The sequence below is a fragment of the Mobula birostris genome, chromosome 1 (assembly GCF_030028105.1).
Source record: "Mobula birostris isolate sMobBir1 chromosome 1, sMobBir1.hap1, whole genome shotgun sequence".
Classification (NCBI taxonomy): domain Eukaryota; kingdom Metazoa; phylum Chordata; class Chondrichthyes; order Myliobatiformes; family Myliobatidae; genus Mobula; species Mobula birostris.
In genome coordinates, this window is record NC_092370.1 from 241233064 (window position 1) to 241305152 (window position 72089).

The 72089-nt window shown below is 41.5% G+C and overlaps 1 long non-coding RNA gene across 2 annotated transcripts; it reads left to right on the forward strand.

Moving 5' to 3' along the window:
* Window positions 1-16459: 16459 nt before the first annotated feature.
* Window positions 16460-59081, forward strand: LOC140186676 (uncharacterized). Of its 2 annotated transcripts, none has more exons than XR_011882920.1 (4): window positions 16460-16610; window positions 54781-54829; window positions 55915-56099; window positions 58557-59080. It is a non-coding gene; the product is annotated as an uncharacterized lncRNA (long non-coding RNA). The 2 variants fall into 2 exon arrangements; XR_011882925.1 differs by lacking the exon at window positions 16460-16610 and adding an exon at window positions 39989-40114 and having other exon boundaries at window positions 58557-59081.
* The last annotated feature ends 13008 nt before the right edge of the window (window positions 59082-72089 follow it).

Here is a 72089-nt window from a genome sequence, read left to right on the forward strand (position 1 = left end):
TACGGAGGGCTATGGCCTGGGTGCAGGTCGATGGGACTAGGCAGATTAAATGGTTCAGCATGGATTAGGTGGGCCAAAGGGCCTGCTGGTTTTCTATAGCTCTCTAACTCTATCAGGACTGAGAGGAAAATGGAAAGATTACTCATTTTGCTGAAGTAAGAATGAGGGATGGGACAAAGAAAAAAAGCCAGAAAGTGGAAACACATGAGTGAGCAGATGATGGGTGGATGGAATCAGATGGGAGAGAGGGAAGCTTTTTGGAAAGGGGAACTAAAGCAGAAGAAACCATGGTGGACAAATGAATGTATGTGGGAGTGTGAGAATACCTGAAATTGGAAAATCTTGTGTTCACACCATTGGATTTTAGGTTGCCCAAGTGGAAAATGACACACTGTACTTTCCATCTGCATTTGACCTCACTGTCTCTCTCCCACACCACCTGGTTCCTTCTGCATCCCTAACACCTACAAACCTTTGTCCCACCCCTCCTGTATACGTCTGTACACTGACCGTCATTCCTCTCCTTATGCAGGTTCTTGACCCGAAATGTCAACATGTACCTTTTGCATCCACAGATGCATTGAGCTCTTCCAGCATTTTGTTTATGTGTTCCAGTTTCCTGTCTATTTCATCCATGTAACACACAAAAGCCAGATCAACAATCGTGTCTAATAAGGAAACATGATAAAGGATACCAGAAATAGAAGAGGGCTGAGCCCTCAGGCTCACAGAGCCAACAGTGCTATTCAACGATATCACAGCTAATCACACATTCAATGTAATTTGATCACTTAATCCAATGTTCTCTGGTTTCCTTGAAGTTCGAGAATCTCTCTGTTTCACACTTGAAACATATATATATAGGGTGCCTACAATTTTTGAATAGTACTGTATTTGTGAATGTGGAGTGGAGAGTGGGTTTGTAAATCTCCGGGTAGTGAATGATGTTGGGAATGGTGAGGGTGGAACACTGCGGGAAGGATGTGAGACAAGTGGTAGAGAAGGAGTGCCAGGTGTGGGGGGGGGGTGGGGTGGCACGGGTGCAGACACACCCAGCCCTGAGACCCGCAAGGTCACTTGATTACAAACAATTAATTTATGTATCATTACAGAATATCTCTCTGGTGCTTTCCACTGCTTCCCACCTTCCCTTCCCCTTTTCTCAACTGTGAATGCCCTTTCCCGGCCCCCTTCCCACTCTCAGTCCACGATAGAGACCCATATCAGAATCAGGTTTATCATCACTCCATATGACATGAATTTTATTTTTTTTTTGCTGCAGCAGTACAGTGCAATACATAAAATTACTACAGTGCTGTGAAAAAGTCTTAGGCACGCTAGCTATATATATGTGTGCCTAAGACTTTTGCACAGTACTGTATATATACCATATACAACCTTGAGATTCGTTTTCTTGCAAGAACTCACAAAACAAAGAAACACAACTGAATTCACTTAAAAAACTCATACAACAAGGCAACCACATAACCAATTTGCAAAAGAGCACAAATCACGCAAACAGTAAAAAAAGAAATAAGCAGAAGATCAACTGCAGAATCCCCGAAACTGAGTCCACGGCTGTGCAGCCCATTCAACGCTGACCAAGTTTTCGAAATTCAAAGAACTTATGCTCACTACATAAGTCAATTCTCTCTATCTCTGTCCTATTCTGCTGATCCCTTATCCTATAAGTTTGCTATTTTTAGAAAGTCAGAGAAAGCAACTGTTTAGCACTTACCATGTCAAAATCCTTCTGGAAATCCTGCATATCTCAAAGAGATCAAATCTCATCCTTCTCGACTGGAGTCATTATTTGGCAGTATTCTCATTCTCTTATCATAGGACAACCCCATTATTTCCTCCAAGCAATTCAATGTATCTCTGCCGTTCTGTTTCCAAGGTAAATTCGTATATCCTTCCAGAACTACAGAGGCTTGAAGAGCTTTGCCATGTTCTTTGAAATTCAATAATATTACAGTTGGCAAATTCCCAGAAACATCCTTGGAATACTGTTGATCTGAAAAGTAACTGGACTAAGGGCGCAAGTGAAGCTGCCAAAAAAACAGGAGAGAGGTAACCTTGACCAGTCACTTACCTGATAATAGTGTCTGGGGCACAATGGGTTTCCCTCCAATTTTGCCATTTTCTCCTTCCATGAACCTTTAAGTTAAAGTCAGGTCAAAATAAATTTATGACCAAAGTATAACCATATACTATCCTGAGATACATTTTCTTGCAGGCATTCACAGTAGAACAAATAAATACAACAAAGTCAATGAAAAACCACACATAATGAAGACTGACAAACAACTAATGTACAAAAGAAGACAAGCTGTGCAAATAAAATACTACTACTACTACTAATAATAATAATAATAAGTGGAAAATCTACAAAGAAAAATAAGAACTGAAATGACAAATTTTAGAAACACTACATACACTCAACCGCACTTAGATGAACACTACCTGGGACAGAATGAGGAAGAGGAATAGCAGCCATAAACAATTTACACAACAGTCAAATAAAACTTCTAAGGATATAGTTTCATCAATGAAAACAGGATTCTGCACTCCTGCAATTCTGATAAGAAGTATACACCACTAAACTTAAAAGATAGCACAACCCAGAAAGAAGAAGAAATAAGCACTATAGAAGAAAAGGTTAACCAGTGGAAGAGTGTGACCCTCCATGGAAAACATCCCCACCATCTGAGCAGACTAGAGGTCGACAAGGAAGCGTCAAACATCTGGCTTAGAGATGGAGACCTCTTCCCAGTAACAGAGGGGTGGGTTCCTCGTGGCGACATAGGACCAGGTGTTTGACACCAAAAATAATCAAAAATGTTTAATAAAAGACCAACAAATTCAAGATGATAAATGCAGAAAATGCCAAGAGAAACTAGAAACAATCAAACATATTACAGGATCCTGCAGCAATCTAGCTTAATTGATTACTTACACATATATGATCAAGTGGCAAACATCTTTCTCTACAATTTTGCTTTAAAATACAAACTCATAAAAGACACCATACCTCACTATAAATACATGCTTGATCCAGTTTTAGATTCAGAATCTCACAAATCATACTATGACTGATCCATTATTACAGATAGGACAATCCATAATAACCATCCAGATGTAATATTACAGGATAAACAAGTAATAACAACATAGTTAATAGATACAGCCATTCCAAACACACATAACCTACAGAAATCAATAAGCGAAAGACACCAGAAATATGCTGAATTAAAAGAGGAAATTGAAAGACTATGGAATATTAACAGCGTATACGTTGTGGTAATAATAATATCTACCACTGGTATCATCTCAAAGTCACTGCACAATAACATTAAACAAATAGGCTACACAGCAATATGTATGTAAATCTCCAGAAATCCACAAAACTAAACACCACTAGAATAGTCCAAAAGTTCCTAGCAATTGGGAGAAATTGCTTGGCAATGCCCATACCTCAGGCTTAACCAGCTTGAGCTGAGAAAAAAAAATATAGAGAGAAAGTATATAATATTGAGAACATGAGTTCTAGAGTCCCTGAAAGTGAATCCAAAGGTTGTGGGACCAGTTCAGTGTTGAGATGAGTGAAGTTATCCACATTGGTTCAGGAGTCTGATTGTTGAACGTTTTATATATAGTGCACACTGCAAGGCTGCATTGGCACTGTCTACTAAGACTGTAACCTCTGACCTCCACCAAAGAGAATAATAAAGATAGCAAGTGCAAGGGAACTTCAGCACCTGCACATCCATCAACCACAACCAAACACTTTCCAGTTCTTAAGTTTTCTTATGCCACGATAAGGCCACTCTCAGGGTGGAGGAAAATCTCCTTATATTCCATGTGGGTAGCCTTCAACATGATGGCATAAATATTGACTTCTCCTTCAGGTAAAAAAAAATTCTTCCCACCTCCTCGTCTATTCCTCACTTCCAACCTGTCTATCACCTCCTCCTCCACTTTCTCCTATGGTCCACTTTCCTCTCCTATCAGATTCCTTCCTTCCTCTCCAGCCCTTTATCCCACCTGGCTTCATCTAACACCTAATAGCTATCCTCCTTCCCCTCCTCAGCCTTTTTATCCTGATGTCTTTCCCCTTCCTTTCCAGTCCTGAAGGAGATCTCAACCTGAAACCTCAGATATTTATTCGTTTCCATAGATGCTGCCTGACCTGGTGAAACTCTCCAGCATTTGGTTTGTGTTGCTTAAGTTTTCTTTTTTTCTCAGTACTGGTGATTGGTTTTTGACCTGAATTACTAACAGTTTCTCTTTCCACAGATGCTGTCTGCCCTGCTGCGTATCTCCAGCATTTTCTGTTTTCATTTCATCATTCTGACCCTGTCCTAATCAGAGGTAGAGAGGGTCAGCAACTTTAAATTCCTAGTGTTACTATTTCGGAGGACCTGTTCTGGACCCAGCATAGAAATGCTATTGCAAAGAAAGCGCGACAGTGTCTTTAATTCCTTCTGAGTATGTGGAGATTTGGCATGACAGCAAAAACTTTGATAAACTTCCATAGATGTGTAGTGGAGAGTGTATTGACTGCTTGCATCATGGCTTAGTATGGAAACTCCAATGCCCTTGAAAGGAAAATCCAACAAAAGTTAGTGGATTCGGCCCAGTACATCACGGTAAAGCCCTCCCAGCCATGGAGCACGTCTACATGAAACGTTTTTGTAGGAAAGCAGCATCCATCATCAGATATCCTCATCACCCAGGCCAGTCTCTTTTCTCACTGCTACCATCAGGTAGAAGATAGTAGAGCCACAGGACTCACACCAACAGCTTCAAGAACAGTTACTACCCCTCAGCCAACAGGCTCTTGAACAAAAGGGAATAACTACATTCACTTGCCCATCCATTGAGATGTTCTCACAACCAGTGATCTCACTTTCAGGACTCTTTATTTTGTTATTTCATGTTCTCATTACTTTCTGCGATTTATTTAGATTTGCATTTAACAGTTTGTTGTCTTCTGCACTCTGGTTGATCTTTCATTGATTCTGTTATAGTTACAATTCCAAAGATTTGCTGAGTATGCCCACAGGGAAATGACTCTCAGGGTTGTATGTGGTGGTATATGTGTACTCTGATGATAAAATTTACTTCAAACTTTGATTCATTAAATTTCCTTCATTGTCATTGGATGAAGATCCCTTAACTAATCAGACGTTGAGAGTACTTCTACCAAATGGACCACGTTATTCAGAAGACATCATCACATTCCTATGAGCAGGTAGAGACAGTTGTTATATGATAGCCTTGAAAGTGATACCTGCATTATATAAAAAAAATGAAAAATATCATAAGAATTGATACTACTGCCTACAAGATGAGGCAAGATCCTGGTAGAGTTAGCCACATTAAATCGTAGCACTAAATAATATACTGAGAGAGGGTTATGGGCAGTGAATTACCAGCTACAGCTTAAATTGTAACATCATTGGTATATTGTGGTTGGTAAGTACTTGCACTAAGAAGATGCTATCTTGATACTTCTACACTACCCCATCTCATGTAGCATTTAGTCATAGTCATACTTTATTGATCCCGGGGGAAATTGTTTTTTGTTATAGTTGCACCATAAATAATAAATAGTAATAGAACCATAAATAGTTAAATAGTAATATGTAAATTATGCCAGTAAATTATGAAATAAGTCCAGGACCAGCCTATTGGCTCAGGGTGTCTGACCCTCCAAGGGAGGAGCTGTAAAGTTGATGGCCACAGGCAGGAATGACTTCCTATGACGCTCTGTGCTGCATCTCGGTGGAATGAGTCTCTGGCTGAATGTACTCCTGTGGCCGCCCAGTACATTATGTAGTGGATGGGAGACATTGACCAAGATGGCATGCAACTTGGACAGCATCCTCTTTTCAGACACCACTGTGAGAGAGTCCAGTTTCATCCCCACAACATCACTGGCCTTACGAATGAGCTTGTTGATTCTGTTGGCATCTGCTACTCTCAGCCTGCTACCCCAGCACACAACAGCAAACATGATAGCACTGGCCACCACAGACTCGTAGAATATCCTCAGCATCATTTGGCAGATGTTAAAGGACCTCAGTCTCCTCAGGGAATAGAGACAGCTCTGACCCTTCTTGTAGACAGCCTCAGTGTTCTTTGACCAGTCCAGTTTATTGTCAATTCGTATCCTCAGGTATTTGTAATCCTCCACCATGTCCACACTGACCCCCTGGATGGAAACAGAGGTCACCGGTACCTTCACTCTCCTCAGTCTACCACCAGCTCCTTAGTCTTTTTCACATTAAGCTGCAGATAATTCTGCTCACACCATGTGACAAAGTTTCCTACTGTAGCCCTGTACTCAGCCTCATCTCCCTTGCTGATGCATCCAACTATGGCAGAGTCATCCGAAAACTTCTGAAGAAGACAAGACTCTGTGCAATAGTTGAAGTCCGAGGTGTAAATGGTGAAGAGAAAGGGAGACAAGACAGTCCCCTGTGGAGCCCCAGTGCTGCTGATCACTCTGTCAGACACACAGCGTTGCAAGCACACATACTGTGGATTAAGGGGACGGTGATACCTGCAGAGACACATAAAAATGTAACCATGCAAATTAATACAATAAAGAAACTTTTAGATAGGCAGATGGATGATAGTAAAATGGAAGGCTATGTCGGAGGAAAGAGTTAGCTTGACCTTTGAGCAGGTTAAAAGGTCAGCTCAACATTGTGGGCGGAAGGGTCTGTATTGTGCTGTTGAGTTCTATATCACAGCGTCATAGTCAGAGAAAATTACAGCACAGAAACAGGACCTTTGGCCTATCTAGTCCATGTTGTGGCAGTATAACTGCTTACTCCCATCGACCTTCACAAGGACCATAGCCTTCCATAGCCCTACCATCCATGTACCTATCCAAACCTTTCTTAAGCATTGAAATCGAGCTTGCATGCACCACCTGCACTGGTAGTTCATTCTACTCTCACAAATCTCCGAGCGAAGAGGTTTTCCATCATGTTCCCCTTTAACATTTCAACTTTCACCCTTAACCCATGACCTCTAGTTGTAGTCCTACTGAACCTCGATAGAAAAAAACTGCTTCCATTTACTCTATCTATACCCTTCATAATTTTGTGTCCGTCCATCAAATTGCCTCTCAATCTTCCTGCTGAAGGGTCTCGGCACAAAACGTTGACTGTACTCTTTTCCATAGCTGCTGCCTGGCCTGCTGAGATCCTACAGCATTTTGTGTGTGTTGCTAACCTATTCAGTCTTGCCTTATAACTCAGGTCCTCCAGACCTGGCAGCACCCTTGTAAATTTTCTCTGGATTCTTTCAACTTTATTTACATCTTTCCTGTAGGTGGGTGACCAAAACTGCACACAGTACTGCAAATTAGGCCTCACCAATGTCTTATAAACTTCAAATGAACATCCCATCTTATATACTAAATACTTTGATTTAAGAGGGCCAATGGGCAAAAAGCTTTCTTTACAACCCTATCAAACTGTCAATGAATTATGGGCCTATTTTCCCAGCCCCCTGTGTTGTGCCACACTCCTTCATGCCCTATCATTCACTGTGTAAGACCTACTTTGGTTGATCCTACCAAAGTGCAACATCTCACACTTGTCTGCATTAAAATCCATCTGCACTTTTTCTGCCCATTTTTCCAGCTGGTCCATGCAAGCCACGATAGTCTTCCTCACTGTACACTACACCCCAAATCTTGTTTCTATGCTGTATATAATAGAAGCTCATCGTACAATTACTACACCCCTTCTCCTAAAGCTAGCATTCAAACTTTGATTTTTCTTGAAAAGCACCAAAGTTGCATGTTGCTTAATTTTGGTTGCAGTGCAGATAAAACACGTAGTGCGAAGCAAATGTCCTCTGATCACCAAACACACAGGCGTTTGAGGGGGCTTTTTAAGAGTTGGCGTTTACAAGAACTCAGACAGTTCCAAAAATTCCCCAGCACCGTATGGCACACATGTTTTCAATGCTGAGGTTTCTTGAGTTAACCCTTCCATACATGAGGATATCATTGGCATAGAAATCTTAGCTCTCATTGCTGCTGCTATTTATTGATAACATAGGAATTGCTCTGTCAACCTTTGGAAGCAAAGCAAGTACTTTTTTTTTCCAAAACAACGGCTTTAAAAGTATTGTAAAGATGAAGCCACACTCAGGTTGGAGGAACAACACCTTATATTCTGTCTGGGTAGCCTCCAACCTGATGGCATGAACATTGACTCCTCTAACTTCCACTAATGCCCCACCTCCCCCTCGTACCCCATCTGTTATTTATTCATATACACACATTCTTTCTCTCTCTCTCCTTTTTCTCCCTCTGTCCCTCTGACTATACCCCTTGCCCATCCTCTGGGTTTTCCCCCCTCCCCCTTTTCCTTCTCCCTGGGCCTCCTGTCCCATGAGCCTCTCATATCCCTTTTGCCAATCACCTGTCCAGCTCTTGGCTACATCCCTCACCCTCCTGTCTTCTCCTATCATTTTGGATCTCCCCTTCCTCCTCCCACTTTCAAATCTCTTACTAGCTCTTCCTTCAGTTAGTCCTGACGAAGGGTCTCGGCCCGAAACGTCGACTGTACCTCTTCCTAGAGATGCTGCCTGGCCTGCTGTGTTCACCAGCAACTTTGACGTGTGTTGCTTGAATTTCCAGCATCTGCAGAATTCCTTGTGTTTGCGGCTTTAAAAGTTAAACTGAAAAACAAGACAAACAACTTGCTGTTTGCAAGGATTATTATTTTCCATCTTTGACAGCTGTGCTCACTTTGTTCCACAAAGATACAGATGTAGGCCCCTGTGTCTGATAGTCACCAAACCCAAGATGAACAGACAAACCTGAATACATACTGTCACCACATTTACAGGAGATAGTTTCTCTTACTCAGCAGAAAATGTAGCAATTCCTTTGTTGTGTATTTAATATTTAGTAATGTTTGAATAATCTTGTATATATATTGGTTGATTAGGCATCTCTGTTCATTTAAATAATCCATTATGGGTTATATGTATAAATACATGAACTGCATGCATCACCACGCTACCATGTGATACGTTTGCACTTCACTTAAAGTACATATGAAATTAAACCTGCATTTCGGACTGCCATGTCTTCATTGGAAATAGTTTAATAATTCCAAGCTACAAAGCATAACATCTTCTACTACCTTTTACTAAACATTGGATCATAATTGCAGATTAGTGCTTCCATTCTGAATAGGGGTAGCAGGGGTATTGGTCTGTTCATTGGTCACTTCTGTCCACTTGTATATTTTCTTCACAGTAGAGCACACCAGCAGATGGACCATGTGACAGTGGGATTGAAGAAAATTGGCTGAATTATGGAAACGTAAAAATCCTTATCATTCATAGAGGCAATAAATTATATTTTCAATGTAGCATTAGGGCCACTGAAGTAAAGAAATAAAAAGGCTTCATAGACAATACTGTGCAAGAGTCTTAGACACACACACACACATATATATAGCTCAGGCACGTAAGACTTTTGCACAGTACTGTATTTGTTAACAAGGGGTAGAAAGTGCGTTTGTAAATCTGTTGGGAGCAAAGGATGCCCTGAATGGTGAGGATGTAGTGGTGCAGGAGGGGTGCAGGACAGGTGGCAGATAAGGAGTGCCAGGGACATGGGGGGGGGGGGTTGTAGACACACCCAGCCCTGAGACACCAGGTAAGGTTATTTGGTTCCAATCAATTGGTTTATTGATCATTACAGAACGTCTCTCTGATGCTTTCCACTCTCTCCCCTCTCCCTTCCCCTTTTCCCAACCATGATTCGCCTCTCGTTGGTCCCTTCCCTCTGTCAGTCCACAATAGAGACCCATATCAGAATCAGCTTTATCATCACTCACATATGTTTTCTTTTGTGGCAGCTATACAGTGCAATACATAAAATTACTACTGTATGTGACATAATTCACGACTTTAAGATAGTCTAACGTGTTTTAACCCTATGCAGAAGTTTGGAAGTGTTGTAACTATTGTTGGAAATGTGAGATGCAATCCACACATGTGATACTCCCAGAACTGCTCTAGAATAAATAGCAGATGATGTGGGGGGGAAATCGACAGCCGATGTTTCTGGTCGAGACCCTCCATCCTGTTGCTCGAGATTCCAACATGCAGTCGCCTGTGTCAGCAGATAATCCATGCTTATTGGAGGATGAAAATTATACAATAGATAACTCATTAGCTCTAAAATGTTGCGGCACAGAATCTTTTTTACATTAAACTGGCACAGAAAATGGGCTCATCTGAAAGACACCATGTCCAGCATCTTAGCTCTTTGGCAATTACAGCTTTCTGCTCAATTTTCCAGTGCAGGGATTAAATGCACATTTCTAACTTATCAGCAAGAACACTAACCCCATCAACTCAGAGACTAAGTGGAAAAAATTATTCATAAAATCATATTAAATTGATTAAAATCAAACTTTCCATTTGTTAATGACAATTGTGCCCTTATTTTGCCTTTTACCTTCATACAAGCTTTGCTACGATGGAGGAACTATTGCATGGAACATCCCCCCAAACATACAGGATTGACCTCTGGCAACAAACAGAAGCCAGAACCCCACCAAACAATACAGTGCAAGACCCCACAGAAATGTTACCAGACGGAGCTCTGCTTGACAGACGGAAGTGGTGCACTCTCAACAGAGCGAGAGCGGGAGTTTGTAGGACGGGAGACAATATGGTGAAGTGGGGTTTAAAGACCACCGAATCCTGTGAGTGTGGCGAAAGGGTGCAGAACATTGAACACGTTCTGCGCAACTGCCCGCTCTCACCTGATTTAGCTGACACTGACCTGCTCAACATCGACCAAACAACACTAGAGTGGCTGTCTGGTGTGACAAGCTATGATGGTGACCTTCATACCACACATCAAGGTTTCCTTTGTTCATCTCTGAGTAATTGTCATCACTGGTAGTTCATTCCTTATGTGCCCTATCATATGACGTGGGCGATCATGGTCTCCATGGCCATGATGGTTCTTGGCAAATATTTCTACAGAAGTGGTTTGCCATTGCCTTCTTCTGGGCAGTGTCTTTACAAGATGGGTGACCCCAGCCATTATCAATACTCTTCAGTGATTGTCTGCCTGGCGTCAGTGGTTGCATAACCACCACTTGTGATATACACTGTTCGCTCATACAACCACCCACCACCTGCTCCCAAGGCTTCACACGACCCTGATCAGGGGCTAACCAGGTGCTACCCCTTGCCTAAGGGTGATCTGCAGTCCAGTAGAGGGAAGAAGCGCCTTACACCTCCTTTGGTAGAGACATATCTCCACCCCGCCACCTTATCATTAACAATGCCGGTATTTATTGTCTATCCCTAATGACCCATTACCCTGAAGGCAATCAAAAGTAAACTACATTGCTGGTTTTGAGGATCATATGGAGACCAGACCAGGTTTGCTTCTCTTAAGGACATTAATGAATATTATATACTGTGTAAAAGTCTTATGTCATGATTTTTTTTTGTGGCAGCAGTACAGTGCAATATATCAGATTACTACAGTACAATACAAAAGTTTTAGGCACCCTAGTTATATATATATATATATATGCCTAAGTCTTTTAGACAGTACAGTATGTTAAACAACAATCCACTATTTTCAAAGTATGTGACTAACTTTTTACTTTAATTGGGGTGGCATGGTAGCATTGCAGTTAGTGTAACACTATTACAGAGCTAGCAGACCGGGTTCAATCGCCATCATTGTCCAAAGACGTACCAGTTAAGTAGATTAATTGGTCGTTGTAAATTGTTCCGTGATTTGGCAAGGGTTATATAAGTAGGTTGCTGGGCAGCACGGCTCGTTGGACCAGGAGACCCTGTTCTGCGCTGTATCTCTAAATAAAATAAATTCCAGATCTTAGATTTTATTTAATTACTTGAAATTAAATTCCAGGACTGCTTTCGTGGGATTTGAAGTCATGTCTGTGGATCAACTGCAAACATCTAGGCAAAAAAAAACAAATCTTATTAATATTGTAATTTTTTAAGAGATTTGTTTGTACTTAACTAGACTTCCCAAGAGACCGAGAGCTGTAAATTCAGTTGTAAGTGGATTTAGAACTCTCCAGCCATGCGGGAACACTGTGTAGAGGTGACCTTACCAACTGCTTGGCCAGTCATATTCAAAGAATTTTCCTTGACTCTAAACCACTTAAGAAACAGTTCTACCAGAGCTGTGTTCTCAGAAAGCCTGTGCGTGAGCAACTTCAGATAGTTAAGCCCAATTAACTGAGAGCAATCTGTACAATAGTTTAACACCAAGGTCTAGAAAATGTGCATTTAACAAATGTATTTGCTGAAGTTATAAATATACACTCAAAGGTTCAAAATGCTTTGTTGAAGCAGTTCAGACGAATCTATTGAAAAAATATTATAGTGTTACAAATTCAAGATTGCTTAATGATATTTCCAGTACACAAGTGTAAAGGAGAATTAAGTAATTGTTACTCTGGATTTTAAAGAGCCCAAAAAGCACAGTAAGTAAAGAACAAAATAATAAAAAAACACACAATAAATACAAATACATAAAGTGACGCTTGGTACAGGAGGGTCTGTACATAAGGAAACTGAGGAAATGATCAAGTATGGTGGTGGGATGGGTTTGTGGCTGAAGGTAGTTATCAGCCGTACTGCTTGGGCAAAGTAACTGTTGTTTAAGTCTGGTGGTTTTTGTGTGGATGCTATGCAGCTTTTTCCCTGATGGGAGTGGGTTAAACAGTCCAAGCAGGGTGGGTGGGATCCTTCATAGCAATACTGGCCCTTTTCTCGGCAGTAATGTATCTATGCCCTTGATGCTGGGTAAGCTGTTGCTGGTGACGTGTTGGACACCGTTGAACGACATTTTGATTCTCTATGGGAACAAAATCCATCGTACAAGCAACTTTGTTTGTACATCTATTCAGTTAAAAATCATTCTAAATCACCAGGTCATGGCTTCATAATGGCCATGTGGATATAGTTTGTGCAATGTTTTCAGTACTTGTGGGAGTGGGAATGTTATATTGGGTCAGATGTTATCACTTGATATAAATGGTCAAAAACTGAAATTTAGTTTCCCTAAGTATATGGACATTAAAAAATACTTGTGGCAAGATCTGAGCAGAAAGATCATTCATACCTGGACAAATGTGTTCCTTAATAATAATGATTAATAAGGGTCCCTCCCATCCATCCAACAATCTCTTTGACTTCCTACCATCAGCCAGGAGGTACCACAGCATTGGGAAAAGGACTGTTAGGATGGGGAACAGCTTCCCCTCTCAGGCTGTAAGACTCCCTGACACTATCCAGGCTTCATCACGTATGAAACTCCAGTAGAGTATACTGTTTACTTTTTGATTTATGTCGTAACTGCAGTATAATATTTGTTAATTTATTTGCAGTTGTACCCGAATTACATGTACTGGGTTGTGCAATTTGCTCTGGAGGAACATTATTTCATTTGGTGGTAGCATGTATACTGTTCAATAACAATAAACCTGAATTTGCCTACTGATACAACCGATCGACAGATGACGCAATAGCCACTGCTCTACATACCAACCTTACACATCTGGAGAAGAAAGATGCTTGTGTGAGAAATGCTGTTCTTGGGCTACAGCTCAGCATTCAACACCATAGTTCCATCCAGGCTTGACAAGAAGCTCAGAGACCTCGGCCTTGACCCTGCCTCGTGCAACTGGATCCTGGACTTCCTGTCAGATCACCAGCAGGTGGTAAGAGTGGACTCCCTCACCTCCACCCCTCTGACTCTCAATACAGGAGCCCCTCAGGGCTGCGTACTGAGTCCCCTCCTTTACTCCCTCTATACCCATGACTGTATTGCCACCCACAGCTCCAATCTGCTAATTAAATTTACCAACAACACTACATTGATTGGCCTTATCTCAAACAATAATGAGGTGGCCTACAGGGAAGAAGTCATCTCTCTGATACAGTGGTGTCAAGGAAACAACCTCTCCCTCAATGTTGCAAAAACAAAGGAGCTGATTGTGGATTACAGGAGGAACGGAGATGGGCTAACTCCTATTGACATCAATGCATCTGGGGTTGAGTGGGGAAATAGCTTCAAGTTCCTCGACATCCACATCACAGAGGACCTCACATGGTCTGTACGCACCAGCTGTGCGGTGAAAAAGGCACAACAGCAGCTCCTTCACCTCAGACGGTAAAGGAAGTTTAGTATGGACCCCCAGGTCCTAAGAACTTTCTACAGGGGCACAATTGACAGCATCCTGACTGGCGGCATCACTGCCTGGTATGGGAACCGTACCTCCCTTAATCGCAGGACTCTGCAGAGAGTGGTGCGGAAGGTCCAGTGCATCTGCAATTGTGAACTTCCCATGATTCAGGACATTTACAAAGACAGGTGAGTAAAAAGGGCCTGTGGGATCATTGGGAACCCGAGTCACCTCAACCACAATCTATTCCAGCTGCTACCATCCAGGAAGCAGTACCCCAGCATAAAAGCCAGGACTAACAGGCTCCCGCACAGCTTCTTCCACCAGGACGTCAGACTGATGAGCTCACACTGACTTCAGTGTACTCTACATTACATTGACTGTTCTATTTCCTATAAATTACTATGACTGCACATTGCACATTTAGATGGAGATATAATGTAAAGACTTTCACTCCTCATGTATGTGAAGGATGTAAGAAATAAGATCAACTCAATTCAAATAGAAATCAAAAGAAGAGCAGATATGGGTATACAAGGGGGAAGCTAGTAGAATTGATGCCTCACAGGGCCATTAATTTAGGTTCATACCAGACCTCAGGAGCTGTGTAGAGTCTGTATGTTCTCCCTTTTGCCTCACACTCCATTTTCATCCCACATCCCAAAGTCCTGCTGCTTGGTACATTAATTCACCACAGTAAATTGCCACAAGAATAGATGGGTGGTAGAATCTGAAGTTGGAAGAACAAAATGGGATTAGAGCAGGGTCGGTGTAAATGAGTGCTTAATGGTCGACACAGACTTGGTGAGCCTGTTTCTGCATCATGTGACTATGACTCTCTGACTTGGATGAATTTCTATCCCTGAAAATCTGGTTTGACTGCTAGTGAACTTATTTATTTATTTAGAGACGCAGCGTGGACATAGGCCATTCTGGCACTTTGAGCTAGGCCACCCCAGAAACCCCAAGCAAACGGGACACGGGACAATTTACAATGACCAATTAACCTACCCAGAACATCTTTGGTCTGTGGGAGGAAACCAGAGCTTTCGGGGAAAACCCAAGCGTTCCATAGGAAGGATTTAAAGACAGCACCGGAAAAAAATTCTAATGCCCCGAGCTGTAAGAGAGTTGTATTAACTGCTACTCTACCATGGCACTGCAATTTGATTGCTAGTGGAGTTATATTACAGGGATTAGGAGAATATCAACCCAGACTTTAAAAAAAATCAGACATCAGATGGGACAAATAATGACCTACATTATCCCTGATTGAAATGAGTAAGATTAACACTTAGTATATGTAGTTCTATGTTATTATTGTAGGTGCCAAAAGTTGTGGGAAGACAATGAGACCATAAGACATTAAAGTAAATTTATTAAATGAGTACATATATGTCACATATTTCACCCCATAAGGAATCCCAGTACATATTCCCTCAATGGGAATTTGCTTTGCTGATGGAAATAATGCTAGAAATCTGAAATTAAACAAGAAGTGCCTAGCTACTCAACAATATAAGCAGAAACTGTGGTGAAAGAAATAGAATTATAAGTTCACGTTGATTACTTCCAGCATTTCTTGCTTTATTCTACCAAGCACCTCTTCAGTTTTAGATGTCTTTCAATTGCGATGGTGCATTCCCGTAATTTGATTGCTTTAAACCTAATTTGATTCCCAGCCTCTGGAATGATTGAGGTGGATCAACAGCTTCCTCAGCAAGTTCTTCTGGAAGCAATAGAGTTCAAAGTGTCTTCTGAAGTGTGGAACATGTAGTTGTTTTGGGTCATACTAGTAAGGAAACAGTTAAAGATATGGCTGGGTTCTCACAGATAGAAGAAAAGGGCATGATAATTGTTCCCATAATTAGCTCAGTTTAACAGATTAGCATTTTCAAAGGTGGAAATGGGGATTGGTAGAGAATGCAAAACTGAGCACTTAACTGAAAACGACCCTTATTATTACACACTTAACAGAACAGGTGTCCACAGAAATGAGCAGAGGAGATTTTAGTTGTGAGAAACTTAAAAAGGCTACACTCCTGACAGTTGGTACAGCAAAATTGGCCAGCTCAAAATTTGATATTACCCTTTTAAGAGAAGTTTTGACGTATGGTTCTACTGAAGGACATGTGGGTCTCTCAAGTCTTTAAAAAAAAGTCTAGTGAGTGTCACTGTGTAAAACTAGTGCCCTCTTTTGTCAGTACTTGAGTCTACACAGTGTTCATTTTTGAGATGTTTTGGAAAAGTGGAAAGCACAACAAGTCAGCCAGCATCTGAAGGGAGAAGAGGAGAAAGGGAAAAAATATTTCAGGTTGGTGAAGCTGTTTCACCTGAAGGAAATAAAGTGGTACCTTCAACGGTGGGAAGGTGAGAGTGAGAGAATAACTTGTTGTTTCTCGTATATGTATTGGTGAGGGAAGGTAGTAGAATGGTGCTGTGGAGGTAACTGTCCCTTTAGAGTCTAGGAGAGTAGGAAAGATGATTTTGCTGGCACCCCTGTGTTGATGGACTTCACCAAGGATGACCTATTAAACATAGCTAAAAAGAGAAAACATCATTCATCCTTTCACTTCCTCTCTTCCTGCCAGCCAGTGCCCCAAATTCTCTTGTTACATTCCACATTAAGTAACTTGTTCTGTTGTCAGATTTTGCACCTTAGTACTTTTCTCCCTCATGGTGCTTTCTTTTTTTCAGTTCTGGAGACTGGATGCAGATTAGGTGGTAGTGTTTATTTATTTTTTCTTATTTAAAGATATGGGTTGAGCACACCTTATCTGCCTCCCAAAATCCAAAATTGTATTGAATGCTGATGTGATGCCACAAAATGGAAAATTCCACACAGTGCTGGGAAGATTCCCAGGAGATGTGCAGGTTTCTGAGCAGTATCTTCACGTAGCCTGAGTGGAGCCCAGTTGGTGCCAGCGATCATCACCAGTAGCACATAAATTCAGAGCCAGGAATGATGGTAGTGGCCAACAGCCACTAAATGTCCAGCTGTGTGGCTGAAATAGCAATGGCTTACCTTCCTGACGGTTCAAAGTACACATTCTTGTTTCATGCACAAAGTTATTAAAAATTGTATAAAACTACCTTCAGGGTAGATGTAGTGTTTTGACTTGGGTCCCATCTGCAAGCTGTCTCATTATAGAGATGCAAATATTCCAAAAGACATCCAGCCCAAGCATATCGGATAAGGAGCACCCAACCTAAACAGTGCATGACAGGACTTTCTATCCCTCAAGCCACACTACCCAACAACCCATCTATTTAACCTTAGCTTAATTGTAAACCCTAGGGCAATTTACAATGATCAATTAACCTATAAACCGATACATGTTTGGAATGTGGGAGGAAACCTGAGCACCCAGAGGAAATCTATGCACTCGCAAGAAGGATGTACAGACTTTTTCCAGAGGATGCCAGAACTGAACTCAGCACTCCAATGCCCCAAGCTGTAATAGTGTTGCTTTATTTATTTATTGAGATAGAGCATGGAACAGGGCCTTCGAGCCAGGCCAACCAGCAACACCCGATTTAACCCTAGCCTAATTACAGGACAACTAACTGACCAACTAACCTAACAGCCGATAAGTCTTTGGACTGCGGAAGGAAACCAGAACACCCGAAGGAAACTCATGCAGTCACGGGGAGAACGTACAAAGGCCTTACGGGCAGCGGTGGGAATTGAACCCTTGTCGCTGGTACTGTAAAGCATTGTGTTAAGCACTACGCTGCCATTCTGACCTCTTTGCCCTCCACCTCAAATACTGTTCCAAAAAAGATAAATGTAAACTTAGAAACTAAACTAACTGCACCTCCTCTTTCGATTAGGCCCTTTTAGAGACCTGGTGACTCAATAAGCAATTTCACAAACCTGAGATTATAACTGTCACTTCCATTTTGTTTTCAGATAACGAGTACTGGTTACAATTCTGTCCCTGTCTCCTTGTTTCTCCTCACATGTCATCGGCTCATACAATCATTGCTTTCACCATTTAACCACTTCTGTCCTAAAATATTCAAGCCTTGTTCTTATGTTATTAACTCCTCTCTCTTTCTTTAGACTTGGCACTTCAAAATGATTAAATCTACAATCTCTGATCAAAAGGACATCAGCTGCAATATCATTATACAAAAAAAACACTATAAATAACCTCAGTGCACTGAGTATTTGAAGAATTTTGTGCTATCTCGGTTATCCAGAATTCACAGCATTTTGTTTCTTATTTTGATGTGTTCTTGAGGACTGATTCATGACTGGAACGATATGCTAGTCAGTGCGAGCTGGAGAAGGGTTGTCGATCAATAGAATCCACTGTAACGATCCTTTATGCCTTTGCTGGACAGACACAACAGGAATGCTGCCTAGTCACTTCAGCAAAGGCAACCCTTCCTCTCTGAGGCAGCTCTGCAACTGCAGTTGGCCTAACGTCTTGTGAAGGTGCACTTGAAGTTTGTGCAAGCACGAAGCAGCTGCTGCTTTTCAGCAGCAATATTGCTTGTTCATGCTGCTCGGTATTTTTAGTGGCAAGTTTCACTGTCATTATCCCTTTTGAAAACCTTGCCAATGAAGAATGACTGTAGCTTTGTTTTCCCTCTATATAGTTGTTCTCCTTGTCTGTCAAGATCCTGCTGCTTATTACAGAGTCTTGCTATTGGAACTTCAATCCAAGAGCAAAATGGTCTGGATGCTGGAAGTCAAAAATACAAACAGCTCACTGGAAATCCTCAACATGTGTAGACAGCCTCTGTGGGGAGAAGAAACAAGCTTAATGCTTTATACCTGAAGCTTTAAATCTGCTCTTCTCCTCACAGATGGTGCCTAACAACTATTGATGTTTTCTGTTGAGACTGCAACTTAATTGGAAAGAAAGCATTGTGGATACCAGACAACTGGGGGGAAAAAATTAGAGCTGGTCAGCAAGGTCTGTGGGAGGAGAGAGTAGGTTTAATACTAACATGAGAAAATCTGCAGATGCTGTAAATCCAAAGCAACATGCACAAAACATGCCAGTGGAACTCAGCAGGTCAGGCAGCATCTACGGAAACAAGTAAACTGTTAGCATTTCGAGTCAAGACCTGCTTCAGGGCGTTCAGCCCATTTAGTCCATGCCAACCAGTTAAACTACCAACTCCCATCAATCTGCACAGGGACCATTACTCTCCATATCCCTACCATCCATGTACCTACCCAAACTTCCCTTAAACTTCCACACTCTTATGACTTCTGAGTGAAGAAGTTTCCCCTCCTGTTCCCCTTAAACTTTTCACCTTTCACCCTCAACCCATGACCTCTGATTGTAGCCCCACCCAACCTCAGTGGAAAAAGCCTGCTTGCATTTATTCCGTCTATACCCCTCATAATTTTGTACAGCTCTATCAAATCTCCTCTCAATCTTCTGCATTCCAAGGAATAAAGTTCTAATCTATTCAATCCTTCCTTATAACTCAGGTCCTCCAGTTCTGGCAAAATCCTTGTAAATTTTCTCTGTACTCTTTCACCCTTATTGTGGAACAGCACAATAGTGCAGTGGTTAGTGCGGCAACAACTACCAGAGTTCAACTTCACCTCACTGCCGGCTTCAGGAAGTCTGTACAATCTCTCCATGATCACGTTGGTTTCCTCTGGGTGCTCCAGCTGCCTTCCGCATTCCAAAAGACCTGCATACAAAGACATAGTACTCTCATTGTAATTGGGGAGCACTTGCTTCTTGAGCCGAAAGGGCCTGTTACTGTGCTGTATAACTAAATGAAATTTAAAAGAATAAATTATTTTCTGCCTCCCTTGCCTATTAACTCATTCACTCTTGTGTGAGGCTCAGTAATTACCCAAGGTATTCCTCAAATAATTTAATCAGTGAACAAAAAATATTAATAGTGTCTGCAGAGCTCAGAAATGAATGAGTATTAAACTTTGAATGAAAATCAAAAATAAATGAAATCTTCAACCTTGGCATTTTCCATAATACATCACCAACTTTGAAAATCTTTTACTTTAGAAATAAATCACTTCCACCTTTTGTAAAAAAAAATACACTCCTTCCACTTAATTAGGAGCAAAATGCCAATGTTTTTGATTTCCTGAATTGTGGGAGAAATAAAATTGTGAATCAGTTTCCAGATTCTGTACTAAAATTAAGATTTTTTTAAATATATATGGGATTATGGGGAAATTACAGCTCAGAGAAAGCCATTCTCCCACCTTGATTGTGCATGTTAATAACGAGTTACTTAGTTTAACATCTCAGCATTTTATCTATGGTTCTTCCAATCTGCTTTCAGACTCTTGAATTTCGATTTCTCTCCTCCAGCAGTGAGTTCTGGATCGCTAGCACCTTGAAGATGAGAAGGCTTTGTTTCATTTCCTCTCTTAACTTTTTAGCAATCATCTTAAATGTTGGCCTCCTGGCTTTAGACCACATACCAAAGGGAAAAAGATCTTATTGATTCAATCAAAGCCTCTCATCATAACTTTATACATCTTGCCTTATTCCTCTCTGCTTCTCCATTCCAAAGCAGACATGTCTGATAGGACCTTAGAGCAAAGTTTTCTTTTACATGCAACGTCCTTGGTGATTTCCTTTGCTCTCCCTCCAGTGAGCCACATCTTTCCAAAACATGGAGATCAGAAGAGCATGTAGTGCTCAAACTCTTCTGGCATAATGTCCATGCTTCTCATTCAACTCCAGTACATTGGCGAGTGGTAGAACCTTGGGGGAGTTAAGGAGAATGAGAGGAGATAAATTGATATTAGTGTAGGATTGGTGTCAGTGGGTATTTGATTTTTCTCCGTGGACTCAGTAGGTCAAAGGACCCGTTTCCAAGCCTAAGAACACTGTCAATGACTACCGTTTAGCAGCACTTGGATTCACAGCCTTGAAGTGTTTTGACAGGATGGTGATGAAGTATATCAATTCCGCCAGAAAAGTGACTTGGATCCGTTAAAGAATGCTTGACGGCTGTAGAGCTTGAATGCCATCACCGCTTATAAAGTGAAATCACGTCGCATATATAGGCGCCAACCGGGCTTTACTTCCAGATGAGCTCAATGCCTTCTTTGCATGCTTTGACTCAAAAGTGTCAGGAACCATCACGAACTCCCACAGCTCCCAATGAGTTCAGTCTGTGAGGCCAACGTGACGCCATACTTCAGGAGGGTGAATCTGCTGAAAGCATCAAGCCCAGATGGTTCACTTGACTGAGTACTGAATACCTGTGCTGATCGACTGGTGGGAGCGTTCACTGAGATCTTTAACTGCGGCATTCTGAGGTACCAAACTGCTTTAAGCAGGCCTCAATTACTGGTGCCTAAGAAGAATGTGGTAACTGTGCTCAATGACTACCGACCAGTAGCACTTACATCCACAGTGATGAAGTGTTTTGAGATGTTAGCGATGAAACATATCCACTCTTGCTTGAGAAGCGACTTGGATCTGTTCCAATTTGCATATCGGCACAACAGGTCGAGAGCAGGTGCTATTTCATTAGCTCTTCACTCAACTATGGAACATCTGGACACAAAGGTACCTACATCAGAGTCCTATTTATTGTCTACAGCTTGGCATTCAGTACTATCATCCCCTCAACTAATCAATAAGCTTCAAGACCTTGGCCTAAATACCTCTTTGTGCAATTGGATGCTCAATCTCTTCTCTAGCAAACCCTAGTTAGTTTGGATTGGCAACAACATTCCCACCACAATCTTCATCAGCACAAGCGCACACAAGGCTGTGTGCTTAGCTCCCTACTCTAATCTCTTTATACGTATGACTGTGAGGCTAAGCACAGCTTCAATGCCATATTTAAGTCTACTGACAACACCATTGTCACTGGCAAAGTCAAAGGTGGTGATGAAACAGCATATAAGACGGAGACTGAAGATCTGGTTAGGTGGTGCCATAACAACAACTTCTTGCTCAATGTCAGCAAGACCAAGGGGATGTTTATCGACCTTAGGAGGAGGAAACTGGGAGTCCGTGAGCCAGTCCTCATCAAGGGATCAGAGGTGGGAGAGGGTCAGCAACTTTAAATTCCTCTGTCTTATCATGTCAGAGGACCTGTCCCGGACCTAGCAAATAAGTGCAACCACGAAGAAAATATGACATTTCAGAGTTTGTGAAGATTCGCACGACATCCACTACTTTGAGTAACTTCTATAGATGTGTGGTGGATAGTATATTGACTGAGTGCATCACAGCTGGGTATGGAAACACCGATTTCCTTGAATGGAAAATCCAATAAAAAGAAGTGGATATGAACCAGTCCATCACGGGTAAATCTCCCCCCAGCAATGAACACATCTACATGGAGAGTTGTTGCAGGAAAGCAGTATCCATCATCGGAGACTCCCGTCAGCCAGGCCATGAATTCTTCTTGCCATCAGGAAGAACATACAGGAGCCTCAAGTCTCGCACCACCAAGTTCAGAAACGGTTATTACCCCTCAGCAATCAGGCTCCTGAACCAGAGGTAATAACTTCACTTGCCCCGTCACTGAACTGTTCCCATAACCTATGACTCATCTTTAAAGACTCTTTATCTCATGCTGTTGTTACTTATTGTTTATTTGGTTTTGTATATTTGCAGTTTGTTGTCTTTTGCACACTGATTGTCTGCCCTGATGGTGTGGTTATTCCTTGATCCTATTCTGGTTATTGGAGTTTTTGAGTATGCCTGCAAGAAAACGAATCTCAGGGGTTGTATATGGTAACATGCATGTACTTCAATACTAAGTTTACTTTTAGCTTCATGCTGAGTTGACTGACACACTCAAAAAGGAAGAACTCAGAAGGATATTGGGTAGATTCTCTGTGATCTTGCACACTTTCTCAAGAAAAAACAGAAGTGAAGAGGAGCCTATGTTGCAGAACCAAGAGAACTTCTCTTCCATATTAGATGTAATGAAGGAAACAGGTATTGAATTGTTGACCAGCTTATTGACTATTTCATTTTCAATAGAGATCTGTAGACCTACTTTCTGAGATCCACCTGTCTCTCCACCATCACAATAGTACCCCATTTGTTGTTTAGCCCATGGTGTTTCACAGTTTTCTATGGTGCACTTGGTTAAAAGTTATGTTAACATTGATAGATTACATCAAACATACTCTCCTCATTGACTGTCTTTACTACCTCAAAAAAAAATCCAATCATCAGTCAACCATGCTCTTCCTTTAACAATTCTGTCCTGACTGTCGTTGATTAATTTGTGCCCTTCTAAATGAAGGCCTGTATTGTTCATTGGAGTTATTTCCAATTATTTGCTTGGTTACACTGGTGTTAAAATAGCTGGTCTAAAATTACTTTACTTATTTCTTCCTCTCATTATCAGCAACGGTACAAGGCTAATACTCCAATTCTGTCATGATCCTTGTACACAAGAATTAATTTCTTTAAACAATTATAAAGTTGGTGGGCCAGAAATGATGATGAATAGTCTCTATCTGAGACACCTTTATTCCTTTCCGTAAATGCTACCTGACCTGCTGAGGTCCTCTAGAATTTTATTTATGCTAATTTATTTTGTACCTTGTGTAGACCTAACGGTTGAGCTACTTTCATAAAGGCTAATCTCTTCCCATGTTTATCCCTTCTCATATTTCATAATCTTCCTTTCTTAACTAAAGTTTTTGCACAGCCTCTCTATTTTATGAAGATATGAGTACATCTTCCTACTCACACAGCTTACCATTTAGATCCCTAATTAGTAAAACTGCAATAATGTGCCATTTAGTTGATTTGGATCTTGATGGATCAGTATTTGACTTATTACATTATGAGTTTTACTAACTTGGGATCTAAGTGATAAACTATATGAGGAGGAAAGAATGCTGGGGTCCCGATTGCAAGTAGGGTGTGCAGCCAGAATCGGGGTTAGACAATGGGCTGGGTACGTGGCTGGAGCCAGGACTGGCGTCCAGAGCACCAACAGTCAGGAACATGCGTGTGCTTGAAATCAGAGCTAAGATCTAGAGTACTTGTGTATACATCCTGCTCTCTTTAAACTTGTGGTATATATACAAGCACTCTGGACTTCTTTAAACTTGCAGAGACATTTATTTGTGCAACTGGGGCATCACGGTAGTGCAGTGGTTAGCATGATGCTAACCACTGCACATGCTATTAGCATGATGGTGTCAGAGTTTGGAGTTCAATCCTAGCATCACCTACAAGGAGTTTGTATGTCCTCTTAATGGAATGTGTGGGTTTTCTCTGGGTCTTCTGGTTTCTTCCCACAGTCCAAAGATTAGTAGGTTAATTGGTTGTTGCAAATTGTCCCATGGTTAGGATAGGGTAAAATCAGAAATATGAGCAAATCTGCAGATGCTGGACATCATGCTACGGTTAAATCGGTGTTGTCAGAGGGTGCAACTCAAAGGGCCAGAAGGAACTATTCCACACTGTATCTCTAGATAAATAGTGTGTGTAACATGTAAAAGAAGTGGAATAAAAATGTTTGGGTATTAGTAAAAACAGCATTTGGAGTTGGTTTATTATTACATGTACCAAGGTTTTAACATTTTCTGTCATTCATTTTTTGGGGTCTTTCTTCTGTTTCGTGGATGTCCGCGAAGAGTGAGAATCTCATGTTGTATATTGTATATATTCTCTGATTATAAATGGAACCATTGAACAGTGTAAACCTTGACTTGCATGAAAAAAATTAACAAATCATTTACAGTACAGTAAAAAATATGACATTACCAAGGGAATAAGGTTATTGGAATATTACTGTTGACCATACTCTTTGCTATCATTTACCCTTTCCGTGCTTGCCAACACATCAGTAGATATCCTTTGACTTTTGTACATTAACATTTTTTTCAATGAGTTCTTTGTTGCCCTAATAACTTTTTAAATTTCTCTCCTTTACACTTCTAGGGGCCTTATGAAGTATTAAATTCTCACTGCCTGGCATTAGCTCCTTTATTTATCTCTCTTTATCATGCCCTCTCTGTCAACCAGGATATCTGGATTTGGTAAACACAGTTTCTCTTTATATAAACAGGTTCAGCATGAGAACTATCAAAGTTCAAAGTAAATTTATTATCAAAGTACATATGTCACCGCACACATCTTTCAGATTTATTTTCTTGCAGGCACCCACAGTAAGTACAAAGAAACAACAAAAAAATCCAGGTAAAATAATAATAAATAAGCAATAAGTATTGAGAATGAATTGTGGAGTCCTTGAAAATGAGTCCAGAAGTTATGAGAACAGTTTAGTGTTGGGATGAGTGAAGTTATCTCCTCTTGTTCAGGAGCCTGATAGTTGAGGGGTAACAACTGTTCCTGAACCAGGTGCTGTAGGTCCTGAGGCTCCTGTACCACCTTCCAGGAGAAAGCAGTGAAAAGAGAGCACGGCCCTTGGATCTCTTTCTTGAAAAGCACCCAGTGGCCAGATGCTGATTTACTTTCAAGTTCACCACTTCAAGTCAATTTTGTTCATCCACGTAAAGTCAGTGTTTCCTCAATTTTCTTTCTTAGCACCTTGCACTTTTCCATAACAATGATGAGTCAAATGGAGTTAAGATGATGAGCGGAAAAATGCTTTCTTGCTGATGTTCCATTCACATGAAATGAAAACAGAAAATGATTGGAAACACAGCAGGTCAGGCAGCATGTTTTGGATAGTCAATGACCTTTAATCAGTCTTGAGAAAACACATCTGAGCAGTATCATTCTTTGAAATTAAACTGTTCTTCCTTCCCACTTCTGCTTCAAAGACTGGAGAAGGAGAAGTCTGACAGGACAAGAGAGAGGACCACAGTAAAAAGGGAAGGAGGAGGGGTCCCGTGGGAAGTAATTGGCAGGTGAGAAGAGGTAAAAGATCAGAATGGGGAACAGTGGGGGAAGAAACTTGTTTACTGGAAGGAGAAATCGATACTCACGCCATCAGGTTGGAGGCTACCCAGATGGAATATGAAGTGTTACTCCTCCACACTGAGGGACTGCCTCAGTCCTGATGAAAAGTATTGCCCTGAAATGTCAACTGTTTATTCTTTACCACGGATGCTGAGTTCCTCCAGTGTTTTGTGTGTTGCTTAGGAATTCCCTGTCCTCTTCTACACTTTTATAAGTATAAATGTAAAAGATATACTTCACTGTTATACTGACTGCATCCCAGTCCATACTAAAGCAAGTTACACTCAATGGCAATTTACAAGGAACACCTGCATACCTCATTAATGCAAATATCTAATCAGCCAATTATGTGGCATGAAAACATGCAGATATCAGTTATCAGAGGTTCAGTTATCATTCAGACCAAACACCAGAATGGGAAAGAAATGTGATCTAATTAATGTTGTCCATGGAATGATTGTTGGCACCAGATGGGGTAGATTGAGTATTTCAGAAATTGCTGATTTTCACGCACAGTGGTTTCTAGGGTTTAAAGAGAATGGTGTGTAAAGCAAAAAAAAAACATCTGTTCAGTTGCAGATCAGTGGTTGAAAACGCCTCGTTAATTAAAGAGCTCAAAGGAGAATGGCCAGACTGGTTCAAGCTGACAGGAAGGCAACAGTAACTTAGGTAACCATGTGTAACAATGTAGTGTGCAGAAAATTATGTTTGAATGTATAACATGTTGAGATGGATGGGATTCAGCAACAGGACACCATGAACCTACTGAGTGCAAGTTTCCATCCATTACCATTGTTTTGCTTTTCACCAGAAATTTGTGCTTTCCTCTCCTTCAGACTATTTACAGTCTATGATGCATTCCCAGTAGCTTGATTACTCTTTTTCATTCTTTGATTCAAACATAAAGCCTCACTTGAGGATCGTTATGCCTGTAGCTCATTGTTCCTCCTCACAACTGTGGTTGTTTCTTTCAGCAAGAATTCAGCTCACCTCTATTATTATTACCCTATTTTATTTCATCTGAAACCTTTAAGGTGATTGTAGGAAAATGTAGGAATGTTGTCATGTCTAAGATTTTTACACAGTGGTGGGAGCCTGGAGTGCATTCATTAGGAGTTTGAGGAGATTTGGTATGTCACCAATGACTCTGGCAAATTCCTGCCGATGTACTGCAGAGAGCATTCTGACTGGTTGCACCACTAGCTGCACAGGAATGGTAAAAGTTTCAAACTCAGTGAACTCTATTGTGGGTACTAACCTCCCCAGCACTGAGGACATCTTCCAAAGCGAGGCCTCAAAAAGGCGGCATCCATCATTAAGGACCCTCATAACCCAGGACATGCCCTCTTCCCTTTGATACCATCAAGGAGGTGGTGCACTATGAAGACACACTCAGCATTTTAGGAACCGCTTCATCTCCTCTGACTTCTGATTTCTTAATGGATGATGAACCCATGTACACTCCCTCACTTATTTTCATTCTTTTCTCTCTCCTCTTACATTATTTAATGTCCTGATTGTTAGTCTAATACCTGATTCATTTAATATTGTCAGATGGACTGACCCTTTGCTTACCAGTGCCACTGCTACTGATGTGGACCGGGTACTCTGGCAGTTCATCCCTCCCTCTCAGAATGTTCTACCTTTGCTGATTTACAAGTGCAATCATGACACCAAAGTGCCAAAGTACCACGTTGACTTAAATCTTCAACTACAGAAATGCCTGCCTGCTCCCCTAACTCTAATATCCCTAATATCCTTTTTAGCCATTGCTTTTTTGGCCTACCTCATCTCTAACCATGGTGTCAGATCTGGGTGAACTCCAAAAAGAAATCCTCTCACCAGTCAGTACTCCGAACCAAGGACTGGGTGGTAAAACCTGCAGAAAGTTGCAAACTCTTCCGGCTCCATTATGTGCACTAGCCTCCCCAGCATCATGGTCATCTTCAAAAGGTGATGCCTCAGAAAGATAGCATCCATCATTAAGGGTCCCTGTCACCCATAACATGCCCTTTTCCTGCTTCATCTATTTTTGTGCGTCTCTCACTCAGTCCCTACCTCTAACACAAAGAACAGATCTGAACATACATGCTAGTTTCTCCATCTTTCTTTCTGCAGTGTAATTATGCGGGCAGTCAGAAAATTATCCCTCTTGTGTTTCTTTACTTTGTCACTCGACCCGGCCACTTTAATTTGGCCCATAAACACAAAATACTCTGCAGATGCTGGGGTCAAAGCAACACTCACAACACGCTAGAGGAACTCGGCAGGTCGGGCAGCATCCATGGAAACGATCAGTCAACGTTTCGGGCCGGAACCCTTCGTCAGGACTGAAGGAGGAGGGGGCAGGGGCCCTAAGAAGGGGTCATCAGTAGGGGGAGGGGAATCATTGCCAAAGAAGTAGTCTCGGAGACGTAGGCGACGGAAGAAGAGTTCAGCGTCATGGCGGGCACAGAACTCACTGAGGTGTGGATGGAGGGGCACAAAAGTGAGGACCTTGCTAAGGACAGAACATTCTGCCTCAGAGAGGGGAAGGTCAGAGGGGATGGTGAAGACACAGCAAGGGTTGGGGCTGTGGTCAGAGGAGGGTAAAGAGTGGGAGGTCTCAGGAGGAGGGAGGGTTGGGATATTCAGGGCGAGCAGGGTTAGGGGTGGATGAGGGATCAGAGGAATGGAGGGGCAATGAGGGGTAGAAGGAAGGTTGGGAGTCGCTGGGAGGAAAGAGGGTAGTGGGAGAATAAGAATAGGGCCTCTGCCCCCTTCCCTCTTCAGTCCCGACAAAGGGTTCAGGCCCGAAACATTGACTGATCATTTCCACGGATGCTGCCCGACCTGCTGAGTTCCTCCAGCGTGTTGTGAATCTTAATCTGGCCCATGCCTTCATTAACCTGGTTTAACACTACTTGCCTTCATTAACCTGGTTTAACACTACTTGCCTTCATTAACCTGGTTTAACACTACTTGCCTTTATTAACATGGAGTGAGCTGGAACACATCATCAGTGATGTAAACTGGGATAATTGGGTGTTTCAGGTCTTTCAACACCAGACATCCTCACCCATTCATCTCATCCAGGGTTGATCAGGCTGCAGACCAAGATAACGAAAAGCAACACTTTTGGTTGTAATTATGTGGGTAGTGGGAAAATTATCCCTCTTGTATTTCTTGATCTTGTAACTGGAGATTATACAATATCTTGAAGTCCAAAGTACTTGCACCTGGCCATATAATTCATTCCCCAGGTCACAAGGCAATAGAATTTCTTTCTTTCTACCACATATAAACTGCAGAATATCTTTAATTGCAGTCTCTAAAAATTAATCATTATTTCTTAACAGTTTCCACTTCTGGTTTTGAATTTACTGACTATCTGCACTTTGAACTTTGACCCTTTACATTGTTCAAGCAGAAGAACCAAGGGCCAAATTTGTGTGGAAAATGATATGAACTTGTGGAGAGCAGAAGCTATGTATCCCAGCTCAATAGAGATCAAGGGCATCTAGGTGAGATTATGCAAGATAAGTGTCAAATGTGCACCAATTTTGAGATTATTTCTAATATTGTTCCATCAGGCAATCAGATTTTTGGGTATTATGTACAGAACCACAAAACAACTTAGCTCAACAGTCCATTCCTCACTTGTGGTCTAAAACAGAGAGCAACAATATTATTCTGTGACAGCTATTCAAAGTTTGTCCCTGACCTTGTTTGACAAAACTTCAAAGTAAATTTATTATCAAAATACACATGTCGGTATATACTACCCTAAGGTTCTTTTTCTTGCCGGCTTTCACAGTAAATAGAAAGAAACACAATATACTTTATACTATATTGTCACCAAACAATTGGTACTAGAACGTACAATCATCACAGTGATATTTGATTCTGCACTTCACACTCCCTGGATTACAAATATTAAATATTAAAAATATTAAAAATAGTTAAAATGAGTAAATATTAAAAATTTAAATTATAAATCAAAATAGAAAATAGAAAAATGGGAAGTAAGGTAGTGCAAAAAAAAAACCGAGAGGCAGGTCCGGATATTTGGAGGGTATGGACCAGATCTGGGTCAGGATCCGTTCAGCAGTCTTATCACAGTTGGAAAGAAGCTGTTCCCAAATCTGGCCGTACGAGTCTTCAAGCTCCTGAGCCTTCTCCCGGAGGGAAGAGGGATGAAAAGTCTGTTGGCTAGGTGGGTCGTGTCCTTGATTATCCTGGCAGCACTGCTCTGACAGCGTGCGGTGTAAAGTGAGTCCAAGGACGGAAGATTGGTTTGTGTGATGTGCTGCACCGTGTTCACGATCCTCTGCAGCTTCTTTCGGTCTTGGACAGGACAACTTCCATACCAGGCTGTGATGCATCCTAGAAGAATGCTTTCTGAGGTGCATCTATAAAAATTAGTGAGGGTTTTAGGGGACAGGCCAAATTTCTTTAGTTTTCAATAGAATCAGTGAAACACTGCACACAGTGAAGATGGATAAACAACCACTATGCAAAAGGTAACAAACTGTGCAAGTGCAAATAAAAAAAAATAATAATAATAAATAAGTAATCTATATTGAGAACTCAAGTTGTAGAGATCACTAAAATGAGTTCTTAGCTTGTGGAATCAATTCAGATTGGAGTTTGTGAGGCTACCCAATCTGATTGTGGGGCAATAACTGCTCTTGAATCTGGTGCTGTGGGATCTGAGGCTCCTGTACCTCCCTGATGGCAGCAGCGAGAAGAGAGCATGACCTGGGTGGTGAGAGTCCTTGATAATGGATGCTCTTTCCTCTGACAGTGCTCGTTGTAGATGTTCTCAGTTGTGGGGAGGGCTAAATACATAGTGGAGATGCAACCCAAAAGCACTTTTCACCGAGACTTGTTACTTAGCATCCTAGCCAGGAGCAATAATTTCACCTGACAGGTATATTTCAGCGCACGTATCAACCAAAACATTAGATAATATGGAACAGTGTACATCATATTAATGATTCTCCTCCAGTTCCATCCAACTCTTAGCCTCTTAGCAAATGCTTCTATTCCATTTTCTTCGTTTAAATTCAGGACTTGACATATTTTGAAGTCAGTCCCTTTTGCACATCTTCTGCTTAAATAGACATTAAAAGCAGGATTTTCTGGTGGCCAACCATTTCAATTCCAATTTGCATTCAGACATGTTGGTCCATGGCTGCTGCTTCTGCTACAATGAGGCCACTCTCAGGTTGGAGGAGCAACATCTTATGACATGAACGTCGATTTCTCCAACTTCAGGAACTTTTCCCCTCCCTCTTCCCTCTTCCTCACTTCCCCGCCTCCATCTTAACTCTTCACCTCACCTGCCTATCATCTCCCTCTGATGCCCCACCTCCTCTCCTCTCCTATCAGGTTCCTTCTTCTCCAGCCCTTTACTTTTTCCACTTTTCGCCTCCCAGCTCCTTACTTCATCCCCCATCTTCCCCACCCACCGGGCTTCATCTATCACCTTCTAGCTTGTACTCTTCTCCCTCCCCCTACCTTCTTATTCTGGCATCTTCCCCTTTTCTTTCCAGTCCTGATGAAGGGTCTTTTCCTGTGACATCGACTGATTATTCCTTTCTATAAAGGCTGCTTGACCTGCTGAGTTCCTCCTGCATTTTGTGTGTGTTGTGTTGCATTGCTTTACACTATCTGTTCCATCACAATAATATTTTAAAGCTTTAACCCCTGACCCAGAGTCTGCATATGCTTTCTGCATAATATCTTAACATCTATTTTTATTTTTATTTATTGTTTTTTGAAAAGGTGGCATTGTACTCATTTAGGTGAATACGATATTTCACTTCTATTAGCAACAGCAGGATGATGAGAAGCAAAGGAAGCTGATTTCAATTCCTTTTAACAGCTTCTGGTTGGTAAACTGCTGTTGTTTTAATCCCTATGGGTCTTGTCTGATAAAGCAACAGTTTTTAACAAAGCAGGGTGACCCTCTGTGAAGGTGAAGTACATTAATTACTAAAGAGGTGTCATTGCTGAGGAATAATCTGCACATAATTAAAAGAAAGTTGATTATTGTAAATCTACAGTAGCTTTAAATAGTGTATTCCGCATCAGTCTAAAGATCTAGAGGCTCGTTGGACAGCCTTTCTAATATGAGAAATTGTGGAAAAGCATCACAGGGAATAATCTCAGAGCCATATTAACCCTCACTACAAGCACAACTATTGTCCCTATAATTTGTCCACCAAGGGTACAATCACTTTGCATGTGGCATGCATGCATAACTGGCAAATAAGAATGAAGTGGCCTTGCCATCACTGTCTACCCTTTAAAGTATCCTGATACTTGTACCCAAATTTCAACTCCTCTGCACCAGAAAGTTACAAGTTGCAGTGTTTTCAGGCACAGGACCGGGTCATTCAGCTCTCAAGTCCATTGTTCCAATATGGCAAGTGTGCCCAAGCTATCTGTCCTAATGATCACATTTCTAGACTAACCTGTTTGGCGATATTAGCCAGAAAGCATTGCTGATTGATAAACACGATGAAGTCTGCACATGCTGAAAATTCAGAGCAGCACACAAAAAAAAACTGGAGGAACTCAGCAGGTTGGGCGGCTTCCTGACACTTCAGGCTTAGAAACTTCTTCATGACTGAGAAGGAAGGGGTAGATGCCAGAATAAAAAGATGGGGAGGGGGAGAGAATGAAGATAGCTAGAAGGTGATAGGTGAAGCCAGGTGGGTGGAAAAGGTCAAAGGCTGGAGAGGAGAATGGACCATAGGGAAAAAAAGGAAGGAGCAGGGATTTCAGGGGGAAGTGATAGACAGGTGAGAAGAGATAAAAGGTCAGAGTAGGGAAGTGGGGGGGGGGGGAGACCATGATTGAATCACGTGACCTTTTCTGTCATTGCGAAAAGGATGACTAAATCTTTGTTTAACGCCCCATCTGAAAATGGCACCTCTGACAGAGGTGCATTCCTCCCATATGGCATTGAAACTTGAACCTGGAGTGCATGTTCCACCCATGAAGTAGCAGTTTGAATCCAAGGTTAAAACCAACTGGTGAATTAGTTGCATTCAAAATAATGATGTCTAGGTATCAAGAAAAGAACAATATGCTGTTTTCCTTTCAGTCAGTTATTTTGTGTCATTTTGAGGTTTAGTGTAGTTCAACACAACTTGCAGCACATCAGAGCTAATGAGTGGCAGTACTACCATGCTGTGCAAGATGGAAGTGAACCATTAGTTTTTCTCTTAACACTAGGAATTTCTGTTATAAAAATACCACTCCCAGAGGACAATCCCGGAATGGGAACAGGCTCCCCTTGAGGAATGGTGTTGAAAAATTAGACATCAGAATCTGCATATTCTGCACTTACCCTTTCAGGACCGATGTGTTGTTTCTACTTCCAGGTATAGGAATATAACGAGGTTATGATTTCCCTATTTCAATAAAGAAACTCCTTAGCCAGCCATTCCAAAGTAAGTCACTGCGGAAAGGTTAAAATGAGAAAAAATGCCAGAGGTTCAATTTTCAGTTGTTGTATTCTGAATCAGGAATCAGCAAAATATAATTTTTGAGGTGTTTAATGATCAGAGGCACCTGTGTAGTGTGAAAGATGCAATCAGTGATGAAACTACCCTGTAAAAAAAATTCTACTCACTGTGAGGGTTTTATTGCATTTATTTCTACTATTCTACGTCGCAGTTTTCAAAATTTAAAATACTTCTAGTATATTTCAGTTCTTTATGTCAGTGTTTAACCTTCACACCAGAAGAAGAAAATCTTTATCAAGATGAATTTACAGGAAGAAACAAGGCATTTTCCAGTATTGTAGAGATCAAACGAATGGCTGAGTGGGTGGAAGTTAAAGAATCTGTTCCATAGTGTGTGCCTTTTAAAGAGACAGGCCCAGTTTTGGAAGCAAAAGAAAAAGTAGCAAATATGTACAACAAAGTCCAAATTTTCTGGAAATCCACAGAAGCCAAGTTAGCCTCTGGAAGAGGGCTGACATTCTGATAGTTCAAGGCAAGAACCTCTTCTGCAGTTGATGCTGCAGATTTCTTCCTCGTGTAAAACAAGTACACTGAGCATCTTTCGAGCGGCTCATCTGGGAAAAGCCTGCGCTGTTCGCACAGATAACTGTTATTGACCAGTGGCAAATGAGTGTAAAGTATCAGTTTCAGTTGCATGAGGTATTCAGATTGTGAAAGATTGCTGTAAAAGACCAAACTGTTTATGAATTTACAAGAAGGAGTGGTTGGCTGTGTGTTAACATTCTTACTGTAAGCTCATCTTTCAGTTATTTTTTTCAGTCTTGTTAAGGGGCTGAGGTGTTTGTTCATGTGGGATTTTTGAAAGTCAATCCACTCAGCCGATTACCTGGCCAGTGATTGTTCTCCTACGAGAAACGAAATTGAAAATCCACATCCGTTTTCAGATCTTTGCCCATTGCTGATGGCCCTGTTAAATGAATCACCCTTTTGACTGCAAAAACATTTCTTTTCAACTGCTCTGTTTTTTTTTTGCCCAGCTTGCATTATTTGATCACATGTCGACTTGTTTCCTATGTCATGTAAAGGCTGATACTGTATTCCGTCAGTAAGGGCCTTACCTTTGTCAGTCTTCACAATCTCCTCTGACCTTCCCCTGTCTGAGGCAGAACATTGTGTCCTCAGACAGGGCCTTGCCTTTGTCCCCCTGCGTCTGCACCTCAGTGAGTACCACACCCATCATGACGCAAAACTCTTCTGCCACCTCCATCTCCATGCCAACATCTTTGGCAAGGACTTGCCAGCCCACATCTATAATCCTTTCCCTTGTAATACTGCATTTGAGAGGAAGAAGCATAAGCCACACATATCAGTATCAGGAATGGAATAAAGGGAATTACAGACACATGAGAGAGGTGCTTGCCCAGGTAGGTTGGAGGAGGATACTGTCAGCGGTCACGGTAGAGCAGAGATGGCTGACATTTCAGGGATTAATTCACAAGGCACAGGATAGATATGTCCCTCAGAAAAAGTTATCAATGGCAGGTCTAGGCAACCTTGGCTGACAAGGGAAGTTAAGGACGGCATAAAAGCCAAGGAAAGGGCATATAAGGTAGCAAAAGTGAGTGAGAAGTTGGATGATTGGGAAGCTTTTAAAATCCAACAAAAAGCAACCAAAAAAAGCTATAAGAAGGGAAAAGATTAAATATGAGGACAAATTAGCCAATAATATAAAGCAGGATACTATATTTTTTATTTACATAAAGAGTAAAAAGGAGTGAGAGTTGATATTGGACCACTGCTAAATGTTGCTAGTGATGTAATGAGGGACAAAAAAATGGAAAGTGAAATTAATAAGTATTTTGTATCAGTCTTCACTGTGAAAGATACTAACAGTGAGCCAGAGGTCTGTGAGTATCAGACAGCAGGAGTGAGTGCCACTGCTATTACAAAGGAAAAGTGCTAGGCAAACAGTAAGGTCTTATGATGGATAAGTTACCTGGGCCAGATGTACTGCATCCCAGAGTCCTGAGAGAAGTTGCTGAAGAGATAACAGATGCATTGGTCATGATCTCTCAAGAATCACTTGATTCTGGCATGATCCCAGAGGACTGGAAGATTGCAAATGTCACTCCACTCTTTAAGAAGGAAGGAAGGCAAAAGAAAGGAAATTGTAGGCCTGTAAGGCTAACCTCAGGGATTGAGAGAATGTTGGAGACTATTATTTAGGATGAGGTTTTGGGGTACTTGGAGACCAATGATAAAATAAATCAAAGTCCGCATGGTTTTTGTCAAAGAAAATCTTGCCTAACAATTCTGTTAGAATTCTTTGAGGAAGTATCGAGCAGGGTGGACAAAGGAGAGGCAGTGGATTTTCAGAATGCATTTGATAAGGTGCCACACATGAGGCTGCTTAACAGGATAAAATCCTATGGCATTATAGGAAAGATACTGGCATGGATAGCGGAATGGCTGACAGGTAAGAGGCAGCAAGTGGGAATAAACTGGACTTTTTTCGGTTGGCTGCCAGTGACTACTGATGTTCCTCTGGTGTCAGTATTGGGATCGTTAATTTTCATATTGTTTGTCAATGATTTAGATAGTGCAATTGATGCATTTTGGTAACAGTCTCAAAATTGAGAGTCGACTTTTTAGAACAGAGGTAAGGAGGAATTATTTTTAGCTAAAGAGTAGTGAATCTGTGGAATCCTCTGAAACAGAACGCAGTGGAGGCCAAGTCTGTGGGTATATTTAAAGCAGAAGATGGTAGCTTCCTGATCGGTCAGGGCAAGAAAGGATGTGGTGAGAAGGCATGAGTATGGGGTTGAGTGGGATCTGGGATCAGCCATGATGAATGGCAGTGCAGATTTGACCGGCTGAATGGCCTAATTCTGCTCCTACGTCTTATGGTCTTTAGCCATCGTCCTCTTCCTGGACACTCCTCTCTGAATGTTTTTATTGCTAACTGCTGACGAGACATCAACTGCCTCGACTTTACCACTCCCCTCTCCAATTCAAACCTCGCTCCTTCTAAACAAGCTGCTCTGCACTCTCTCCACACTTATCTTAACCTCACCATCAAACCTACAGACAAGGGGCATGATGTAGGGATCTGGCGGTCTGACCTCTATCCTTCAGCTGGCAACTCTCAGACACCTCCCCCTACTTGCCCCTTGAGCAGGACCCCAGAGCTCCAAATCATTGTCTCCTGCACCACCACAAACCCAGGGATCTCCCACCCACTGCCACCAACTTCTTAGTTCCCTTACCCTTAACCTCAAATTTCTACATCCTGCCCAAGATTCATAAACCTTCTTCAGATAGACCCATTGTTTCTGCTCCACCAAACTTATATCAGCATACATCAACTCTGTTTTATCCCCCATGGTCCGGTCCCTTCCAACCTATGTCCATGACACTTCACACTCTCTGTATCTTTTCAATGACTTCAAGATCCCCTGACCTGATTGTCTGATTTTCACCATGAATGTCCTGTCCCTATACACCTCCATTCCCCTATCATGAGAGCCTTGCTGCTCTCCGGTTCTTTCTTGACAACAGACCCAACCAGTTCCCCTTCACCACCACTCTCCTCCATCTGGCAAAACTGGTTCTCACTCTCAATAATTACTCCTTCAGCTACTCCCACTTCCTTCAACCCAAAGGCATATCCATGGGCATTCGTATGCGTCCCAGTTATGCCTGCCTTTTTGTTGGCTAAGTGGAACAGTCTGTGTTCTAAACTTACACTGGCACCACTCCCCAGCTTTTCCTATGCTACATAGACAACCATATTGGTGCTGCCTCCCACACCCATGCTGAGCTTTTTGGCTTCATCAACTTTGCCTCCAACTTCTCTCAAATTTACTTCGTACAATTCTGTCACAGCCCTCCCCTTTCTCAATCCCTCTGTCTTCCCCCTCTCCCCCGTGCTCCTTCTCTCCCCACCTCTACCCTCTCTGTCAGATTCCCCCTCCTCCAGCCCTTTATCTCTTTCACCAATCAATTTTGTTACTCCTTCTTACTCCAATTTCTCATCTTTTTTCCTGTCTCGCAAAGGGTCCCAGCCTGAAACGTTGACTGCTTATTCATTTCCATAGATGCTGTCTGACCTGGTGAGTTCCTCCAGCATTTTGTGTGTGTTGCCATTGTACTTACCGTCCTGCTGAACCAAGTGATCATGAGTGTAAACTAGGGTGTTGTGGTAGTGTGGCGGTTAGCACAGTGCTATTACAGCTCATGGTGTTGGAGTTCAGAGTTCAACTCTATAAGGAGTTTGTACCCTTTCACTGTGACCGCATGGGTTTTTTCCAGGTGTTCCAGTTTCCACAGATAGTCCAAAGAAGTATTGGTTTGTAGGTTAATTGCTCATTGTAAGTTGTCCTGTGATTAGGTTAGAGTTTTTCAAAAAATGGTGTGTTGCTGGGTGGAATGGCTTTTTGAGCTGAAATGGCCCGTTCCATGTTCTATCTCTAAATAAATACAATAACTTGCAGTTAGTGATCTTCTACCCCTTGCAGTTCCTTGTCTAAATTATTTTGTGAAGGCCATGAGCCTTCTTCATGGATTTCACTATTATTCCAGGGTTTAGTCTGTGTGGGGATTTCAAGCTGAGCATCAGCCCGTAACATGCAGTATCCCCTGCCGTGAATAGAAGATATATTTGCATCTTTGGCAGGAGGGGAGAGGTTTTCAGAGATTGACTTGTCACAAGCCTATATGCAAATAGAGATTGAGGAGTCAAGCAGAAAGTTCCTCACAATCAACACTCACAAGGGACTGTTCCAGTATAATTGTCTCGTCTTTGGTGTTGCACCAGCTCCAGCAATTTGGCAAAAAACAATGGACCAAAGGCTCCAAGATATCCCAGGAACACCATGACATCATTGTGACTGGTAAAAACATCTCCAAAACCTCGATAAAGTGCTTACCAGGCTGAGTGAGTACGGTTTGTGTGCAAAGAGACAAATGTGAGTTTCTCAAGAATGAAATCTCATATTGTGGACATGTCATTGACAAACATGGCTTACGTAAGTCACAAGAGAAGATTGAAGCATTTCTACAGTCACCAGAAAATTTGTCACAACTCAGGTCATACTTGGGCCTTATAAATATTACCACCGGTTTCTCCCAAACATTGCTACGGTGCTGCATCCATTGAATACACTGCGACAGACAGGAACAAAGCGGGAATGGTTAGAAAGTTGTGCAAAACCATTCAAGGAAGCAAAAAGACTAATAACATCCAATGAACTACTCACCCACTATGATCAATCCCTACCCATCAGACTGGCATGCAACATTACCAAAAATCTATGAAATCACCATGCAAGGGTAGCCAGCTCATGGTAACCCTATGTTTCCAAAGTTCTCAATGAGACGAGATCAACCCCCGGTATGTCAAAGAACACTGATGCATGGATTTTGTGTTGTGGTTCCCTCTAAACTGCACAACAGAGTGTTAGAAAATCAGCATGAAGACACCTGGGGACAGTCAAGATGAAGAGTCTCACCTGCAGCTATGTGTGCTGGCTGGGAATCGATAACCAGATTGAAGGCTTGGTCAAAGCTGTTCAAGATGCCAAAAAGTTCAAGATGCACCCCACAAGGCTACCATTGCATCAATGGGAGTGGCAGTCTTCATCATAGCAAAGGATGCATGTTGATTTTGCTGGGCCATTCATGGACTCCATGTTCCTCATTGATATGGTTGCTTATTTGAAGTGGTTGGAGGTTATATCAATGAAGTCAAGTATCTCAGCAAAGACTGCCGCCGCTCTGAGGACTATCTTCGCCAGAAACAGCTTACCAGAAAAAATAGTGAGCGACAATGGACCACAATACACGTCAGAAGAATTCCGACTGTTCATGAAGAAAAATGTCATCAGACATTTCAAGTCAGCTCCTTACCACACAGCAATAAATAGGTTAGCTGAAAGGTTTATCCAAAACTCCAAGAAGTCCATTGAAGTGAGGGACAAGGAGGACTTTTTTTTCTATAGCACAAGGTGGGAAAACTTCCTTTTGTGTATGAACTCTGTTCATGCAATGACAAATCAAACACCTATAATGCTGTTTGTGAAAAGGAATTTGAGGTCTCGCATAGACCACCTCTGGAGGGAAGGGCGGAATAAACAGTTCAGCCAGTTGCCATGTGAAGCAGCAAGGAGCTTCGAGATTGGACAGGAATTCCCAGCGCATGGTTACCGAGAAGACAAGTGGCCACCTGATAGGACAGCTACAAGAACTGTACTACCAAAGTTCACAATGGAGGTTGGAGGTCAGACAAGGAGACGTTACCTGGACCAGCTATTGTATGCTCAATCAAAGAACACACCTGAGTTGATTGCATCCAACAGGATGGATATATTACAGTCACTGGGCTTGCCTCTCAATGGTGATGTCACTGACGGCAACATGACAATTGAAACTGAGAATGCTGTCTTGGACAAGACACCTTTCAAACCTACTGCCACTCCACAGCTCCAGAAGTGCCATCCTGAAAGAAACGGAATGCCACCCAAAAGGACTGAACCTTCAGAACTGTGAGGTTAGTTATGAACTGTTATTGTGAAAGCATCTTTATTTGTAATATCGATTGTGAAAAGGAAATTGAATGTTTTGTACATATCCAGTTTTATGTTGCAGTAATCTAAAGGGGGAGAAAGTGTAATGTATGGATCTATTTCTTTTAGAGCAATGTCCCCCTCCCCTTAGCACTATGTATTGATCTGTTTGTGCATGCCCAGTTGTCTACACATGTGCATTGTTCTCTCTCTTGCTCGCGCTGCAATATGAATATACCAGTAAAAGTCATCTCCACGTCCGGGCTTTTATTTCTTACATATGTAGTTGTGTACAGACACAACACCTACCACAAAGAGACGAATTGGTGACTGCTTTAGAGAAACACACCCATTCAGTCCATTAGCATGGTCTGCATTGCCAATTGCCTGTATCTTTAATTTTGTCTCTTTCCCACTTTGACTCTTTCCTCATATACAATCCAATAAAGTGCAATAAATAATTCTGCTGGGTTCATCTGCTGTATCCAGTGTTGCTGGTGCAGAATCCTCTACATCAGTGAGTCCCCACGTAGGCTGGGGGACTGCTTTGTTGAGCACCTTTGTTCCGTTCACACCAGACAGGATTTCCCGGTGGCCAACCACTTTAAGTTCACACTGAATTCCAATTCTCACATGTTAGTCCATGGCCTTTCTTACTGCAATAATTATGCCACTCTTGGGTTGGAGGAGCAACACCTCATGTTCCTTCTGTGTAGCCTCTGGCACAAGCATTGCTTTTCCAACTTTTGGTCATTTCTCCCCCTTCCCCTTCCCTCTTTTTTTCTAATCCCCATTCTGGCTCCACTTTTACCCCTTCTCTTCAGGTGACTGAAAGAGAAGGGGTAAGAGAGGGTGAGAGAAAGGAAAGAAGGAGGGGCACCAGAGAGAGGTCAGAGTTCAGAGTTCAATTCTGACACAGTTGGCAAGGAGTTTGTATGTTCTCCACGTAAGAGTGTGGGTTTCCTCATGGATGCTTCGGTTTCCTCCCAGAAGTACAAAGACTTACCACTTAGTAGTTTAATTGATCCTTGTAAATTGTCCTGTGATTACCGTAGTGTTAAATAGGTGGGTTGTTAGACAACGTGGCTCATTGGACAAGAAGTGCCTGTCCCATGCTGTATCTTGACAAAATAAATACTCTGGAAAGGCTTTGGAGAGGTCTCATAGTTTGACTTCACTCAATATTTTCAAGACCTACCAGTTTACAAATGCAACGATGTACCAGAGATTAGAACATAGAACATAGAATAGTACAGCACAGTACAGGCCCTTCGGCCCACAATGTTGTGCCGACCCTCAAACCCTGCCTCCCATATAAGCCCCCACCTTAAATTCCTCCATATACCTGTCTAGGATTAAGTTGAGATAATTTGCTGAAGGGAAGATTCCCAGACAGAATTGGCTAGCAAGCCCATAATAGCAGGGTACTTGACCACGTCAAAAAGATGGTAATTTTCTCCAAGAATCGTCACCATGTCCTGGTGGAGAGGCTTGTGAGCTGCTGAGATTCCAAGTGTGATGCCGTCTGGAGTTTAGCAATCTGGTGCTTAGCTCCTGGTAGTGTCACCCATGGTGGTAAAGTTAAGGGGGAGGTTCCAGACAAGGATCCAACCAAGATCTCAGCAGCTGAGTTGTTGAAAGATGATGACATATCACAATTGCAGCAAAGGGGTAAGGAGGCCATGGCAGTGAAGGGTCACAGTTATCTTGCAGTCCATGCTCCTGAACCCTGACCCCCATCTGTCAAATCTGACAGGAGCAAAGAATATTGGGAATGGCAAGGATGGAGGGGTGTGGCACAAGTGGCAGAGGAGTGCCAGTGGCTGTGGATAACACGGGTGCACCCAGCTCTGAGACACCAGGCAAGGGAAGGTCATTTGGTTCCAAACAATTGGCTTATTGATCATTACAGAATGCCTTTCTTGTGCTTCCCATTCCCTGCCCCTCCTTCCCCTTTTCCCAACCAAGATTCCCCCCTCCCTGACCCCTTTCCACTCCCAGTCCACAATAGAGACCCATATCAGAATCAGGTTTATCATCATTCACATATATCCTTTTTTTTTTTTTGCAGCTGGAATACAGTGCAATACACACAATTACTACAGTAGTGAGCAAAAGCCTTGGGCACAGCAGCTATTTACAGCCATTTAAAATTACCTGGTTCTACAACTGTCATGATAGGTTGTTTCACCTGGGTTGCAAATCTCTGAAGAATTTAATGGCCATTAAGGGTTTTCATGAGAGTTGACAAACCGATTATGGACAATCAGTGACATACTGCAATAGGTTTGAGAATTCTGGCTGTTTACAAATTATTGGTGTGGAGAATTTAGTCATGCAACTGTTGGTGATCAAAATTTTCAATACAATGTATTTAAATTCATGAAGATAATAATTTTAAAGCCACCAGTTTTGAACAGATTCTGAGGCAATTTAAATGGTTCAGCATGAACTAGATGGGCTGAAGGATCTATTTCTGTTCTGTACTTTTCTGTGACGTTATGGACTACACAGAGAAATGATCTTCTGGAATTTGTGCCGAGATTGGATCCATTGGTGATGTCAAGTGCAGTTTGCAGTGAAGAGTTCATTAAATTATTGGGTATGATTACAAATATTTAAAAGATAATTTCATTTGTGCGAATATTTAAACTTGATGAACTGGTTTGCATTACTTGAGATGAGGAGCAGTTATTATCCCTCGGCCTTGAACCAATAATGGTAACTTCACTTAACTTTGTTTGTTCCATCAATAAACTGTTCCCAAAACCTATGGACACACTTTCAAGGACTCTTCATCTCATGGTCTTGATATTTATTGCTTATTTATTATTGTTGCTATTATTATTTATTTGTATTTGCAGAGTTTGTTGCCTTTTACATATTGGTTGTTTGTCTGTCCTGTTGGGTGCATTCTTTCATCTATTCTTTTGTGTTTCTTGTATTTACTGCAAATACCCTTAGAAAATGAGTCTCAGGTTGTACACCTTGATAATAAATTTACTTTGTACTTTTATTTGTCTATGATACACTGTTGTACACAGACACTGCAGTTTAACTGAGAGTTACTACTTCCAATAAAGTATTTCAATTTATAATTCTACTATTGTCTATTACCATATTTATTCATTTAGCAATACAATGCTGAGTACGTCCTTCTGGCCCTTTGAGCTATGCTGCAACGACAACCCCACAACCCCAGTTTAACCCTAATTCAATCACAGGACAATTTACAATGACGAATTAACCTATCCAGTATGTCTTTGGACTGTGGGAGGAAACTCGAGCACCTGGGGAAAACCACATATTCTATGAGGAGGATCTACAGTGACTCCCTATAGAATGGTACCGGAATTGAACTCCAAACTCCAGAACGCCTCAAGTTGTGATAGCGTCGTGCTATCAGGTACTCTACGATTATTAAGGGATTGGACACGCTAGAGGCAGGAAACGTGTTCCCGATGTTGGGGGAGTCCAGAACCAGAGGCCACAGTTTAAGAATAAAGGGTAGGTCATTTAGAACGGAGTTGAGGAAAAATTTTTTCACCCAGAGAGTTGTGGATCTGTGGAATGCTCTGCCTCAGAAGTCAGTGGAGACCAATTCTCTGGATGCTTTCAAGAAAGAGTTCTATAGAGCTCTTAAAGATAGTGAAGTGAAGGGATATGGGGAGAAGGCAGGAATGGGGTACTGATTGTGGATGATCAGCCATGATCACAGTGAATGGCGGTGCTGGCTCGAGGGGCTAAATGGCCTACTCCTGCACCTATTGTCTACCATGATGGCTGCTTTTGGCAACTCAAAGAACTGCACAAAGTGTGAAAGGAAGACATTTCATCTTTCAGTTAACCACTTTTCAGTGTCTCCAGAATCAACTTTGCACAACACTGTCAGATAACTAACCTGCAGTTACCACTTTTTATATTGAGGATACAGTGCGTAATAGGCCCTTCTGGTCCTTTGAGGCTCAGCACCCTGCAACCACCCCCCCCCCCCCCCACCAAGTTAACACTGGCTTCCTCACAGGACAATTTACAATGACCGAAGCACCTACTAACAGCCACGTCTTTGGACTGTGGGAGGAAAGCTGAACACCCAAAGCAAACCCACACAGTCACGGAGAGGACGTACAAGCTCCTTACAGGCAGCGGTGTGAATTGAACCCGGGTTGCCCGTCCTGTAAAGTGTTATGCTAACTACTACACAATCAATCTGCCCCACGGTTTACTTCCTTAGCTTGCCCATTCACCAGTCATTGCTGCCTTGCAATGTCTTCCTTGCTGCTACTTAATCTCAAAAACAAATTGGAGAGCGTGCCAGAAATAAATTCAGGACATTCTGTAAATACTCAGCAGATCGGGCTGCAGCTTTGGACAGAGGAGCAAAGTTAATACTTTGGGACCGTCTATTGAGTGAGACCTGCCTGAAACTGAGCAAACTCAAAGCGGAGGGCCCCATGAGCCAACACAGAAGACCATCAAAACATGTAACCCAGCTGCCTTCACAAATATCATTCTGTGATCAGGATAGGGGCTGAACATTTGGAATACAGTATCTCGGCCTGATTTATGAATCTACTAACACTAATCCACATGGTGCTATTTGGGCCATTATTTCCAACCATTAAGCACAATAGTCATACAATTAACTTTGTGACCTCCCATAAAACCCCTATCAATACAGATAATTGATTATTGTTAATAAAGTCATGATTTCTGTTCTTTTGAGTTGACCTCAGACCTCCAAGCCTTAATATGCCAGTTAATGTAACCATATAATATTTAAAATGTAAACAAGTCGTGACACCACACCCTCATTTTAAAAAAAATAACCACATCTCTCACAGGACAGGAAGATACCATTTTAACCTCCCTGTATCGCTGTTTATATACCCGTGTTATTTTATTCTGATGATATCTGAGGACATTTAGTGAATTAACAATTAGGGTGTGATGGTGTGAAAATCCTTAAGATGCTAATTGGAAATTATGCACTACTGGGAGCTAACTTTGCTGAATTATGATTAAATTTAAACCAATTATTTTAATACTTCTCACTTCAACAATTTTTTGAACTGTATTAAATAAGAAGGATGATAGAAACGTGCTATCTGATCCCAAGTCTCGGTAGTGGCTCAATAGATGGGATGCTTTCTGCTGAGTCAGGAAAAAAAAATCAGGGACAACGTGGCACTGAGGGACTGTTTCATTGTTAATGCTACATCCTTTGAGTGAGGTATTATCAAAACCCAATATGACCTCTGGGGCAGAGGAAAGAAAAAGAGCATGTGGCGTTGTTTTGTAGAAAAGTGAGGAAGTGGTTAAACCTGATGTCCTGGTAAATATTTGTTCTTCAGCAAAATAAGGAGATAGTTTTATTTTATTATTACGGGATCTTGCTGTGCACAGCTTGCAACACCTTTCATCCTTTCTGCAGTTATTTTTTAACATTAAGCTTCAGAAGTATTTCTTTGGCTATAAACTGCTTAGGAAAAACTTCTTCACACAGAGAGTGGTGAATCTGTGGAATTCTCTGCCACAGGAAACAGTTGAGGCCAGTTCATTGGCTATATTTAAGAGGGAGTTAGATATGGCCCTTGTGGCTACGGGGGTCAGGGGGTATGGAGGGAAGGCTGGGGCGGGGTCTGAGTTGGATGATCAGCCATGATCATTATAAATGGCGGTGCAGGCTCGAAGGGCCGAATGGCCTACTCCTGCACCTATTTTCTATGTTTCTATGAACAACCTGAATCACTGAAGCCCCTATAGAATACATATATATATATGTTTTTAATTCTATTCTCCTGAAACAATGTATAGGAATTTTTCATGTTTTTATATACAGTGGATTCTGGTTAACTGGGACACATCGAGACCAGAGCATTTTGGCCCAATTAAGTGGCTGCCACAGTTAGCTGAAGTTTCATGGAAATAGTTAAAAATGTATAAAAATTACAAGCTACTATTTAACAGAGTAACAAATAATGTATTTAAATGAAATACAGAACAAATTAGAATACTACCAATGCTCCTACAGTACTATAATACTGTGTATTAGATTTTTAGTAGTTATTAATGGGGGAGATCCTGCAGTGTTTGCTGCTGTGTTCTTTTGACTGTAAAATAACAAAATCAGTGCTGATAATGGATTGCCTTCACACCATGCTTTTGATAATTGCACCCCCCAAATCTTCACTTTCATTGTAACATTCGAGGTGATTGTTGATATCTTCAAATTTGTCGCATTTCTTAATTTGTTGAATTGATGTAATCATTTAATTTTAATTCCCGGCCATTTCGGGCATTTCCAAAGGAACACATACAAAATCCTACAGGAACTCAGCAAGCCAGGTATCATCTATGAGAAAGAGTAAATAGTCAATTTTCAGCCTGAGACCCGTCATCAGCACTGGAAGGGAAGGGGAGAAGACAGAAAAAGGTGGACGAAGGGGAGGAAGTAGTACAAGGTGATACGTGAAACCAGGAGAGGAGTGAAGTAAAGAGCTGAGAAGTTGGTGAAAGGGATAAAGGGCTGGAGAAAGGGGAATCTGATAGGAGAGGACAGAAGGTCATTGCAGAAAGGGAGGGGAAGGAGTACCAGAGGGTGGTGATGGACAGGTAAGGACAGAACTTGTGAGAGGGAAACAGGAAAGAAGAATGGTGAAAGGGGCAATTACTGGAAGTTCACAAAATCTATGTTCATGCCATCAAGTTTGAGGCTACCCAGATGGAATACAAGGTTCACTCCTCCAACCTATGTCTGGCCTCATCATGTCAGAATGAGAATGGGAAATAGAATTGAAATTGGTGGCCACTGAGAAATCTCGTTTTTTATGGCAGACAGAATGAAGGTATTCCATCTGGGTAGACTCCAACTTGATGGCATAAACATCAATATCTCAAACTTCAGTTAATTGCCCCACCCTCTCCTTCACCATTCCCTATTCCCATTTCCCTCTCTCACTTATCTCCTTACCTGCCTATCACCTCCCTCTGGCACTCCTCCCTCTTCCGTTTCTTTCATGGTCTTCTATCCTGTCCTATTAGATCCCCCTTCTCCAGCCTTATCTCTTTCACCAATTGACTTCCCAGCTCTTTACTTCAACCCTCCCTCTCTCCCAGTTTCTCCTATCACCTACTACCTTATAATACTTCTTCCCCTTATCCCCACCTTTTTGTTCTGACTTCTCATCTTTTATTTCCAGTCCTGATGAAAGGTACAGGTCCAAAATGTCAACTGTTTACTCTTTTCAAAAGATGCTGTCTGGCCTGCTAAGCTCCTCCAGAATTTTGTGTGCATTGTTTTGACTTCCAGCATCAGTAGATTTACTCGTGTTTGTTGATCTTCAAATCTACGTCAGGAGGACATCTCATTAGTTCTGGAATGAAAAGCAGCATCCTGAAAGCAGATGCGGCAGAGAATGAGGAAGTGAGAAAAGGGAATGGTAAGCAACACACATGAAAGTTGCTGGTGAACGCAGCAGGCCAGGCAGCATCTCTAGGAAGAGGTACAGTCGACGTTTCGGGCCAAGACCCTTTGCCAGGACTAACTGAAAGAAGAGCTAGTAAAAGATTTGAAAGTGGGAGGGAGAGGGGGAGAACCAAAATGATAGGAGAGGACATGAGGGGGAGGGATGGAGCCAAGAGCTGAACAGGTGATTGGCAAAAGGGATATGAAAGGATCATGGGACAGGAGGTCCAGGGAGAAAGAAAAGGGGGAGGGGGGGAAAACCCAGAGGATGGGCAAGGAGTATAGTGAGAGTGACAGAGGGAGAAAAAGGAGTGAGAGAGAAAAAGAATGTGTATTTAGAAATAAATAACGGATGGGGTACGAGGGGGAGGTGGGGCATTAGCGGAAGTTTGAGAAGTCAATGTTCATGCCATCAGGTTGGAGGCTACCCCATCTGTTATTTATTTATATACACACATTCTTTTTCTCTCTCCCCTTTTTCTCCCTCTGTCCCTCTCACTATACCCCTTGCCCATCCTCTGGGCTTCCCCCCCCCACCTTTTCTTTCTCCCTAGGCCTCCTGTCCCATGATCCTTTCATATCCCTTTTGCCAATCACCTGTCCAGCTCTTGGCTCCATCCCTCCCCCTCCTGTCTTCTCCTATCATTTTGGATCTCCCCCTTCCCCTCCCACTTTCAAATCTCTTACTCACTCTTCCTTCAGTTAGTCCTGGCGAAGGGTCTCGGCCCGAAACGTCGACAGTACCTCTTCCTAGAGATGCTGCCTGGCCTGCTGCGTTCACCAGCAACTTTTATGTGTGTTGCTTGAATTTCCAGCATCTGCAGATTTCCTCGTGTTTGCGAAGGGAATGGTATTTTTACAAGCGACAGGTTGAGAAGAGTATAGCCCCCATAGCTGTGGGAGTCGGTGGGTTCAAAAGATATCAGGAGATAGACTATTTCCGTTCTGGAATGAAAAGCTTCGTCCTGAGAGCAGATACAACAAAGGCAGAGGAATTGATTATGGAATGAAAAACTTCCTTCTTCAAAGAAAGGGGCTTCCCTTCCTCCACCAGCAACACCGCGCTCACCTGCATCTCTTCTTTCGTGCAAATCTACCCTCACTGCATCCAACCGCTACCAAATCAGGGACAGGATTTATCATGTCCTCACCAACCACCCCACCAGCCTTCACATCCAGCCAGTAACTCTTTGCAACCTATGCCATCTCCAACGGGATCCCACCACCAAACACATCTTTCCCAATCCCCCACTTTCCACAGACATCGCACCCTACATGAATCCCTTGTCCACTCATCCAACCCAACTGATCTCCCATCTGATACTTACCCTTGCAAGTGGAACGAGTGCCACACCTGCCCCCTCCACCACCTCCCTCACTACCATTCAGGGCCCCAAACAGTGCTTTCAAGTGAGGCGATACCGCACCTGCGATTCTGTTGGTGGTCATTTACTGTATCCGGTGCTTGTGGCGTTGCCTCCTGTATGTCAAGTACCTTCACTCCATCCGCCACAAAAAGCAAGATTTCTCACTGGCCACCATTTCAATTCTACTTCCCATTACCATTCTGACATGACAGTCCGTGGCCTCCTCTGGGATGAGGCCACACTCAGGTTGGAGGAGAACACCTTGTATTCCGTCAGGATGGCCTCCAACCTGATGGTGTGAACATCAGTTTCTCGTGCTTGCAGTAAATTGCCTCTTTACCTGCCATCACCTCTTTCTGGTGCTCTGCTCCCTTTCCTTTCTCCCATGGTCTTCAGTCCTGTCCTGTTAGATTCCCTCTTCTCAAGCCCAATTATTTCTTCCACTGATCGACTTCCTAGCTCTTTATTTCACCTTCTCCCCCTCTTGCACTTTCACCTGTCACCTGCCATCTTGTACTACTTCTTCTCTTACCCCCCAAATTCCTCACCCTGACTTCTTCCCTTCCTTTTCAGTCCCAATGAAGGGTCTCAGCGTGAAACACTTTTCAATTGATGCTGCCTGGCCTGTTGACTTCCTCCAGCATTTTGTGTGCGTTGCTTCAGATTTCCAGCATCTGCAGATTTTCTTGTGGTCTGATATCTCTAAGCCTGAATGCTTGAAAACACAACAAGTAACCAAGGCAAGTACATGTCAGATAAAGCTATTTAGAAAAGCATATAATTCAGACAACGGTAGTAGAATAATTTCAAGCTTGTGTAAGGGTTTGTCAAATCTTAAAACACATTCGACTTCATACATTAAAACAAAATGGGAGAAGGAAGGAGGGATAATAATATCTGAGGAAGACTGGACAATAATATAGAGGTATCAATGGAAGTGTACCAGTTCACAGAAATGGAGGGGGTCCGGGTGGAAAAACTTGATAAGACATTTTATTACACCCTCTCAGAAATCCCATTATACTAGTAACTCCCCTGCTTGCTGGAGAAATTGCGAAAATCTAAGTGCAAACTATTATCATATTTACTGGGAATGCCCCGTTATCAAAGACTATTGGACTGGGATACATAATGCCCTACAAGATATCTTTAAATGTGAAATATCCTTAGAGAGTAAGACCATATATTTTGGGTATATACCTCAAGAATGGTTGAAAAGAGATAAATATTTAATGAATGTACTGCTGGTGGCTGGTAAAAAGACTCTTACCAGGAAATGGTTATCTCAGGAGAGCCCAACTTTAAATGTATGGATGGAAATTACAATGGACATTTACAAAATGGAGAAGATAACAGCATCTGTTAATCATAAGTTGGAACAATTTTATTCATACTGGAAAAAAATGGTTTAACTACATAACACCTCATAGGCCTGATTTTATTCTCACAATCAATGAATATGTTGTAAAAAAAAGATCACTCCCTACTCTGTTACTCTGTACATAGTTTTCTTCTTTCGATTGTTCTTTCTTTTCTCTCCTTTCTAAGTGTATACCTCAGGTAAATATTATGTGGAGATTTGTGACAAATATGATGATATGATATATATGTACAGTATCTGAAATACATCTTATGGAAATATTTGTTTGATGATGAAATTCAATAAAAAATAAATTACAAAAAGAAGAAAACACAGTGAGCAAAACAGTTCTGAACTGCCTCACTGCTTATTTCTCACCAACTATCACTGTCAAAAGATCTCTGCTTTTTGACAAAAACACTTGCAACTGACACTATTTAAAATGTTTTCACTCTAAACACAGTGTAGTGTCTAATGACCACACTAGTGCATACGACTGATGTTAGTTAGAAATTAGAAACATAGAAAACATACAGCACAATACAGGCTCTTCAGCCCACAAGGCTGTGCTGAACATGTCCCTAACTTAGAGCTACCTAGATTTTACCCATAGCCCTCTATTTCCCTAAGCTCCATGTAGCCATCCAGGAGTCTCTTAAAAGACCCTAACGTTTCCGCCTCCACCACCGCTGCCGTCAGCCCATTCCACGCACTCACTACTCTCTGCGTAAAAAAACTTATCCCTGATATCTCCTCTGTACCTACTTCCAAGCAACTTAAAACTATGCCCCCTCGTACCAGCCATTTTAGCCCTGGGGAAAAGCCTCTGACTATCCACATGATCAATGCCTCTCATTATTTTGTACACCTCTGTCAGGTCACCTCTCATCCTCTATCACTCCAAGGAGAAAAGGCCAGGTTCGCTCAACCTATTCTCATAAGGCATGCTCCCCAATCCAGGCAACATTCTTGTAAATTTCCTCTGCGCCCTTTCTATGGTTTCCACGTCCTTCTTGTGGTGAGGCGACCAGAATTGAGCACAGTACTCCAAGTGGGGTCTGACCAGGGTCCTATATAGCTGCTACATTACCTCTCGGCTCCTAAACTCACACCCACGATTGATGAAGACCAATGTACCACATGACTTCTTAACCACAGAGTCAACCTGCGTAGCAGCTTTAAGTGTCTTGTGGACTCGGACCCCAAGATCCCTCTGATCCTCCACACTGCCAAGAGTCTTACCATTAATACTATATTCTGCCATCATATTTGACCGACCAAAATGAATCACCTAACACTTATCTGGGTTGAACTCCATCTGCCACTTCTCAGCCCAGTTTTGCATCCTATCGATGTCCTGTTGTAACCTCTGACAGCCCTCCACACTATCCACAACACCCCCAACCTTTCTGTCATCAGCAAATTTACTAACCCATCCCTCCACTTCCTCATCCAGGTCATTTATAAAAATCACAAAGAGTAGGGGTGCCAGAACAGATCCCTGAGGCACACCACTGGTCACTGGCCTCCATGCAGAATATGACCCGTCTACAACCACTCTTTGCCTTCTGTGGGCAAGCCAGTTCTGGATCCAAACAAGCAGCTGCCTCGATTAAACAACAGGCAAATTAACTGGAATCCATTGTCTATATCCTGATTTCTGACCTGGTATGTGTGTGTGTATGTGTGTGTGTGTGTATATGTATGTATGTATATGTGTGTATATATATAGACACACAGAAACAAACACACACACACACACACACATATATATATATACATACACTTTAATGTCCTGTTAATCTGGGTCTCCAAGTTCCTCTGCTCTCCCACCAAACTAGCTGCGGTTTCATTCAGAATGTTATTCTTTTCTTACCGCACTACATGGCCTCACACTTGCCGTGAATATATTCTGTCTGCCTTCTCTCAACCATATCTCCATTTCATCCCTTCGTCAATTCCTTTGGCTCTTGAAAGAACTACACAGTGCATTTTGCTGCATTTACAGAATGAAACACCACCTTTTCTTGGCCTGTATCCAAACCTTTGAAATGATCCAGGACTGAATGTTGAGTAACTCCCCATAGCTGTTTTCTCTCAGTCAGCTAGTTTATAATCCGGCTTGCTACCCACTCTTGAAAGGTATTTTGCTTAAGCCATTGTAATAGCAAAAATGTACACCATTAAAAGCTTTCCTGTAGAAGAACTTAGACAGATTAGGAGAACGGGCAAAGAAGAGGTTGATGGAATACAGTGTTTGGAAGTGTATGGTCGTGCACTTCGGTAAAAATAAAAGCACAGACTATTTTCTAAATGGAGAAAAAATTCAAAATTTTGAGGTGCAAAGGGACTTGGGAGTCCTCATGTAGGATTCCCTAAAAGTTCATATGCAGGTTGAGTTGGTTGTGGGGAAGGCAAATGTGATGTTAGCATTCACTTCCAGAGGACTAGAATATAAAAGCAAGGATGTAATGTTGAGGCTTTACAAAACAGTGGAGAGGCCTCATTTGGTGTATTCTGAGCACTTTTTGGTCCTTTATCTAAAAAAGAATATGTTGACATTGGAAAAGTTTCAAAGGAGGCTCACGAAATTGATTCTGTGATTGAAAAGCCTGTCCTTTGAAGAGTGTTTCATGGCTCTGGGCCTCCACTCACTGGAATTCAGTTGAATGAGAGGGGACCTCATTGAAACCTATTGAATGTTGAAAGGCCTCAGTAGAGTGGATGTGGAAAGGATGCTTCTTTTGGTGGGGGAGTCTAAGACCAGAGGTAGAAATTTTTTTCCAGGTGGAAATGGCTGCACAACCTCAGAATAGAGGGATGTCCATTTGGAATGGAGATGGAGGGAATTTCTTTAGCCAGAGAATGGCGAATCGTTGAAATTCATTGTCACAATGAAGGCCACGTCATTTAAGGCAGAGGTTGATAGATTCTTGATTGGTCAGAGCATGAAGGGATACAGGGAGAAGTCAGGAGATTGCGGCTGAGAGGGAAAATGGATAAGCCATGATGAAATGGTAGAGTAGACTCGATGGGCCAAATGGCCTAATTCTGCTCTCATGATGGGTTAATATCCATTGATCAGGGTTTCCCAAAATTTTATGTCATGTTCCCCTGTCATTAACTGAGGGGTCCATGGACACTAATTGGGGCCCCCTGCTGTAGATCTAGTGCATTAGAAGACCCCATTTCCCATGTGCACTAATACTTCGGATAACTTCATATCATTTCCCAATAGATTATCAGTGCTTGTCCATAAATGAGGTCGTTTAGCCATCTGAAGTTCATTGTCCAGTTCCTAGTTGTGATGCCACAGAGCTCCATATGCATTACATAGGGTTCTTTTTGCTTCTTTGAATTCATTGCAATGATAAATTGGTTTATTATTATCACTGAGCTATAGTGAAGAGTTTTGTTTTGCATGCCATACAGATCTATTTCATCACATAATACCTTATGAAAGTACAAGTGAAAAGCAATAACAGAATGCAGAACATGGTGTTGCAGTTACAGAAAATGCACAGTGCATGCAAACCATACGTGTGAATCCATAACAAAGTTGACTGCAAGGTCAGGCAGCATCCGTGGAAAAGATCGGTCGACGTTTCGGGCCGGAACCCTTTGTCAGGACTGTAGAGGGAAGGGCAGAGACCCTATAAAGAAGGTGAGGGGAAGGTGGGAAGGAGAAGGCTGGTAGGTTTTTCACCTGGAACCTACCAGCCTTCTCCTTCCCACCCTCCCCCAACCTTCTTTATAGGGCCTCTGCCCCTTCTCTTTACAGTCCTGATGAAGGGTTCCGGCCGGAAACTTCGACCAATCTTTTCCACGGATGCTGCCCGACCTTCTGAGTTCCTCCAGCGTGTTGTGAGTGTTGTTTTGACCCCAGCATCTGCAGATTATTTTGTGTTTATGACTGTAAGGTCAAGAGTCCATCCCATTGTAAAACGGTACCATTCAATAGTTTTATTGAAATGTTATAGAAGTTGTCCTTTAGCCTGGTAGTACATGCTTTCAGGCTTTTAAATCTCCTGTCTGATGGGAAGAGGGAGAGAACAGAATATCCGAGGTGGATGGAGTCTTTAATTATGTTGACTTATACTCTACTAATAAAGAAATAGCAGAAACCTAATCAATTTATTTGACTATTTAATTGCCTGAACAGCTACCATGGGGGATTTGACTCCTAAGGCAAGCTGCCTGCTCTAAGAATGATCTTTTAAAGATATGCTCTGCTTACTGAAGATCACAGGCACTAGTAGGGAAAAAGAACCCAGCGTGGTTGTCAAACTTCTCTCTGAGATGTTCAGCTCCATTTCATGGAAATGTTTTGTTGTGGCTCTGAATGTAATAAATGGGATGGGGAACCATTTGGAAGACTGCAACACCAAATTAATCTCATCAGTGTTATGCCAGCTTTCAATTTTTAACCCAAAAAATTATTCTGCTTCACTACAGGAGATTTCGGAGAGAAGAGATTTGACTACCAGCAGAGTTCTACAGAACAGTAAGCATTAATCTTTTATCTCCACCCATCTTTCAATTCTTTTACTTTCACAGAAATTTGGATAAATATATGGATTGAGGGTTATGGAGGGCTGTGGTCCGGGTGTGCATCGATGGGACTAGGCAGAATAATAATTCAGCATGGATTAGATTGGCCAAAGGGTTTGATCTGTGGTGCAGTGCTTTATGACTATTACTCTGCATTGCATGGAAACTCTCCTTTAAGACTCCAGTTACTGAAATAGTTGGGTATCTTAGGGTTTTCAGTAATTGAGAATGTACTGATGCAGTCAGTAGTATGTTTGCTTTCCAGCTCAAGCAACTCTCATCCTGACCATTGATACTGCCTGTGTGGAATTTGCACATTTTCCATGTGACCACCTGGGTTTCATCTGGGTGATCTGGTTTTTCTCCCACACTCGAAAGATATGCAGGACGTTAAGTTAATTAGTTATGTGTGGTGGGAAAATCAGGGTGGAATTGATGGGCTCATGAGAGAGACTAAGTCGCAAGGAATTAAGAGGAATACTGGGATTGATACTCTGCTTCGAGTACTGGCACAGACTCAATGGATTGAATGGCATTCTATGCTATCAGGAAAGATAGGAATAGCTAAATGTACATTGACTATAATTTATATTTTACCTTAATGATTTTATGCTTCTGAATGATCATGCATAGCTATGTTTTAAGTATTAAATCAGTAAACAATTGTTCTCAAAGTAGTTCTTCCATTCTCTTCTTGAGTGTTTTCTATTTCTATTTCCACAATGATGGAATACAACATGATGAAGTGTCTCACCCAAAAAGTCAACTATTCCTCTCCATTGATGCTGTCTCACCTGCTGAATTCCTCCAGCACTTTTTGTGTGAGATTCTGGATTTCCAGCATCTGTAGAATCTCTTGCATTTATAATACAAGATATATTTAATATATATTTTACTTCATATTGTCTTTGTTTGAGGTTTCAATGTCTATATGTATGCATTGTCAATTGCCGGGGATTAACAAAAGTGAAAAGTGGTCCATTTGCATTGCAGCACAATGGACAATGTCTAGTTATCCTCCTTTCGTCTTTCCATTAGTTATGCTTCATTCAAGAAATTGGAAGGATCCAAACAATAGCAAAGAGACTCAAGATGCAACCAAGGCTTTAGGCTTGTTGCCATTCTGAGATATTCATGAAGCTGCAAGCTGAGAAGCTGATTTGGGGAGTTCCGGTGAGCTCTAGACAACTTGGTTCATTTTAAAACACATGGTTGAAGGAAGGGTGAGTTATGTTTCAGATTTTGGCACTACCTATGGCCACAGATCTTCTACACATTGGGTTCTGGCAAAGCCAGATACAAGTCCTCATTGTACATGTTAGGAAGCCTCTATAGATGATCAAAGAATCCTTCAATTTATAATTAATATTTTCTTATAATTTATAATTATGTATGCATGGTAAATATATATTTTGCACGGAATGTAAAATCACCACAATCTCATTCTCTTGAGCATAGACAATGAAGATCTATCTTATTCTATTCTATTCAATATATCTTGAGCTGGAACCTGGGTACACAGCCATCCTGCCTGCCTGGATTGAATGCAAACTTCTGATCAGCCTGACCTGGTTTCAAATTTTTCCTCCTAACACTTTGGAGGGGGGTGGGGGTGGAGTTTAATAAGGTAAACATCTTCTAAAAATAAACTGTTTGAAATCAAAGAGATTAATGTTTGTTTTTTTTAGTGTGAAATACATGATTGCATTGTTCGCTAGTAAAACGCAACTACGTATTTCGAGTCTACTTTCTACAGTGGAGTAGAATATTAACCAGTGACTGATAGAGGTACATACATTTATTATTAGGGATCAAAGGCTTAATTCTTTACTAAGGATGTAAAGTGCATCTCTACCCTGTTGAAACATGTTAACATGTTAATTCTTACTCACATGTAGCATTTAATTAATGCTGCAAATTGAATACATCTTATATTATTAAGAAGTTGTATCAGACCTCTCCTTGAAGAGTAAAGGTGAAGCAGCATAAAGGTGAAGGGTGAAGATGAAGTATGTGGTCATTATGGGTACTGTAGGAGATTTTTGTCTAAAGTACAGACTATAAAGAAGCTTTGCAAATAAACTCTGCATGTAGCAGGTACTCTGTCCATAGAAAGTAACTGTAGGTAGGTAGGTAGGTACGTCGCTTCCGGAGTTTCTCCAGTTAGCGGACGATTTCCCTCCACACCTCTCTGACGTAGTGGGGAATTGCGTACGAGGCAAGTTACAGCAGTAGTTTGCCATTACCTTCTGCCGGGTGAGTTTCCAAAGAGATCACCAGCTCATAACCCAGCACGGATGGAAAGCGTGCTGGGAGCCGGCTGGCTGGATTCGAATCTGGGACCTTTTGTCCCAAAGTCCGATGCTGATGCCACTACGCCACCAGCCGGATCAGTAAAGTAACTGTACCTGGTTTATTGCTGCTTGAGAGATGCCCTATAAGACAATAGGTTATTTATTTGGCTTGTTTCAAAACAGACAGTGCTGACTAAGTTGGTTAATTCAAAGAAGCTTGTAGACCAGATGGATAATGTCACTTAACATGTCAAATAACTGATGTGTTTATGGTTGGAAAGGTCATGTGCTCAGAAGTTAGCTTTACAACAGTAGCAGAGATTTTTGTCTTCAAGAAGCTTTCTGACTGTATAAAAGGGATATCTGGGGAAATATCACATACATGTGAAGCCACCCAAGTCAAAGAGAAAGGAAATGAAAACGGAATTTCATGTTTAATTGGAATGGGGTAAAAGAACATCAAAAAAAAATGGAAGAAACATGGGGTGATCTAGCATTCATTCCTCTGGCTTCAATCTCTACAACAGACGATTTGTTTGTCTGCATTGCTGGTATATCGTTTCACTTTATAGGAATTGTACCTGTGGTGGAAATGTTTTGTGTTTTAGAAATTGTTTGTAATTTGGAAGTGTTTTAGATCGAATTCCTCTGGGAGATTTAAATGTGTCTTAAGAGTGTTGTTTGGATTTAAATGTGTATCACTGAAAATAAATGAACTGTGTTTCAACTACTTTGTTAGCTGAATTATCTTCTCCTTTGTGGGGGTGGGTACCCACTGCTCAAGTAGTGGGTATTTGCAACTAAACTCACTGTGGTGAATAAACAGGGAAGTGAACTAGTCTTTGAAGCTTGGGTATAATCTCCCTTTAGTGAAAGTATTCATGACTATTTATTTCCAATGGGGTTTAAGGTCTCTGCTTGAGTTTAAAACTTTGTGGTCAGCAAACCCAATACCATCACAAGCAGGTGTACTGGTATATCTATTAAAGTGGCCACTGAGTGTATGTTTGAGACACAGATAGATTTTTGCCTAGCATGGGAAATAAAGGTATGGGGAAAAGGTAGGTAGGTGGAGCTGAGTCTATGGTCAATTCAATCGTGGTCTTAGTGAATCGTGGAGCAGGCTCGAAAGGCCATCTGACCTTCTGCTGTGATTTCTTATGTTCTTATGTAAACTGTTTACCCTAGTTCTTATTTCAACAAAAATGAAAGCTTGTATGTAAGAAAATCAAGTTGTTCCTAATAATTACATTGGTGAGGAAAGTTAACTTTACCTTCTGAGCACATGATGCAGAATATTGTCCTAAAGAGTTGAAATCCACAGGCGCTCAGAAAAGATTCTGTTATTGTAAAATTGATGATTTTCTTATATCATTTCACCCTCAGGACAAAACAGAGTGAAACATACTTCTTACCCACCTTAAGTTTATTCAAAGTAACTGAAATGCTGCCAGAATTTGGCAGTAGGCTTGCTCAGGCGTACTTATCGACTTGGCCCAGCTGTCTCCTGCAAGATCCAGAATGAATTCACCACTTGAAGACCTGCAGAGATAAGACTTGAGGCAACAGATCATTTAATCCATATCAATGTTTCTCTCCAACACCGGAAAGTAATTTTATAGACATCTCTCCAACCTACCACACTCCTGTCCTAATTCATTGATTCAGATGGACACTGTTCACTCTAAACCACATGAGTGTGTAGCCACGCAGTAACTTAAATGAACTGAATTTTTAACTGTATAATGTAAATATAGTTTTGAAAATATGGTAATCCAATTTTGAAATCTATATTAATGTATTTGTGAACACTGTAACTTACATTGCCAATGTTTCAAGTTACAACTCTGTATCAAATTGTAACAATAAACACAGAATGGAAGTCGGTAACTCATTGTTAATAAATCACCAGCCCACTGAATGCCAATGCCATCTAGTCAAAACATTTTATTTTTGCCATTGTGCCTGGCAGTTGTTTTGACTGCCTGACACCTTTTACTTAGATTGCGAGCTGTAGTTTTGTGTTTTTTTTTGTACTATGAACATCAAACATGTAAAATGCCACACAGTTTTCGGGACATGTAAACATTTCCTGCTCAGAGCAATGGTTGGTCCATGCAGCTGTAAAAGAAAAATAGAGGGAATATTGCACATGGACATGATGGAACAAATTGTCTCATTTTGTGTCATTAATTTTTGTGTTTCCATGACCACAGAGTACAGTAGCAGTTGAGCTGCTTCTCTGCGAAGTCCTACCTCAAAACTTAAATAACCATTTTGAATTCTAGATTGAAAACCACCAGCAGTGTTAGAATTCCCCATCCTAAAAGAAGCCCAATCGCATTCTGGGCAATGAAATCAACCATGTGGCTTTAAATGTTGGTCAGTCTTAATGATATTATGGATTTTTTTGTTTTACTGTACCAATATGAAATAATCCCAAATTATCACAGAAACCACATATTGCATGCTTAACTTTACTTAATCAATAGTTTCAGAAGTAACCAATGAGCAGCAATAAACCTCTGTCACAATTCCTTAGTAAGTCCTTAAATATTGTTCCGCAAGAATAATTTGCGGGATGTAATCAGGGGTTAGCCCAAGTGTGCTGGTTATCTACATAAATGACAGAATTGCTCTGCATTATGGGAGTCCATCTGGTTTTGGCAGACAGTTGTTTGGTCTGATTCACTTCAGCTTCATGCAACCATTGCTCAGTCCAAACAGTTTGAAAGTCCATCCAAGTGACAGAACACCATTGGTTAATAGGCATGAAAAGCAATGTTGGAAATAAGAAACTAAAATGCTGTTATGAGGGAACATTGCTGCTTCTCTGCACTTCATTTAAGACAGCAGGACATCTTTAGGGCCACTGTCCTCTGTCAAAGCAGTTATCCAAATATTGACCCCAGTGTAGTTCTCTCTATAGGTAGAACAATGTGGCGTTGGATTGAAATGAACTGAGCTGAACTGAATATTGCTGGACTGATTTGATGACTTGTAGGTTGATGTTATTTATTCTGTGTTTCTTGCTCATTTTTTGTAACATTTGTGCAATTTCTTCTTTGCAATGTTGGGGTTTTGATTTTTTTTTGATTGAGTTCCATAGTTTCCTGTTTTGTGGCTGTGGGTGAATCTCAGGGTTGTTTATGGCATACATATTTGATAATTAATGTAGTTTGGACTTTGATTAGCTATTTAAGGGCTTTAAAATGATGGACAGGCAGGTTTTGAAGAGTAACACACACACAGTGCTGGAGGAAATCAGCAGGCCATGCAGCATCTATTGGAAAAAAAAGAAAGAGTTGATGTTTCAGGCCAAGACCATTCACCAGTTTTGAAGAGCTTATTAGAAATTCTAAGATTAGATGGAAGACCATGATTGCCCACATCATACTTCATGGCACATAATAATGATGATGGAGATGCTGAAGGTTTGTAAGAATGGATCTGAAGTGAGTATTTCCATTGATGGTGAACTGCGTAACTGGAAACCATCACTATGTAAAGTTCCTGAAGCGGGAAGAAATCTCATCAGGAACTAAGAAGAACCTTCTTTACCCAGAGTGGTCCGAATGAAGATCTTGCTCCGCCAGGGTAGATAATGTTAATGCTAAAGACACTTTTATGGGAGCCTGGTGAAGCGGATGAGGTGAAAGGGTACAGAGATTTATATACAAAAACTGGCCTGTTTTTGCACCTTTGATCCTAAGCAGTCCTATGTAATTCATTGAGCCGTATGTATTGTTATTTTTGTTAGGCTAGGTGAAGTAATGGCAAAAAGCTCCCAAAGCACACAAAAGCAGAATATAGTAGATCGGGAACCAGAAGTGAGAACCAGAACTTCTGGCAATTTTGCGTGAAAACAGATGATAGGTTCTCAGTAAAGAACTGGAATTAGTTTGTTATTGTCACTTGTACCGAGGAATAATGAAAAGCTTAACTAGTATTACTGTTCATACAGATCAGTGCTTTGAAATTTTTTCCTCCACCATCAGTTTTCTGAATGGACAATGTACACTACCATATACACTACCTCAGTTTTTTTTCTTATTTTTGCTCTTTTTGCATTACTTATTTGATTAATTTTTTCCCAATATATAGTTCTTATTATAGTTGATAGTTTACTACTATTATATATTGCAACGTACTGCTGCCTCAAAATAACAAACTTCACAACATATGGTATTTATATTAAATCTGATTCTGAATCCGACATTTGACGGCATGCTTTTCTTTCCAGCACCTTTCATGGGGTGTACCCATGAGTCATGTTCAATCCCGACCTTGAGCAATATGTGTGGAAATTCCATGTTCCCTATATGAACGCATAGGTTTCTTCCAGGCACTCCAATTGCCTCCCACATTTGAAAGGCACAGGGTCTGTAGTTTAACTGAACACAATAAATAATTACATTAGGGTGTGATGCACTATCAATTACTCCAAAAGACTGGAAGTAGAGTAAATACTGAAAGGCTTTTATTAACAGTAAATGGACCAACGTCCATGCTGAGTATCTGTCCTGGACTGAGGGAGGGGCAGTGACACAATGGCCTTTATTCAGGGGTCCGTGGGAGGAGCCACAGGAGCAGTCAGCAGAGGGGCATGTCCAGGCATGTCCAGACAGGTAACCCAGTTACAACCTATATACATGGTTTACCACAGTGTGTTTGTGAGTAATAAACTCTGAAAGGTTTGATAAAAATGTAGGGAGAATTTCAAAGCAAATGGGAATAGTATAGGGCTGGTGTAGATGATTGAGTGAAATGTTTGGGCCCAATGTATTTTCTTACCAAGCTGTATCACTCTATGAACGTGTTTATTAAGATTGTTGCAGCCGGGGTTGGTAATGGGGATAAGCTTCAACTACCTATTAAATGCGCCCAATGGTTTGTGCCTCAAATAGGCTCTGACAGCTAAGTCCAGCTCCTTGCCTTCATGCATGGCTTAGCTACTAAACCCAGCAGAACTGTTTCTACTGATAGGAGAAGGGGCAAAGGCAGCCTTAAAACCAACTGCATCGGGCAAATGGGACTTGTCAACCGTGCTTGGCCGTTTATCTAGGAGGAGAAAACTCTGATCTCAAACCTACGCTGCTTTGTGGCAACAGCAACTCATGGGGAATACTTCAGGAGTAAACCTCAAGGGAAAAATCCCGAGCTGGTGTTTTTCAGGTAGTCCTACCTTGAGTTCAATGCTGACTGGCAACTCCTGCAACGCTGCTGGTGCCAACTGTATCGGTCTCTGCCGTTCCTTTGAGTTCATTAGATGCGTGGAGAGGTGGTAATTACTACATGGGAAACAGCTTTCTCTCCATATTGTACTGCCCAGGCTTGCATATCTAGACAGCTGGGATATAGCAACTTGGTCGACCTCGAGTGACAGAGGTCTAACATCACTCTATCACTCTGTGAATAGGAGGATCACAGCACAAACTTCTGCCTTTGGAAACTTGCTGGCATTAACTAGTATTTTGGGAAAAGATTAACATTCAAGGAGAAATGGAAAAAGATTCCAGAATTTATGAACTCATTGGAATTCTAGCACTCACAAAGCCTCTTACGGGCCTCCTGGTATTTGTCAGAAAAGGTGTGTAGGAATTAAAGGGGAAGTATAGGAATATTTATTTAGCAAAAAACTAACGTTTTTACTCAGAGTATTGAATCACCTAATGAATTTTCCACGTTCCAGATGGTCAAACGCCAATATTGTGAAAATGCTTCCTGCCCAATGGAGACCGGAGCCAATAAAATTTAACACAGCTGTTTTAAAAAAGGAATTGCAGCAGGCAAAAATTTTAAAGCGCAATGAGAATGAAGAAAGCATAAAAGTTTCTTCATTCTTACTCACCATGTGCTGGAGAAAATGAAGATTCCAGACAACTGTTCCTCGACAACACTATAGTCGACCCCTTTTTACATCATTCTGACTCGGAACTAATTCCTGATTTAAGATAACACATATGGAACAGTACTGCACAGGAACAGGCATTTCGGCCTGTGAAGTTACACCAAATAATAAGCTAATGACACTTAATCTGTTCTGCCAGTGTATGGTCCATATATCTTCATTCTCTGTATATCCATTTGCCTCTAAATACCCCTATTTTACCTGCCCCACCATCACCCTGGCAGTACATTCCAAGCACCCACCACTCCGTGTGAGAAAACAAGCTGTCATGTGTACCTCTGAATTTTCCCCCCTCTCACCAGAAATACATGCCCTCTAATATTAGATATTTCATCCTCGGGAAAAAGATACTGGTTGTCTATCTATGCCCCCTCATAATTTTATAAACTTCTGTCATGTCAGGTTCTTTGGCCAATAATGTTGCACTGACCTTTCAACCTATTCTGTGATCAATCTAGCCATTCCCTCTTACACTGTCCTCCCATTTTCTATCATCGATGTGCCTGGAAGTTTCTTAAATGTCCCTAATGTAAACACCTCTACCACCATCCTTGGCAGGGCGTTCCACTCATCCACCAGTCTCTGTATGAAGAAATTAACTCCAACATCACCCCCATACCTTAAAATTATGTCCTCTCATATCAATAAGACCATAAGAACATAAGATATGGGAGTAGAATTAGGCCATTTGGCCCATTGAGTCTGCTCCGCCATTTCATCATGGCTGATCCATTTTTCCTCTCAGCCCCAGTCTCCTGCCATCTCTCTGTATCCCTTCATGCCCTAACTAATCAAGAATCCATCAACCTCCACCTTAAACGTACCCAATTTGTTGCCACAGCCACCTGTGCCAACAAATTCCACAGATTCACCATTCTGTGGCTAAAGAAATTCCTCCTCATATCCATTCTAAAATGGTGTCCCTCCATTCTGAGGCTGTGCCAGCCCTTTCCACCCACGAAAAAAGTCTTAGGCTATCCACTAGATCTAATTTTATAAACTATTCAACTTCTATAATCACAAAACCAATAGTCAGTCAAAAAACCAAGAAGAAACATCCATTTCAGGAATATAATGCAAATGTAGCTGATGCAATCTGAAATGATCAGTGGTGACACTAAAAAGTCTGACTGGTCATTACTGCAGCTCAGACTTTTATTGATATGTAATTTGCATCAGTCACATTGAAACTTATGTCTTAAAGAAGAGAGAAGAATTTTATTCACATTGTGATTTTCTTGACCTCATCCCAAAGAGCCTTCCATATATTAAAGTACTTGCTGAGATGTACTTACTTTCGTGACGTTGGAAATTCAGTAAACAGAAATTCAGTTAATGCTAGCTCATCCATATTAGTGCTAATCGATTTTAGTACGATGGTTGAGAAGTAATCATTGATCAGGACATCGTTCGTTAATATCCACTTTAGAAAACCTTGATCTAACATATGATCCAAACAGTGGCAATAAAAATTTCCTTGGTGAAGTATCAACTTCACCTTGGATCTCCTACTCAAGTTTCTAAGCAGTTCCAGTAGTATTACCAAGGGGCAACACAGTGGTGCAGCCGGGACCGCTGCTATGTCATGGATCTGGATCTGGTGACCCAGCCTCAATTCAATGGAAAGTTAATGTGGATTTCACTCAGTGAGGTGCCTATGTTCATGCTGCAATAACCGTAACAATCAGATCTGATCTATGACACTGCATCATGTTGGAATCCGAATCATGTTTAGTATCATTGGCATATATCGTGAAATTTGTCAGCAGTAGTACATTGCAATGTATAATAATAAACTCTACACATTATAACAAGACATATATATTATAATATAGTTATATATCAAATTACAGTGTAGAGTATATATGGGGTGTATGGTGCGTCCGGGGAGGGCTAGCAGCTCTGGCGAAGGGCCTTGTCATGACCATTCCAGGGCAGTTCACTCATCTTTGGTCCCCACTGGACACTCAGCTCTCACATATGGCTCCAAGCAGTTGTTTTCATGACAGCGACCACACCCTGGTACACCGCTTTGACAAGCAGGCTAAACCAGGAGAGTGTAGCTGGCAGCCTCGTCCACTGGCGAGATAGGGGACATGCCTGCCCTGGCACGTAAAGTCAGCTCCAGCAGACTGGACGGATGAGATCGACGGTGCTCTATAGAGAGCGAAGGGCACGACATGGTACAGAAGACCTCATAGTCATCCACTGCAACCAAGGAAGACCCCAGTTTGTGGCCTTTGTTTGTACCACTGGACCCAGACGTTCGAGACTGAGAGAGTGGAACTATCCTATTGGAATGGCTTTTCCACTTTAAAAACTCTCCACTATAGGTTTCCTGTCATCTTCAGACATGACAACCAGCATATATATATATATACATACATAAATTAAATATGTAGTGTAAAAGAGAGGGGGAAAATGAATAGCGAGATAGTATACATGGCTTCATTGTCCATTCAGAAATCTGATGGTGGAGGTGAACAAGCTGCTTCCAAAACTTTGAATCTCTGTCTTCTTGCTCCTGTACTTTCACCTTGATGGTAGTATTGAGAAAAGGGCATGTCCTGGGTGATGGGGGGTCGTTAATGATGTCACCTTTTTGAGACATCACCCTTTGAAGATGTCCTTGACGTTTGGGAGGATAGTGCCCATGTTGGAACTGGCTGACTTTGCAAGTTTCTGCAGCTTTTTTCAATCCCCTCTATACCTAATGGTGATGCAACCAGTCATAATACTCTCCACAGCACATCTGTAGAAATTTGTAAGAGCCTCTGGTGACATAACGTAAACCACTGATTGCTCAGCTATTTATTTTCATTTGACTGTTACACAACTCGAGTCTTAGAAAAACATTATAGAAAATAATTTCTTGAATATTATGTGACCACTTAAGCCACATGCAACATTACTGAAGATTTTCCTTATATAAATGAAAAAGTAGTTGCTTACTTCATTTAAATGAAATTTTCATGAATTAATTTATTTGTGTGTAGCTCATTACTGATAAAAATCGATATTAAAATGCATGGGTCTTCCATATAGACCTGGTAATTTATTAATGAACCAGCCTATTTTCAGAGCAGTCCTGTTACTAAAGGATTTTTCTTGCGGAGGATCATAGATTCCTTTGAAGTCTAAGGTATTATCAGATTTATTGCTTTGTTTCATCAGACTAATTAAACAAACTCAATAATGTGACACTGAAAGGATATCCACTGTTCATACTACTAACAATGACATAATATAAGAGATTCAGCAGATGGTGAAAACCCAGAGTAAAATACGTACAATGCATGTGGAACTCAGCTTGTCAGGCAGCATCAACAGAAAGGAGTAAAGACTCAACATGTCGACACCCTTCATCAGGACTGAAAAGGAAGTGGGAAGAAGGCAGAATAAGAAGGTGGTGGAGGGGGAAGGAATGCAAGTTAGAAAGTGATAGGTAAGCACATGGTCAAAGAGATAACAGAGGAGAGTAGCGAGAAAAGGACTCACTGAACTCTCGTCAATGAGAGAATTATTTGAAGAAATTTAAATCTTACCTTCTTTCCAATCCTGATGAAGGGTCTCGAAATGTCGACACTTTATTCCTTTCCACAGATGTGATCTGACCTGCTGAATTCCTCCAGCATTTTATATCAATTAAAAGGAGGCTGTGGAATCAACAGATTACTTGCCCAATTGCTTATGCCAGTATATGAAAAAACAAACTTCTAGTCCCGATGTTGGGTTTTCACCCTAAACATTGACCAGCAAATTGTTTGTGAGTCCTGGTTCCACTGTCTGCAGTCTCTTGCATGTCTAGCTCTCTATATTGACTGTCCTTGTCGAGCACCTTCCATCCCAGCAGACAGGATCTCCCAGTGGCCAACCATTTCAATTCCATTTCCCATTCCCACACCAATATGTCTGTCCATGCCCTCCTCTACTGCCACAATGAGGTCAGACACGGGCTGAAGGATCTACACCTCATACTCCATCTGGATAGTCTCTAACTTGGTGGCATGGGCATCAATTTCTTTAACTTCTAGTAACCACTCCCTTCTGCCCCCGCGCAATTTGTTCTCCCTCATTCTGATGGCACTCTCACCTCTCCAGCTGCCCTGCCCTCATGATCTGTCCATCACCTTCTTCTGTTTCCTCACCTTCTTCTCTTTATTCCATGGTGTACTGTTCTCTCCTGCCAGATTTAGTCTTAGGCCCTTTACCTCTCCCACCTATCACTTCCTAGCTTATCACACCATTCCCTTTCATGCCACCTACTTCCCTCTCACCTTATTGCCTGCCATCTTATACTCCTCCCCCTCCCCCCACCCCCCGCTTTTTATCCTAGCTTCAGCTCCCTTCCTTTCCAGAACCGATTGAGGGTTTTGCCCAAAATGTCAACAGTTTGTTTCCCTCTATAGATGCTGCCGAACCTGGTGACGTCCTCCAGCATTCTGTATGTGTTGGACCTTTCTCTTAATGCTTTCCAGGACCTCAACCTTTTCACCTTCCCTTTGTCCCTATATCCTACACTTTTTTTTAAACAGTTCAGCAGGGTTTCTCTTTGCTTTTATTCTTTTATTCTTTTCCTCTGTTGGTTTTCACACAATTCTCAGCTGGAGGTTCATATATTGTTTTTTTGTCTACTTATAGCAGTAAAGATATACTCGCCTTGGAGGCAGTTCAACAGAGATTTTCTTGATTGATTCCAGAGATGAAAGGGTTGTCCAGTGGGAAAAATATTTAGCAGAATGGGTTTCCAGTCCTGGAGCTTGGAAGAGTGAGAGGCAATCTCATTGAAATATAAAGGATGCCAAAAGGGTTTAATAAGGTAGATGCTAAGTGGTTAATTCCCATGGCTGTATAAGCGTGAATGGGTAGAAATAACTTCAGAATATAGAACATAGAACAGTACAGCACAGGAACAGGCCCTGCGGCCCACAAGTTTGTGCTGAACCAATTAAATTATAATCAAATGGCCAACTAAACTAATCTCTTTTGTATACACAATATCTCCTTCCATTGGTAAATTAGTGGTAGGGTAGAGATATGTCTCTACCAAGGGGGGTGTAATGCATTCCTTCCCTCTGCTAGCCTGCTGAACCCCCTTGGGCAAGGTGTAACGCCTGCTTAACCTCCCGATCATGGTCATGTAAAGCCATGGTGGATGGTTGTATCACAAATCTTGGTTATGTGACCACTGACGCCAGGCAGACAATCTCTGAAAAGTATTGATAATGGCTGGAGTCACCCATCTTGTAAGCACACTGCTCGGAAGAAGGCAAATGGGAAACTACTTCTATAGAAAAATTTGTCATGAACAATCATGGTCATCCTCCAAGAGAAGCACGACCTTGTTGAGGTTTGGAGGCTTTTGTGCCTCAATGAACTGGAGAGGTATGCTGGCTGGAGCGAGGGCTTTATGCTTCAGCCCTTGGTCAAGCAGGTCAAGGTGCACAGGTCAGACTCAGAGTGGTTCACCGATACTCAAGTTCAGAGGTTCAGCTCAGGGCTAATGAACCTGACAGGTAAAAACAAAATTGTTATGGTAACAGCAGTGAAGGATCCTTCTACATCTGTGTGGCTCAGGACAGACAGAGATGAAGGACCTTCATTGCTGCCCTAAGCACCAGCAGGCATAACGGACAGTAAGTGAGAAATCATGGTCATTGTTACCCATGTCATACAACATGAATTATATCGAACAATTGAGTTGGTAAATAGGATTAGTATAGATAGATATTTAATGGTTGGCATGGACATGGTAGGCAGACGTGTCTGATAAGAATGTTTATATCTGAAAGATTTTTAAAACCCAGGCAAATCAGAGCATCTGGGTATTGGGAAAAATATGAGCTTGGGGCAGAAAATCGGCCATTAGCTTGCATTTAATTGAGATCTTCAATAATGATAATTGTTACTCCTATCTACCCATCAATAGAGTTGTAATTATTTTTTTTCACATCTGAAACTACACAGAAAACATTAGGCTCAAAATAAAATTAAAAGCATGAAACTTAGATTTATGCAATAGATACAGAAGCATAATATTTATGTTACTGGACCAGTAATCCAGAGGGTGAACTAATGATCTAGAGATTGGAGTTCATTTTCCACGCAAGCAGTTAAACAGTTTAAATTAAATAATTTGAAATAAAAAAAGACAGCATTAGTATTACTGGATTACGGTAAAAGCTTAACTGGTTCATTAATGCCCTTGGTGATTTTGGTGGAAGATACAAGCAGGAGATCAGAATTAGTTTTAATATCACCGACATATGTCGTGAAATGTGTTGCCTTTGTGGCAGCAGTACAATGCGATACATAATAATATCTGACTCTATGAAATGGCCAAGCAAGGCGTACAGTATATTAAAAAAACAGTGAACGATGAGCAAAGAAATCCTAGCTATACCAGTGATGGTCACATTCTGTGAAGGAGGAGTCAGCATGCACTTACGTCGGTGTAGGTATTCATCTTCGGATAGTTGTGCTGAACACTGGTTATAATAGTGAATGCTCTGCTCTGCTTTTGAAACTTGGTTCAGTTGAAGCCAAGGGAGATGGGTTTCAGAAGGAGCATATGTTCATCACAAGTAGGCAAGAACATGTTTCTGCCCCATACTAAACTTTGCTTTGTAGAAGGTCAAGAATAGAGTCACATTCATAGAGAAGTACAGCACAGAAACAGGCCCTTTGGCCCATCTAGTCGATACTGAAAAAATTTAAACTGCCTATTCACACCGACCTTCACCAGGACCATAGGCATCCATATCCTTACTATCCATTTACTTAGCCAAACTTCTTTTACACATTGAAATCGAACTCGCATGACTCACTTGTGCTGGCAGCTCATTCCACACTCTCATGACCCTCTGAATGGAGAAGTTTCCTCTCATGTTCCCCTTAAACTTCTCATCTTTCACCCTTAAGCCATGACTTCTGGTTGTAGTCCCACAAAACGTCAGTGGAAAAAGCTTGCTTGCATTAACCCTATCCGTACCCCTCATCATTTTGTATACATCTATCAAATCTCCTCTCAATCTCTATGTTCTAAAGAATACAATCCTAATCTATTCAATCTTTCCTTATAACTCAGGTCCTCCAGTGCTGGCAACATCCTTGTAAATTTTCTGTGCACTCTTTCAACCTTGTTTACATCTTTCCTGTAGGTAGGTGACCAAAACTGCACACAATACTCCAAATTAGGCCTCACCAATGTCCTATACAGTCTCAATATAACATCCCATCTTCTGGACTCGATATATTGATTTATAAAAGCCAATATGCCAAAAGTTTTCTTTACGACCCTGTCTACCTGTGATGTCACTTTCAATGAATTATGGACCTGTATTCCCAGATCCCTTCTTTCTACCACACTCCTCAGTGCCCTACCGTTCACTGTGTAAGACCTGCCTGGATCGTCCTACCGAAGTGCAAAGCCTCCCACTTATCTGAATTAAATTCCATCTGCCATTTTTCAGCCTATTTTTCCAGCTGAGGCAGATCCCTCTGCAAGCCATGATAGCCATCCTCACTGTCCACTACACCCACAATCTTGACGTCATTTGCTGATCCAGTTACCACATTATCGTCCAGATCATTGATATAGATGGCAAACAGCAAAAGGTTTAACACTGATCCCTGTGGCACACCACTAGTCACAGGCCTCCAGTCAGAGAGGTAATCTTCTACAACCACTCTGGTTTCTCCCACAAAGCCAATGCCTAATCCAATTTACTACCTCAACCTGTATGCCAAGCGACTGAACCTTTCTGATCAGCCTCCCATGTGGGAGTTGATGTTTTGTCCCTACTCCATAGTCGGTTAGATGAAGGGTTGTCCATATCTCAGCTCCTTCTACACACTTGATGACTTAGAACACAGAAAGGTACAGCACTTGAACAGATCTTTCAGTCTATTCTGTTTGATGCCAGTTGAAGCGATTCCATCTACCTACCTACAGACTCACTTTCAAGGACTCTGCAACTCATATTCTCAGAATTGTTTATTTATTTATCTATCTATCTGGAAATAATTCAGAAGATGCGTAGTCTGGGTCGTTGATTGCTCGGTTTTGTCATCCGACCTTGGCAATTTACTTGCAAACATTTTATCACCTTGCGAGGAGACATCATCAGCGAGCCGTTGATTGTGGTGTGTCTTCTGAATGCCTTTGTCTTTATATATTTATCAATCAGCAGATTCAACATTATTTTAGAAAGTCAATTGTGAAGTGGGGAGGAAATCTCATCGCTGGTTGGCTGTGTGGTGAACTTTGTGCGTTGTGGTCTAGAATTTTGCCTGCATTGGCTAACAAATAGGTTCATGGTCTACATGTTTGTTTACAGAATTGTTCACGTAAAACCACACTTCTAGGAATTCTCTTGCACGTCATGTGTTTGCTTGCACCATGACTTTCACAAGTGCCCACAAATTTGTGTCCCTCTCGATCTTCATGGGTAGAGACTAGGGAGAGTTGGTCATGCAGCTTGACAGCCAGCTAATGTTCATGGATCCTTGTGGATAGTTATTAATCAAGACCAATGTGGTCTACAAAAGCCAATGCAGGATTACAGCAAATATTACTTTGGCCAAACTGTGAGAAAACATTGTTACCATATCTGCTTGTCTGACCTCCTGTCAGCTCATTCCAAGCACCTACCAGTCAATGTGTATAATTACCAATGAAATCTCCTCTAAATTTTCCGCCTCTCAGTTTCAACCTATGGCTTCTAGCATGTAACACATCCATCCTGGGAAAAGGGTTTTGGCTATCTTCTATCCACAGCCTCTGATGCCTCAAAGATGGCAAACCAAGTTTATTCAATCTCTGTTTGTATATTCCAATTGAGGCAACATCTTCTAATGCACCCTCCCCAAAGCCTTTACAGTCCGTTCTTCATAGTGTGGTGGTAACTAGAACTACTCCTAATCTTGGATTCATAATCCTTAGTAATTACGTATGGCTTCAACAGTTTTGTCCAAACAGGACAAAAATATTCTTTTATTTCCTCCTT